Below are 71,854 nucleotides of genomic sequence, written 5' to 3' on the forward strand. Positions count from 1 at the left end.
TTAGTACAATAAACCTCATTTCAAGGCAGAAACATTACTGTGTCCAACAGTTATTAGATATATGAAACTGAAATAGCTGTTGCAAAAAAAAACAATTTTTATAAAACATTAAGCTTAAGATTAATAGGGGTGCCCAAACTTTTTCATATAACTGTAGGTTGTTAATATACAGTTGTGGCCAAAAGTATTGCCACCCCTGCAATTCTGTCAGATAATAATCAGTTTCTTTCTGAAAATGATTGCAATCGCAAATTCTTTGGTATTATTATCTTCATTTAATTTGTCTTAAATGAAAAAAACACAAAAGAGAATGAAGCAAAACATTGATCATTTCACACAAAACTCCAAAAATGGGCCAGACAAAAGTATTGGCACCCTCAGCCTGATACTTGGTTTCACAACCTTTAGCCAAAATAACTGCGACCAACCGCTTCCGGTAACCATCAATGAGTTTCTTACAATGCTCTGCTGGAATTTTAGACCATTCTTCTTTGGCAAACTGCTCCAGGTCCCTGATATTTGAAGGGTGCCTTCTCCAAAGTGCCATTTTTAGATCTCTCCACAGGTGTTCTATGGCATTCAGGTCTGCACTCATTGCTGGCCACCTTAGAAGTCTCCAGTGCTTTCTCTCAAACAATTTTCTAGTGCTTTTTGAAGTGTTTTGGGTCATTGTCCTGCTGGAAGACCCATGACCTCTGAGGGAGACCCAGCTTTCTCACTTTGGGCCCTACATTATGCTGCAAAATTTGTTGGTAGTCTTCAGACTTCATAATGCCATGCACACGGTCAAGCAGTCCAGTGCCAAAGGCAGCAAAGCAACCCCAAAACATCAGGGAACCTCCGCCATGTTTGACTGTAGGGACCGTGTTCTTTTATTTGAATGCCTCTTTTTTTCTCCTGTAAACTCTATGTTGATGCCTTTGCCCAAAAAGCTCTACTTTTGTCTCATCTGACCAGAGAACATTCTTCCAAAACGTTTTAGGCTTTTTCAGGTAAGTTTTGGCAAACTCCAGCCTGACTTTTTTATGTCTCGGGGTAAGAAGTGGGGTCTTCCTGGGTCTCCTACCATACAGTCCTTTTTCATTCAGACGCCGACGGATAGTACGGGTTGACACTGTTGTACCCTCGGACTGCAGGGCAGCTTGAACTTGTTTGGATGTTGGTCGAGGTTCCTTATCCAACATCCGCACAATCTTGCGTTGAAATCTCTTGTCAATTTTTCTTTACCGTCCACATCTAGGGAGGTTAGCCACAGTGCCATGGGCTTTAAACTTCTTGATGACACTGCGCATGGTAGACACAGGAACATTCAGGTCTTTGGAAATGGACTTGTAGCCTTGAGATTGCTTATGCTACCTCACAATTTGGTTTCTCAAGTCCTCAGACAGTTCTTTGGTCTTCTTTCTTTTCTCCATGCTCAATGTGGTACACACAAGGACACAGGACAGAGGTTGAGTCAACTTTAATCCATGTCAACTGGCTGCAAGTGTGATTTAGTTATTGCCAACACCTGTTAGGTGCCACAGGTAAGTCACAGGTGCTGTTAATTACACAAATTAGAGAAGCATCACATGATTTTTCGAACAGTGCCAATACTTTTGTCCACCCCCTTTTTTATGTTTGGTGTGGAATTATATCCAATTTGACTTTAGGACAATTCTTTTTGTGTTTTTTCATTTAAAACAAATTAAATGAAGATAATAATAACAAAGAATTTGTGTTTGCAATCATTTTCAGGAAGAAACTGAGTATTATCTGACAGAATTGCAGGGGTGTCAATACTTTTGGCCACAACTGTGTGTGTGTATATATATATATATATATATATATATATATATATATATATATATATATATATATAATGTAATGTATAAGAATTAGATATGTCTCTTTAAGAAAGTGAGGGCGGGAGTTGAATTTAGTTTCAGTTTCAGTTATAGCCTGATGAGAAAATGTTATGCTGTGTGCTGGAGGAAAAGAATAAAATACAGTTAAAGCTTACTCTCTCTTAAATTCCTTACACCGTGTGGATACTACAGCAGAAAAAAACACAACGTGTGAATAAAAACAGTTTAATAATTCTGCTTGCTGTCATTGAACAGGTGCATTTTTTTTTTAAACTTCGTTTCTTAAGTTTGTATTCAGTGCCTGCAAACATAAGAGAAAGTTGTAAAACTCATAGTTGCTAAGACTGGGGATCCTCGGTCTGTTTGAATTTGACACTCCAGCAAGAGAAGGACATCCTCCAAAATCAGATTAGTCAGACCTCACCATGAACACAAATATGTCCCCCACACTTGGTGCCATTATCTGAATGACTACAGGGGAAAGAAGCATTTCCACCTCTGCAACCCAGAAAGGAACTGAACACTTCCTGTCTATCTTTACTTTAGCCTTCGTTTATATATTGCTCCATGCACAAAAGTATGTAATAATTCTATACAATATATAAGAAAAGAGAGTCCTCGAGGGATTCATCAGTCATCTGTCTCACATCTGGTGGAGGAACAGTCAGAGCCGGACTGTATACACCAGAGCAGCGATGAGGAGGAAGCACAAAGTCATCCGCACCGAGGAGATAACAATCTGCTGTGCACTCACATCACCTGGAAAACACAAACTACAGTAAGATGCAGCACAACACCGTATTACACTTCTACTATATAATTGTCTAAGGGGTACTTCCGTCTTTCTGTCTGTCTGTCTGTCCTTCTTTCTGTCGCGGTTATTCGTTCGCTGATTGGTCTCGGCAGCTGCCTGTCATGGCTGCCGCGACCAATCAGCGACGCGCACAGTCTGGAAGAAAATGGCCGCTCCTTACTCCCCGCACTCACTGCCCGGCGCCCGCATACACCCCTCCGCTCACCGCTCACACAGGGTTAATGCCGGCGGTAACGGACCGCGTTTTGCCACGGGTAACGCACTCCGTTACCGCTGCTATTAACCCTGTGTGACCACCTTTTTACTATTCATGCTGCCTATGCGGCATGAATAGTAAAACGATCTAATGTTAAAAATAATAATAATTTAAAAAAAATCGTTAGATACAGTCCGTCGGCCCCCGGATCGACAACAGGCCTTACCCGCTCCTCCCGACACTCCATGCTGCGATCTCGCGAGATGATGACGTAGCGGTCTCGCGCGACCGCTACGTCATCATCTCGCGAGACCGCAATGCACTCTTGGGACCGGAGCGGGCGAGGAGCATCGCTTGGATCCGGGTGCTCCGGAAGGTGAGTATATCACTATTTTTTATTTTATTTCTTTTTTTAACAGGGATATGATGCCCACATTGCTATATACTGCGTGGGCTGGGCAATATACTACATGGGCTGTGCTATATACTACATGGGCTGTGCTATATACTACATGGGCTGTGCTATATACGTGGCTGGGCAATATGCTACATGGGCTGTGCTATATACGTGGCTGGGCAATATACTACATGGGCTGTGCTATATACTACATGGGCTGTGCTATATACGTAGCTGGGCAATATACTACGTGGCTGGGCAATATACTACATGGGCTGTGCTATATACTACGTGGCTGGGCAATATACTACATGGGCTGTGCTATATACTACGTGGCTGGGCAATATACTACATGGGCTGTGCTATATACTACGTGGCTGGGCAATATACTATGTGGCTGTGCTATATACAATGTGGCCTGCGCAATATACTACGTGGGCTGTGCAATCTACAACGTGGGCTGCGAAATGTACTGCGTGGGCTGCGCAATATACAACGTGGGCTGCGCAATATACAACGTGGGCTGCGCAATGTACTGCGTGGGCTGCGCAATGTACTGCGTGGGCTGCGCAATGTACTGCGTGGGCTGCGCAATGTACTGCGTGGGCTGCGCAATATACTGCGCATACATATTCTAGAATACCCGATGCGTTAGAATCGGGCCACCATCTAGTATGTAATAATCACTGAGGAAAAGATTTCACACAGGATGTTACAATATGTACGGTAATCGGCATTTTACTAGTATAAACACAACATTGTAGTAGTTAGATGGCACGTATGGGGAGCAGTATTATAGTAGTTATATTCTACACAGGGGGAAGTATTATAGTAGTTATATTCTTGTACATAGGGGCAGTATTATAGTAGTTATATTCTTGTACATAGGGGCAGTATTATAGTAGTTATATTCTTGTACATAGGAGCAGTATTATAGTAGTTATATTATACACAAGGGGCAGTATTATAGTAGTTATATTCTTGTACATAGGAGCAGTATTATAGTAGCTATATTCTTGTACATAGGGGCAGTATTATAGTAGATATATTCTTGTACATAGGAGCAGTATTATAGTAGTTATATTCTTGTACATAGGGGCAGTTTTATAGTAGTCATTCTTGTACATAGGAGCAGTATTACATTAGTTATATTCTTGTACATAGGAGGCAGTACTATAGTAGTTATATTCTTGTACATAGGGGCAGTATTATAGTAGTTATATTCTTGTACATAGGGGCAGTATTATAGTATAATAGTTATATTCTTGTATAAAGAGGGCAGTATTATTGTAGTTATATTCTTGTACATAGGGAGCAGTATTATAGTAGTTATATTCTTGTACATAGGAGCAGTATTATAGTAGTTATATTCTACACAAGGGGCAGTATTATAGTAGTTATATTCTTGTACATAGGAGCAGTATTATAGTAGCTACAGTATATTCTTGTACATAGGGGCAGTATTATAGTAGATATATCCTTGTACATAGGAGCAGTATTACATTAGTTATATTCTTGTACATAGGAGCAGTATTATAGTAGTTATATTCTTGTACATAGGGGCAGTATTATAGTAGATATATTCTTGTACATAGGAGCAGTATTACAGTAGTTATGTTCTTGTACATAGGGGACAGTATTATAGTAGTCATATTCTTGTACATAGGGACAGTATTATAGTAGTTATAGTCTTGTACATAGGGGCAGTATTCTAGTAGTTGTATTCTTGTACATAGGGGCAGTATTATAGTAGTTATATTCTTGTACATAGGGGCAGTATTATAGTAGTTATATTCTTGTACATAGGAGACGGTATTATAGTAGTTGTATTGTTGCATAAAGGGAGCAGTGTTATAATAATAATCATCTTATTTCTATAGAGCCAACATATTCTGCGGTACTTTTAATTAAGCGGGGACATGTACAGACAGTAAAAACAGTACAAAGTAACCCATAGTTCTATAGTTACAGGAGCAGTGAGGGCTCTGCTCTCAAGCTTACAATCTATAAGTATTTATGTAATAGTACATGTATAATCTAAGAGTATTACCGTACGTCTCACTTACTGTTGATTGACACATTTTCATTGATGTTTACTCTGATGTTACGTTCCCACCACGTGTTATTGGCAGACAGAAGAAGAGTGTATATGCCGGAGTCGCTCACTTGCACATTGTGCAGTAACAATGATGCATTCAGACCAGTGAACTCCGTTCGGGGTTTATACTTTGGGTAGATTATGAGAGTTCCATTGGTCCATATGGGAGATCCATGAGGGCCGATGGTGCAATTGACAGCACTGTAGTAAATGATGGCTTGGTTGCCAGTTTTCCATCTTATCTTATAATTGGAGATTTTGGGTGGTAGGCTATACGACGTCTCTAGGAACACAGATTGCCCTAAGCTGCGATTTACCGTGTCATGGACAATATAAATGTACCTTCCTGATAAAGAATCTGCAATAGTAAAATACATGGAGTTGTAGTATGAGATATTGGATCATCTCTGTGCCTCCGTACATGTGCAGCACTCATATAGCATCTCATTACTCACCAGACAGAAGGAGCAGCACAGCGGGGACGATGCAAGTGAAACCGTCCATGTTCACAGTGAACAGAGTAAAGTACGTTTCTTGGTAGAAGCGCATGGTCAGGAGTGGACAGGAAGTCGGCCCCTCAGCCTTCACTGATCGGTCACAGACAACCTACCGCTTGATGCAGGAGAGATAACAGGAGCCTACACCCTATTCTAAATATGAAGCGTGATGTGAAAATATGTAGCAGACCATCGCAGAAGTGAAAGAAAGTCGTAGAAGAGAAGCCGTGATTACGGCAGAGGGGACAGACAGGCAGGGAACCACAGCAAATAGAGAGGGAAGAGGGGACTGTGGCTGTCAAAGGGGTCTTCAACAGGAAGATGGGACAATGACAAGCAGAGGGAACAGGTAGAGGGGACCATCAGAAGCACAGGGGGCTGGGACAGGCAGATGGGACTATGGCAGGCAGACCAGACTGGGGCAGGCAGAGGGGACCACCAGAAGCAGAGGGGGCTGAGGCAGGCAGAGGGGACAGTGGGAGACAGAGACAGGCAGACCAGACTGGGGCAGGCAGAGGGATCCGTTGCAGTGAAAAGAACCATTTTCATGTTTGCAATAAATTTTATTTTTCATTGCGCAGTTACATAGCAGCAGAATTTGCTTCTGATAAATGATTATCATGTTGAGATTTCATTATACTTGACCCTCTCGCTGTCAATTATAATGTTTCCCAATGAGTGACATGTGAATCTGTAATCAGTTTGCTGGATAAAGCTCTTTTATCTTTAGGACAGACTGGCTCCACCATCGCTCCCAGCGCTGCGCTGCCCGATGTTGCTGCGTCCTCTCCTCTTCGATGTCAGTCAGGGCCGATTCTGCATCTTGTAGAAATTTCTAAAGTGCAATAATTGTAGATTCACGATTTTGAAATTAGTGTAACGTACCGCCATGTGTGATGCGATTATATTATTAGGTTCTCAAATATTCAACCCTTTTATATCCCTTTAATTTCTTCCATCCGATTATATGACCATTACTTTGTAAGCAGCATCCCGGGCCTCTACTGTGGAGATGTGACCTAAGGTGGTCTTGGCGGTGGTCACTGATGCCGTTTCCGGGCTCCTGGTGTTATTGCTAATCTTTGTATGGGCAGATTCCTTGAGGGAGATCCCCGGCCAAACCCTGAGGGACAGAAAACTCAGAGCTTAGTCTTTCCTAACCACCCTATATGCACACAATCAATATTTTTGAGGAGGACTTGGAGAGTTTCTGCTCCGAAAACTCAGCAAAACGACTCTGTGTTTAAATACCCTTATATTAAATCATATATATCAGCTATCCATATGATATGGGATAAATGTATGATCGCTGGGGTCTGACTGCTGGAGCAGTAGTGAGTACGTGCAACCACCATTTCTATACCCAGTGAATGGAGCCATGGTCGCATGGGATCACTATAGCTCCAAACACACAAGAACCTACATTCGCGTGATCAGAGTGGACCGGCGTCATCATGCATGTAACAGTGAATGGATTTCTGCCATGCGCCCCCTGTAGTTCATCCTTACCTGGAGCCGCGCTCAATCAGAGGCCGGTACTCTGTGCCTTCTAATGGACGGCCGGTTTGCTTGCGTCTGATCAGTGTGGAAAGCTTCTCTTTCGGGATCTCGGTCGCTGCCGATCAGAGTTACATTGATCACTATGGTGTAATGCAGTATATGGATAATTGACACTTTACACTTACTGGCAGGTAACACGTCATCCACAATAAGTGCTTCGTCCAATTCCAGCAGCATATGCTCAGCGATGGCAGCCAGAGAGTTGACAAAATGCTGAATACTCTCCAAAACGCATTCCTGTGAGAGGTAACAACGAGGCTAATAATAATTTCTGCAATTGGGTTTTAATAAAAATTTTGCAGTTTATTTTCTACAGTCTATTTGCATATTCAACTTTGATGCGTTCTGTGGTCATAAATTAGAGAAGAGGAGGTAGAAAAAACAAGACAAAAAGTTGGAAACTTTCAGACCCTCAGAACGAGCTCACTGATGGATTCTCAGTCAACTCATTCTGCAGCCAGCAACAAAATTGTGTTTGTTTAATGAAACCCAAATGCAAAAAATGTTTTATAAATACATTAAGCAAAAATAAAATTATATATATCCCACAGGTTGTCATCTCATTTAATGAGATGATAAAGGGACATATAAAATATGCTATAAAACTCCTGACACATGAGTCACGGCAGCTCTATGTAGGGGAATGCTAGGATGCATTTATAGGATTCAAGAGATAATCAAAAACGGGCAAGTAAAAAACTGCACGTTTTACCACAAAATGCTACAGTTTTGCTAATTTTTTATTTTTTTTTAACGTGCTTCACCTATAAAAGATGGTCATCACGATAAAATTCAGGAAGTTTTATTCAGATTTTTTTATGCATTTTGACTGCGCTGTCAAAAACGGTTCATGAAAATGCACCATTTTTTCACTACATATTTTCATGCCAAAAACTATAAAAAACGACACTCGGACCACTAAGGATGCTGCAGTCAGGAAACTCATGGCTGTGATCCTTCTGAAAGAAATGAGGGCACTCACCAGTCTTCACTAGATTCAATCCTTTATTGGTAATATATCCAGATAAAAATCATGGCCGGAGACAACAGAACCAACGCTCGTGTGAGCAGGGGAGACTAGGGACGACGGCCGTTTCGCGCTGTGCTTGCGCTTCTACGGGTCAGTTTGTGCTAGGGAAAAGCGGCGGAAATATAGTGCGTTGGTTCTGTCATCTCCGGCCATGATTTTTATCTGGATATATTACCAATAAAGGATTGAATCTAGTGAAGACTGGTGAGTGCCCTCATTTCTTTCAGAAGGATCGCATAGATGGATGTTTTTTTCAGAGGAACACCTGAAGTCTAGATTCTAGGGCTGTAGAGTCCGCTGTTGCATATAAAGGCACCTAAGTGATAGTCTGTGAAACACCGTTTATTAGACTGTGCCGCCTTGGCTTTGGTTTATTGCGTATGGAAACTCATGGCTGTATTCACACTTTAAGGCTATGTGCACACGTTGCGGATTTTTCCGCAGTGTTTTTGCAAAATCCGCAGGTAAAACGCACTGCGGATTATCTGTGGATTTACTGCGGTTTTTGTGCTGATTTCACCTGCGGTTTTACACCTGCGGATTCTTATTATGGAACAGGTGTAAACCGCTGTGGAATCCACACAAAGAATTGACATGCTGCGGAAAATACAACGCAGCGTTTCCGCGTGGTATTTTCTGCAGCATGTGCACTGCGGATTTCGTTTTCCATACGTTTACATGGTACTGTACAATGCATGGAAAACTGCTGCGAATCCGCAGCGGCCAATACGCTGCAGATCCGCAGCAAAATCCACAACGTGTGCACATAGCCTTACAATTCTCCTACCTTTAAGTGCTTGGCATTGAGATCAATCCGGTCTCGCTCTTCCCCCTGCCTTTGCCATTCTTGTTGGCAGATCTGCTGTAAAGTCTGGAAGTTATCAGGATGGCCTAGACTAGGCCTCAGCAGATTCTTCAGGTCTTCCTGGAAGACAACAGATTTTGTCATTGCATACCCCTCAATTGTCATTCTGCACTTTTCAGCCATTCAGATTTATTTAATCGGGACATTGTAGACCTTCGTTCACATGATCAGTTGTTGTTCCAGCAGTCGGACCCCCAGTGATAAGCAAATTATTTATTGGTGTGAGCACAAAATAAATCATATCCGGCAGTGCTTACTGGTGGATGCAGAGAGTGAGGATACCTTAGTCTGACTGGTGGAGACAGAGAGTGAGGATACCTTAATCTGACTGGTGGAGACAGAGAGTGAGGATACGTTAGTCTGACTAGTGGAGGCAGAGAGTGAGGATACCTTAATCTGACTAGTGGAGGCAGAGAGTGAGGATACCTTAGTCTGACTGGTGGAGGCAGAGAGTGAGGATACCTTAATCTGACTGGTGGAGGCAGAGAGTGAGGATACCTTGGTCTGACTGGTGGAGGCAGAGAGTGAGGATACCTTGGTCTGACTGGTAGAGGCAGAGAGTGAGGATACCTTAGTCTGACTGGTGGAGGCAGAGAGTGAGGATACCTTAATCTGACTGGTGGAGGCAGAGAGTGAGGATACCTTAGTCTGACTAGCGGAGGCACAGAGTGAGGATACCTTAGTCTGGTGGAGGCAGAGAGTGAGGATACCTTGGTCTGACTGGTGGAGGCAGAGAGTGAGGATACCTTAGTCTGGTGGAGGCAGAGAGTGAGGATACCTTGGTCTGACTGGTAGAGGCAGAGAGTGAGGATACCTTAGTCTGACTAGCAGAGGCACAGAGTAAGGATACCTTAGTCTGGTGGAGGCAGAGAGTGAGGATACCTTACTCTGACTGGTGGAGGCAGAGAGTGAGGGTACCTTGGTCTGACTGGTGGAGGCAGAGAGTGAGGATACCTTGGTCTGACTGGTGGAGGCAGAGAGTGAGGATACCTTGGTCTGACTGGTGGAGGCAGAGAGTGAGGATACCTTGGTCTGACTGGTGGAGGCAGAGAGTGAGGGTACCTTGGTCTGACTGGTGGAGGCAGAGAGTGAGGATACCTTGGTCTGACTGGTGGAGGCAGAGAGTGAGGATACCTTGGTCTGACTGGTGGAGGCAGAGAGTGAGGATACCTTGGTCTGACTGGTGGAAGCAGAGAGTGAGGATACCTTGGTCTGACTGGTGGAGGCAGAGAGTGAGGATACCTTAGTCTGACTGGTGGAGGCAGAGAGTGAGGATACCTGAGTCTGGTTGCCCTGGTTGAGCTCTTTCATGAAAAGCAGACGAGTGTCGTTGGTCGAGTTTTGCATGAAGCTGAAGTTTTCTTCCCTCAGGCTCATAATTACAAGTGGCGGCACATGGCTCATCCACTTCTCCAGCTGCTCCAGCTGCTCTCGGAGCTCTGAAATTACAGGACGAGTAATTACTAATGTGTTACTGCACCCTCAAGAGACAATGCAACTACTGGCACGAGGAGGCGATTACCAAGCACACAGTTATTGTGATACTCCAGGGCTTGCTTCTCATAGGACTGAAGCTTGGCGACCAAAGTGTCAGCGCAGTCTTCAAATGTTTCCTGCAGTAAGTCCCGCCGGGCTATAGGGCGGCGCTCCTTCTTATAGAATTCCTGCAGTCACAGACGGGACAGAATAATGGCGTCACCGAGGTGTCACATTAGAGCTACAATCCCACGAGGAGTTTTTGATGTTGCAGATTTTCTGAACCCATTAAGCAAAATAAGTTACGTGCATTTTTTTTTTTAAATATGCACCATACAAAACTCAGTAAATAATCATTTCACATTGCGTTCTGTGTCTCCATAGGGGAATACATCCGAAATCCCATCAAAAAGGGGTCAAGACGCATGCGCCGATGGGGTCATAGACTGTAATGGTGCTGACAGAGCGAGCCCGCACTCTGATGTGCATCATTTTCGGGAGAATACGCCTACTAGTGGCAGATACCCAGATGCAATTTTCCAATACTGAGTGTCCGCCTCCAGTAGGCGTATACATGGCGGTTCTTGGGCATTCATGGAACAAGAGAAGAAAGATGCCAAGAGCCCCAAGGCAGCCACGCTCGCCAGATGTTACCTCTGCCAAATACAGCAGGTGATCGTTGCTCTCCCAGAGAATAGAAGTCAGGATGCCCATAAAGTTTCTAAATAAAAAAGACAGAAATAATCAGTACAGAATTCAAAACTATATTATTGCCCCTAGACACAGAGATAAAAAGATTGGAGGCCTCATTAGTAGTAACTATCTGATGACCACCTTGGAGCAGTGCTGTGGAATATGTTGGCGCTACATAGGCACCTATACATCCGCTTCTTCAAGAAAAAGCAAAGACACAAATCATGGCAGAACCACGTGGTGATGTGGGGCCTTTATCTTACTCTGATTCCTCTTTCTTTTCTCCAAAAACCTGGTATTTCTTGTCAAACCTCGTCGGCTTCACCAGCTTACGAAGACTATGGGAGGTAGGAAAAAAATAAAGAAATGAACACGGTCCCTATTTATGTATGGTCTGACTATGTAGTCAGGTCTTATGAAACTATCACTATAGGATCAGACAACAAGAAACACATAGGTCTGCATAGGAGCGGTATACACAAAATGCTTGAATTTTATTAACCTTGGCTATATGCAAAATAGTTTATTTTTTCTTTTAAAGTGCATTGCAGCATTAAAAACATCATAAAAAAAACACCTTTGTGCAGCCTGTAAAGCTGAGTGATCGTCTGGTATAGATGACTTTAGGTAACAATACCTGGGAGATGAGAACTTGACCTGGATGCTTTCCCCATCAGCAGAGCTGGCCTTCTTTTTATTTCCATTGCTGGGCCGTAATGGAGGGTGCGGGGCTACGGGTGGAAGCTGATGTGACCCTGGAACAACAACATATTCATACTGAGAAAAGTCATATTATCTAGAAATCAACGTCGTACAGAAAACAGCAAGTTCTGTGACTGCGGCAGTGGTGTGGTTTTCTCCTGTAATATTACCGCCATATGGGAATAGACCTTACAGTCTTATATAGTTATAATTCCCGACCTGCCACAGTAGACTGCCACGGGTTCCCGTCGTCCTGCTCTTGTTCTGCATCTCCACATATTCTTTGTGTCCTATTGTATAAAAAGGAAACCATTAAACAAATTGTCTCATGAACAACATTTATCATCTACTTACATGAAAATTGTATGATGGCTGGGGGTCTGACCATTGGGACCTCCACTGGTCACAAAAAGGAGGTCCCAAAGTACCCGGGGTAACTGGAGTAGGAGTGAACATGTGTGACCTTTAGACTTCATTGTTACAGGCTTGGTGGTGGTGCATGTTCACAACTGCTGTATTCACCCAAGAGTCCTGTGTGGACCTATCTCTTCTGCCTTTGACACTGTGGACCACTCCCTCCTGCTACAGACCCTCTCATCTCTTGGCATCACAGACTTGGCCCAATCTTGGATTTCGTCATATCTAACAGACCGAACATTCAGTGTCTCCGTCTCCCACACCACCTCCTTACTTCACCCCTTGTCTGTCGGTGTTCCTCAAGGCTCAGTTCTAGGACCCCTACTCTTCTCCATCTACACCTTCGGCCTAGGACAGCTCATAGAATCCCACGGTATGCAGTACCATCTCTACACCGATGACACACAGATCTACCTATCCGGACCTGACCTCACCTCCTTACTTACCAAAATCCTACACCGTGTCTGCTATCTAGGCCTTCTTTTCTGCTCGCTTTCTAAAACTGAACATGGACAAAACAGAATTCATCATCTTTCCTCCATCTCACTCTACCCCTCCACCAGACCTATCCATCAATGTCAATGGCTGCTCACTTTCCCCAGTTGCACACGTCCAGTGCCTCGGGGTGATCCTCGACTCTGCCCTCTCTTTCAAGCCACATATCCAAGCCCTTGCCTCCTCCTGCCGTCTCAAACCCAAAAATATTTCCCGGATCCGCGCATTCCTTGACCACGACACCACAAAAACACTAGTGAACGCCCTTATAGCACTCTGGCACCACTCCAATCCATCCTACACTCTGCTACCCGACTAATCTAACTGTCTCCCCGCTATTCCCCAGCCTCTCCCCTATGCCAAGCCCTTCACTGGCTTCCTATCGCCCAGAGAATCCAGTTCAAAACCCTTACTATGACATACAAAGCCATCCACAACCTGTCTCCTCCATACATCTGTGACCTAGCCTTAGGTACTTACCTACACGAAATCTCCGATCCTCACAAGACCTCCTCCTCTACTCCTCTCTCATCTCTTCTCCCCACAACCACATCCAAGACTTCTCCCGTGCTTCCCCCATACTCTGGAACTCTCTACCACAACACATCAGACTCTCGCCTACCACGGAAACCTTCAAAAAGAACCTGAAGACTCACCTCTTCCGACAAGCCTGCAGTGATCCTCAACCTACTGAACCACCACACAATCAGCTCTACCCTCTCCTAGTGTATCCTCACCTATCCCCTGCAGACTGAGCCCTCGCTGGCAGGGTCCTCCCTCCTTCTGTACCTGTGAGTGCCTTGTTTTTTGCTCATGTTTAATGTATTTGTCTATATTTGCCACCTTTTCACATGTAAAGCGCCATGGAATAAATGTCGCTATAAAAATGTATAATAATAATAAAGAGTCTGGGACCGCCATTCTAAAAATCGTAGGGGTCTCAGAAGCCAGACCACAAGTGAACATCCATTTATCATGTATTCTGTGGATAGGGTGTACAAATACAACTTGTTAAAGGGTGTCTATGGTTTTGATGATGGTGGTCTGATTGATGAGACACCCACCAATTGCTACAAAGAAGAGGCAGATCTGCTGTGTGGCAATGAACGGGATGAATTTGGTGAGTTAGGAGGATCACGTCACCCGACTATTTTCAGTGTCGTCGTGCTTTTTGCACACTCACTTCATGATGTTCCTTATGACTCCCACTGCCGCATCGTCCAGAGCTAGTTTTCCAATCCTGCTTGGATTTAGTAGGCTGTCAGGGGTCCCAAATGTGACCCTGCCTTCTTGTCTTGATGTAACATCGGAGCGAGAAGCCGTGGCGATAGGACCTTGTAAGGGAGATTCTTGTAGAACGGGGTTAGGGTCCTGCAGGTTGGTAGATGGCAGGAGGAGGGAGTGCGGTTATAGAATAGGTGACTGTATGGCACCTGACTGATAATTCGGGTCACTCACCAGCAGACATGACAGATAGCGGCTCCTCTTGGTTACTCCTTCCATTACAGTCTTCATGAAGGCATAGAGATTGTCACTGCTTACCACCTGGAACCGTAAGAAAAGGCATCACCAACTAATGCAGGTGACCGATGTATTCTCCCTGCATAGTGAGTGCAGACACCGATATGGTATCTCTACATCCCCTATACGAGTATATGAGCTTAATACAGACGGATACCCCCATATAAGACACCCGCATGAGCCGAAGAAAAGCAGATATGAATACCGTCTCTCCAAAGTCCAGTTCGTCTGAAAATTGGGCATTTCAACAAGCACTGTTCAACCCTTATCCATAGGGGTGTGGATAACTTTGTGTACACTGGGACACCCAGAAAACCAGAGAATGTGGCTCTGCAGCGTCCCATCTGAATTGAGCAGGGGAGCGCACGCTCGACCTCTGTCCCATTCATTGTCTACGAGACTGTAGGATGCAGTAGTTCTTCTATTTCCGGCAGTCTACAGACAATGAATGGAAATAAGCATGTTTGACCTCCACTCACGATCACTGGAGGTTTCAAAGATTAGACTGTAAAATCCATTTCTGAGATGTTTCATTTGGGGGAAAGTAGGTCATCAGAGACCCTCAATGATGAGAAACAAACACAAACAGAGAAATCCCTAAATAACACGCAACCTCCGATCCTCACAAGATCTCCTCTTCCCACAAGCGCATACAAGATTTCTCTCGCGTATCACCCCTACTCTGGAACCCTCTACCACAACACATCAGACTCTCGCCTACCATCGAAACCTTCAAAAAGAACCTGAAGACCCACCTCTTCCGACAAGCCTACAACCTGCAGTAACCACCGATCAACCAATCCGCTGCATGACCAGCTCTATCCTCACCTACTGTATTCTCACCCATCCCTTGTAGATTGTGAGCCCTCGCGGGCAGGGTCCTCACTCCTCCTGTACCAGTTATGACTTGTATTGTTTAAGATCATTGTACTTGTTTTTATTATGTATACCCCTCCTCACATGTAAAGCGCCATGGAATAAATGGCGCTATAACAATAAAAAAAAATAATAATAATAATAACAACCTCAGACTGCTGAACTAAAGACAACTCACTTCTTTGTCGATGTTTGGATGCGCGCAGGCATCAGTCTTCATCCGAAGATGTTCGAGCTGAGAGTTGATTTGCTGAGACTGCGAATTACTGTCTGCAACCTACAAACATAAGAGAACGAGTTTGCAAAGCAGAGATCCCAATAGAAAGACAAGAAACGATCGATACGGGAAATGTTACATTCCAATCAGGAAAGAAAAAAAAAAAGATGAAAAAGAGAAATTTTTCCTCCAATTCAGATTTCTTCTTTTGCTCCTAAGCGGCAGAGTAACGCTGGATGCTGTGAGAGCGGCAGATGCGATATGCTAATTACACTCGGCTCCTGCTCTGCTGCGAGAGTAAGCCGAGCGTCCGTGCTCTGATCCTCTCACATGAAAGAATGGCAGCACAGGTGCGGAGGAGACAGAGAAATTAATTTCTCCATCTCCTTCATTGCATTGCTGGCATCCGTGGGAATTGCACTGCACTCGGGTGACATCAGAGTACAGTGTGATGTTTCACACGCACCTATAGGTTTGTATAGGCGCCTGCGATCTGATTCTCACTGCCACTCGCAGCATCTGCAAGACAAATCCGCATGAGAAATTATCACAGATGTGCTCACGGGTTTACCTCAACAGAAAGGGGCCAGAAGACAGCAGCGTTTGATTTCACTGCACTGATTAGAAGCACTTCTCCTTCATATTAAACAGTGCAGGTTTCTGTCAGCATTGCAGGGGTTAAACTGTTCAGCTTGGAGTCTCTGATGTTTTCCTGCTTGGATGATCTCAGCTGTGCAGTGTTGGCCACTCCCCTCTCCTATACATACTCACCTCTGGCAGTCTGGTTTGCCAGTGTTAGTCTTATGCTGCCTGGCGTGGAGGTGTTGGTTGTTGGTAGAGGTTTGGAGTGGTGATCTGTGACTGTTGCTTGGTGTTTTGACTGTAAGCGATTCCTCATACTCTCCTATTTGGTTTTCCTTCCTTTTCTCCCCGGTGTTCCACTCTGTTGTTTGTGAGTGCATATTTGTATGTTTGGTATTTTCATTTATCGCTATACGTTCTTCCTTGCTAGTCTGGTTTGTGTATATTCATACATTACTCCCCAATTCCCTGGGTGGGGGAGGGGAAAGATATAGGGCTGTTTCAGGAGTTAAGCAAGGTATGTGGCCCTGGTGTCTTCACCATCAGAAGAGAGGAGGGATAGCTAGGATGCCCCTAGCATTAGGGACAGGAAAGGAGCCCATGGCCCCAGGTATTCCGACAACAGAGTTGTGACGTGTGCACTGCCCCATAGAGTAACAGTGGTCCGAGTGCAATGCGATTTTTCTTATTGGATTGCACTCGTTCGATATATTCGCTCCTGTAAGCGAGCTCTTAAAAGTGTTAGATTTAAGGCTAAAAACATGCGTATTATTGTCCCATCTGCCCAGGACCGCAGGATTGTGCACAGTAACCTACACACAGTGACAGGTCAGCAACGTTATACTGATTAAAATGAGACCTTGGTTGATGAAATCCATCTTGTGGTTGTTCTTTAATCTTTATTTTCAGTTTAGAGTTAATGCTATGCTTGTGCCATGGGGCGGCCTGGAAGGGGTTCTTCATGTGGTGCTCTGATTAGGTATTCATAATGCAGACTGCTGACAGGGCAAGGATACCTCACTGACCTGACCCCAGTTTACATAATGAATATCTGTACAAAAAAAAAGAAAAAAATCTTCTGTGGGCAGGTGCCGGCCATGTCACCTGCGCTGCAGCATAGTCGCATGTTTGATGTGCCAATAATGCATGTTCTTCATGTTATTCAGCTAGAAAAAAAATCTATTCTAAAATGGCGCTCGCCGCGCCTGCACAGTAGCAGCCATCAGTGTATATAGCTGTGATCCAATAGCTGCTACTGTGCAGGCGGCGCCATCTTACTGGAGAAGAAAAAAAAATTCCTTCTCCAAAATGGCGCCGCCAGCGCCTGCGCAGTTGAAGCTCTCGGATCACAGCTATATACACCGATGGCTGCTACTGCACAGGCGCAGCAGGCGCCATTGCCTACAGAAGGTTTTTTTTTGTTAAGTATGTACAGATATTCATTTTTCAAAAGCTTGGAAAATCATTATCCTCAGCAGCATGTTGTTCTGTGCAAACAGAATGTGCTGCTGATAAGAAGATACTCTATAGATTATTCCGCGTCCACAGAACATTCATCAGCTTGAACAAAGAGGCCATTATGCCACCAATCGGCTTTGCATCGGTCGTCGTTTAACGACCAACACTTTGATATGAAAGTTTTTTCTGCAGATGCTGCTAGTGACATCCCACTTACCAGAGCTTTAATCTTCACCTGCAAGTTTGTCAGTAGTTTCTGAATATTCTCAAGGAAAATCATGTCTGTAGTTATGCCGAGGAATTTGTCTTCAGACTTTTTCACGACTTCTGTGGCCTGACAGTAAACAAATAGTACAATGGACATTGAAGGGGTTTTGAAGAACTCAGATATCCTTGGGATCGGTCATTAGTATCAGATCAATGTGTGCCTGAACCCCGCACCTCCACGATCGGTTGTTACTAGCATCGTCGCTTTCTTTTGGTTATGATACAGAACTCAGTCCACAGTGTAAGGTCATCAGAGTCCATGTATGTAGATAAATACGGTTCCCTGATGTGATACAGAAATATACTACAACTCTGAACATACCTGCTCCAGGCACTGAGATTCCAGGCCCTCCAGATCCACCATAATGGAGCCTTCAAATGCCGCTATGGTGGCCGACGCTTTATGCAGCCTCTTCCGCAGCATCTCAACTTCGTCCGGAGAAAAGTTTCCTCCTTCTGAAAATAACCTAATGGGAGACACTAATTACACCCTAAGAACCAATTCTGTCATCTTATATCTGTCACAACCTTGTCTTGCCGAATATTTACCGAAACGACTTGATGAAATCTGAGTTGGTGTCACACAACTTCCCCAGCATCTCCTCCACATGTTGCCGGTAGTTCCTCATGGCCGTCTGCACCCCGCTAACGTGACTGTCCAAGATGGAGGGAAGGGAGTTGCTCAGGGCGACTAGTCTGAAATAAGAAAAAAAAAACAAAAACATAAAAAAAATAAATTAAAAAAAATGACAAAAACTAAGACAAAGTAAAAATCAGATTTGTTTCAGTACTGGCCAACGTTACGCATCATACGCCGGTAGTTGCAGAATCACACTGGATGAGGTTTATTCTTGCAGATGTGGGCACCATCATTCAGCTTGTGCCAGTCTGACAGGCATTCAGGCTGGGAAGCAGTCCATACACCTTAGACTAATGTCAGCCATACTTTCAGATTTTGAGTAATTTATATAGCGACCTCCAAACTTCCCATGTGACAGGTTATGTCGGAGGTGAGCAGAATTGGGATTGCAGAAATTCAATGCTGACCCTTTCGTTTTTAGACTGGAGATGACAGGCAAACGCTTCCTCCCTTCTCCCCATTCAGAAGACATGCACACGCCGCTGAGATGAGCATGCATGTGTATGATGGTAATAGCAATTCATCTGACACCTATCTTATGGGTGTAGCCAGCCTAAAGGGTTCATCCCAACATTGAGAGTTATCATCTACCCACGTAATTAGAGAGAACATTCTCACGGTTGGGGTCCTACCCCCACTAATGTCGAGATAGGGGCTCTGAAATGCCCCATTGGAACAAAGCGGCGGCTGTGCAAATCCAAGCAACCCTGATTGCCAATGGGACTGCCGGATATAACTGTGCACCATAGTTGTCACCTCCAGCAGTTCCACAGAGGATGAATGGAGCGTGGTTTTGCATGCACAGCCATTGCTATGTTCTGGTGGAGTGTTTCAATTGTTGAGACTTCCCCCCTCCCCCTGCAATCTGTGAGTGATCACTTAGTCTGTGCATGTCTATGGAAACAGGGACATACTTGCAGAGATGTGGTTGAAAGAAGGATGTGGTTGTGTTGGGGTTAGTGTGTCTGCTTACATTTATCACACTGACGTATGTCATGTCCCTCTCCAGGAGGAGCGATGTCACCCCTTACACCCACAGAGCAAAATATTATGTCAATTGGATTTTCCCTATGATCCTTTGCACGATTCACTCACTTGTCAGATTTCCTGGCCTCCAGAAAGATACTGTGCATGCCGCTGATTTTACTGCGGAAGTTTTTGGTCTCCTTTTTCATCTGGTCAATGAGCACAATGCTTTCTTCCCTTAGGTTGCTCAGCGCCTGCTTTATCCCCTCGCAGTGACGGTCCACCCGCTCCGAGTGGAGGCGCAGCTCAGCTAGAACACAAGAAGCCTAGACATCAGAGGATACCTCCGTATACTATCTCTAGGGTCAATGTGTTCTGACTACAATCAATTACATTGGTCCCCAGGGGGCAGCACAAGCCCATTTCTTTTATCAGCCTGGTAACCAGTCAGTGAATTTTTGGTGTGTGCAATGAATGCAGAGAACCCGGAGATAACCGGGCAGTCATGGGCAGAGCGTGCAGCCTCCATCTCTTTCTATTAAACATGGCGGCAAAACACAAAACTATTTTGAACTTGTAAAACGTTGCACTGCCACCCAGGGGTAAATTTTTTACTAAACCTTTCTCATCTTTTACAAAATTGGAAACTATAGAAATTATAGTCACTCTCCAGTCAATACTTGTGCTGCCATCTATGACTACAGCTCATCTGCAGCATCTACAGGTGGCTTCAGGTAGTCTGAGACACACCTCCTGTTTCATCATTGGCTGAAGCTGCTGCTCTCTCCCTCCTCCCTGCAGATCTGCCTCACCTGACTGGTTGCTGAGTAGGAAAACTCAAGTTTATCAAATGCTCAGCAGGAAGTCTGTCCATGGAGATTTCCAAGACGACAAGGGCAGAAGGACTGACAAAAGGCACGCTGTATACACAAAAACTTTTGCTTAATTTGTTTAATGATATATTTACTACCGGATGCAAAGACGGACATGGCCAATTACCCTGAAGAGCCTCTTTGGACGAAACTCAGTATCATGGATGGCATGGTGTGTAGGATTTAGGAGCCGTGACCTGGGCCGTACCTGCTCTGACGTTATGGACGTCCATCTTTACGCGTTGGCTGCGAGGCTGATGCAGGTGACAGCGCAGGTCCAGCTCGGATTTCAGCTCTTCCTTCTTGGCAAGGACAATGCTATGTGAACTGGACACGGTGTCATCATACCAGCCCTCCAGATGCTCGAAGAAGCCCAGACGGAGTCTGAAAGTCAGATTCTCATTAATCCTTTCATGATTGTTGACATAAGTTTATGTCAAAAGTCATGCTTTATTAATAATAATAATAATTTTATTTATATAGCGCCAACATATTCCGCAGCGCTTTACAAATTACAGAGGGGACTTGTACAGACAATAGACATTACAGCATAACAGAAATCACAGTTCAAAACATACCAGTAGGAATGAGGGCCCTGCTCGCAAGCTTACAAACTATGAGGAAAAGGGGAGACACGAGAGGTGGATGGTAACAAGTGCTTTAGTTATTTGGACCAGCCATAGTGTAAGGCTCGGGTGTTCATGTAAAGCTGCATGAACCAGTTAACTGCCTAAGTATGTAGCAGTACAGACACAGAGGCTATTAACTGCATAAAGTGTATGAGAACATGATGAGAGGAACCTGATTATGTTTTTTTTTTTTTGAATGGGCCACACAGGGATGGTTAGGTTAATGCATTGAGGCGGTAGGCCAGTCTGAACAAATGAGTTTTTAGGGCATGCTTAAAACGGTGGGGATTAATCGTATTAACCTTGGTAATGCATTCCAAAGAATCGGCGCAGCACGTGTAAAGTCTTGGAGACGGGAGTGGGAGGTTCTGATTATTGAGGATGCTAACCTGAGGTCATTAGCGGAGCGAAGGGCACGGGTAGGGTGGTAGACTGAGACCAGAGAGGAGATGTAGGGTGGTGCTGAGCCATGGAGTGCTTTGTGGATGAGGGTAGTAGTTTTGTACTGGATTCTGGAGTGGATGGGTAACCAGTGTAATGACTGGCACAAGGTAGAGGCATCGGTGTAACGGTTGGTGAGGAATATGATCCTGGCTGCAGCATTCAGGACAGATTGGAGCGGGGAGAGTTTGGTAAGAGGGAGGCCGATTAGTAGAGAGTTACAATAGTCCAGACGAGAATGAATAAGTGAGACAGTAAGAGTTTTTGCAGAGTCGAAAGTAAGAAAAGGGCGAATTCTAGAAATGTTTTTGAGATGCAGATAAGAAGAGCGAGCCAGTGATCGGATGTGGGGGGTGAATGAAAGCTCGGAATCAAGGATGAACCCAAGGCAGCGGGCATGTTGCTTTGGAGTAATGGTGGAACCACACACGGAGATGGCAATGTCAGGCAAAGGTAGGTTAGTAGAGGGAGAGAACACGAGGAGTTCAGTTTTTGACAGGTTCAGTTTCAGATAGAGGGAGGACATGATGTTAGAGACAGCGGTAAGACAATCACTGGTGTTTTCTAAAAAGGTCGGCGTGATAACAGGAGAAGAGGTGTATAATTGGGTGTCGTCAGCATAGAGATGGTACTGGAAACCAAATCTACTGATTGTTTGTCCAATAGGGGCAGTATACAAAGAGAAGAGGAGGGGGCCTAGGACTGATTCTTGAGGAACCCCAACAGTAAGGGGAAAGTGAGAGGAGGAGGAACCAGCAAAACATACAGTGAAGGATCGGTCAGAGAGATAGGAGGAGAACTAGGAGAGAACGGTGTCCTTGAGGCCGATGGAGCGGAGCATAGTGAGGAGGAGCTGATGATCCACAGTATCGAATGCTGCGGAGAGATCCAAGAGAATTAGCATGGAGTAGTGACCATTAGATTTAGCTGTTAGTAGGTCATTAGAGACTTTAGTGAGGGCAGTTTCAGTAGAGTGTAAAGAGCGGAAGCCAGATTGAAGAGGGTCGAGAAGAGAGTTATCTGAGAGATAGCGGGTAAGACGGGAGTGGACCAGGCGTTCGAGGAGTTTGGAGATGAAGGGAAGGTTAGAGACAGGTCTATGATTAGTTTTGGTCGAGGGAGGGTTTTTTAAGTAATGGATGTATGATGGCATGCTTAAATGAGGAGGGAAAAATACCGGAAGTGAGAGAAAGGTTGAATATTTTTGTTAGGTGAGAGGTGACAGCCTTCATATATTACATACTTTAGGACTACAGAGTGCAACTTATTTGTATATGGAGTTGGCTGCTCCTAGTTCGCACCTGTACACACCAGTTTTCTGATTTAGAAGTGCCAGTCAGTTATTTGTTATTTGGAATTTCCAATCAACATAAATACCATGTCTGAGTTTTTGTGATGGTTATACAATATTATGCTTTTCACCAGTGATTAAGAATGGCGATGAGGCTCATTTGCATAATTGAAGTACCACCTGATTCGTCTAGCATTCGATTTGTTAGTGGATACCTACAATATTGTATAAAATGGCTGTAGCCAGTAAACACGACATATGCTTTGCCTGAAAAAAAAGCAGGAACTGCTCCGAAAGGCGTAGCATATAAAGTTTGTGGGGTTTTTTTTAAATACTTTTATCGGTCTGGACTGGACAATCCTGGGCAGCGCTGAAAAGACACCCCCCAAAAAATGTATCTTCCTGTCCAGAGATAGGGACACATCTCACTCTCTCAGGTGCCGTCATGGGTGAGGGAAAATAAATAAGCCCTTCTTTTTCCAATTACTTTGCACTTGGAAGTTTTTTTCCGTTTTCCAGTACACTAAGTGATAGACTGAGTGGTGTCTATGGTAAAGTGGTTAAGACTCTGCTAATAGAGAAGGTCCGGTACATAAGAAACGCTCGTTGCTCACCTTCTTCTAAGGTCAGCAATTGTCTCGTCTGGTAGTACAACGTAATCCAGATTTAAAGGGCTCTCGGCCTCCGTAACAGCCTCGGTGAAGAACACATTATCCTGCAGATATCCCATCGATGAGCCTGGCTTCACGGCTTTCTTCCTTAGCACCGTGTAGGTATTTAGTCTGGAGGTTGTGAACGTCTCACTTATGGCGGGGGTTTCTTCAGCCAATGACATATTCTAAGCAGCAGAAAGAATGACATATTCAGTATCTGATTATCCTTCTAATTTATATACACAAGGGGAACAGGTCCCTTTAAATTACCAGAAATACAGAATGTACAAAGGTTTTTTTTTAAATATATATATATATATATATTTTTTTTTTTTTTTTCTTTTTTTGTGCTTTTATCCAACCACAGACAAAAAGGACAAGCAAGGAAGCATCTTTGGATGTGACAACAGGTAATGAAATGTGGAGATTCTCAGCGTTGGACCCCACTGATGATACATTTACTGACCTCCTTCTGTGCAGCAGATGTCCTCTCACTATCCCGCTGGTGCTCAACTCTCGGAGGGTCGGCCAAGGTATTTTCATGGTTGAGCTGTGATGAGTCCTCGGCTTGTTCAGCACCTACATTTCCCCCATCACCGTCCCCTGTGGTCTCTATATTAAGGGGCTGCAGAATATGAACACCCCCATCCTCTGCACTGTGATCTTGGGAGGGGTTGTCCACGTCTGCAGGATGTGAGGACTCTATAGGTTCTCCTGTAAGATCACCATCATCTGGACTTGCTGCAGGGCTGCTAGATACTGGGTCTGCGATTATGGAGGGTGAAGCCTCACATTCTTCAGTGTTTGAGGGAAAGTCCTTAGTGAAAACATATTTTATTAAGAGCATATTAATGTGTGACCTGTATATAGAGTGAGACCAAGCAATGTGTGACCTTTATATACAATCAGGTAATGTGTGACCTGTATATATAGCCAGACCAAGCAATGTGAGACCTGTATATACAGCTAGACCAAGCAATGTGTGACTTTTATATACAGTCAGACCAAGCAATGTGTGACCTTTATATACAATCAGGTAATGTGTGACCTGTATATATAGCCAGACCAAGCAATGTGAGACCTGTATATACAGCCAGACCAAGCAATGTGTGACTTTTATATATTTTTTGTGGGTTGTCATTGCCATTACCACAAGGCATGACTAGCACATACATCTTTGGTGGTTTTTAAATGATTTTAACACTGTTGTTGCTATTTCCTGTTCAAAATTGTTTGAATTGTGAATTTTTTGGATAATAAAGTATGTTTTTTACTAGTTATGGGTGTTCCTATTCTGTGGGCATGTTCTACTCTCTTTTTCTTCTATAGTATATTTCACATGCTTATGGAGTACCCCAAGTACATTGTTTAGTGGTGCCCTCCAACCTTTCTTTATTCTGTATATACAATCAGGTAATGTGTGACCTGTATTTACAGTCAGACCCAGCAGTGTGTGACCTGTATATACAATCAGGTAAGGTGAGACCTGTATATACAGTACAGCCAGACCAAGCAATGTGTGACTTTTATATACAGTCAGACCAAGCAATGTGTGACCTGTAATATACAATCAGGTAATGTGAGACCTGTATATATAGCCAGACCAGGCAATGTGTGACAGTATACACAGTCAGACCATGCAATACAGTCATCCTCACCTTTCCATATACTTCATTTACATGAAAGAATTTGCTCAGAGCCGCACTGTACGCCAATAATTCAGATAGCACCAGGCGTGGGTAGGTTTCAATGATCTGGACCTGATCTTCATGGAATTGCTTGTATCTGTTCATTGAAGGAAAGTGACATTTAGCCGCAATCATATTCTATACACACAAGTGGCGCACAGACATAGCAATGTATAATTGAACGAATATTGGGCTGCTTTAGCTTGTGTGGGCCAATTATGCATCACATGGTCGACCTTTTATCTGGACAGCCGCCTGCAATGCTGCATTGCATATAAGAGGCAAGAAGCAGTTGTCTGCAGCAGGAATCTCCAGCAACATGCTTCTTCTTCAGAAACAGCACTGATCTAGGCTAAGTAAAGTTACATACGAGTAGCATATCTCTGCACGTAATTCATAGACCCCCAATATATAGAGTAGGCACAGCACCTACCCAGACTGGATATCGAGCAACGCAGCCTGTGCCTTTCCCATGGAGACTTGCAGCTCTTCCTTGGTGCTCTGCTGTCGCAGGGTGTCCAGAATTATGTCCAAATCAGCTTCTTTTGCCTTAAAAAAAATAGACAAATAGTTGAAGTGGATCCTTAGCTCATGTTTATTACAAGACTAATTTTCTATAAGGAAATAAAGCTGCACTAAGTAGGTATTAGGAGACAGGCAGATGGTGACACAGGTAAGGCCCAAACCTGGTTTTCTGCATCGTGCCTATGACGACAGTGGTCTACATCTTTCTGCAGGGTCTCTTCCTGTCGGTAAAGTCCAATCTGCAAGTTTTCCCATAGGTGAACAGATTTATGGGTGATTTGGAATAACCTGTTCACATGTGCAGCCATTTTCTTGGATATGGCTCCAAGAAATTCCTGAAATGTATAAGAATTTTTTTTTAAAAAAAAGCAAAAAATAATCAGTGATCAGGATTCAGCAGAGCCAATGTAAACCCAGGCGGACGTCGGATCACTTACACTGAATATCTGATGTCTTTTCTCACGTTCCTCCTGGAAGTGATTGATAAACGGCGATCGCTCCGTGGTCACTATCACCTCTGCATCCTCGTTGCCACAAATGTCCGTCTCTATTAATTGTGCCTGGGACAAAACACAAATCTATTTTAGAAATTTTTGAAATGTTGGAGCCCCTCGGTGTATAAATGGTGGTCAACGACTGTCTACACCATTGTCCACAGATGCCTACAAAGCCATATGCTTCCTATTAAGCCCATACATCGCTGTGTGCATGCTCCTGCTGGAACTGGGCACTTCTAATTAGTGGTTTATGGGATAGGTGGGGGTCTTAGGACAGAGCCGCGCACCTATCTATGGGACTACAATATCCAGACACTCCTCACCTGTTTTATAGATAGGTGTTAATAGGTGATACAGTGCCTTTGCGAAAGTATTCGGACCCCTGGAACTTTTCAACCTTTTCCCACATATTATGCTTCAAACATAAAGATACCAAATGTACATTTTTGGTGAAGAATCAACAAGTGGAAAACAATAGTGAAGTTGAACGAAATTTATTGGTTATTTTAAATTTTTGCAGAAATTCAAAAACTGAAGTGGGGCGTGCAATAATATTCGGCCCCTTTACTTTCAGTGCAGCAAACTCACTTCAAAAGTTCATCGTGGATCTCTGAATGATCCAGTGTTGTCCTAAATGCCTAATGATGATAAATATAATCCACCTGTGTGTAATCAAGTCTCTTTATAAATGCACCTGCTCTGTGATAGTCTCAGGGTTCTGTTTGAAGCACAGAGAGCATCATGAAGACCAAGGAACAGAACAGGCAGGTCCGTGATACTGTTGTGGAGAAGTTTAAAGCCGGATTTGGATACAAAATGATTTCCAAAACTTTAAGCATCCCAAGGAGCACTGTGCAAGCGATCATATTGAAATGGAAGGCGTATCATACCACTGCAAATCTAGCAAGACCCGGCCGTCTCTCTAAACTTTCATCTCAAACAAGGAGAAGACTGATCAGAGATGCAGCCAAGAGGCCCAAGATCACTCTGTATGAACTGCAGAGATCTACAGCTGAGGTGGGACAGTCTGTCCATCGAACAACAATCAGTCGTACACTGCACAAATCTAGCCTTTATGGAAGAGTGGCAAGAAGAAAGCCATTTCTCAAAGATATCCATAAAAAGTGTCGTTTAAAGTTTGCAACAAGCCACCTGGGAGACACACCAAACATGTGGAAGAAGGAGCTCTGGTCATATGAAACCAAAATCGAACTTTTTGGCAACAATGCCAAACAATATGTTTGGCATAAAGGCAACAAAGCTCATCACCCTGAACACACCATCCCCACTGTCAAACATGGTGGTGGCAGCATCTTGGTTTGGGCCTGCTTTTCTTCAGCAGGGACAGGAAAGATGGTTAAAATTGATGGGAATATGGATGGAGCCAAATACAGGACCATTATTGAAGAAAACATGTTGGAGTCTGGAAAAGACCTGAGACTGGGACGGAGATTTGTCTTCCAACAAGACAATGATCCCAAATATAAAGCAAAATCTACAATGGAATGGTTCACAAATAAACGTATCCAGGTGTTAGAATGGCCAAGTCAAAGTCTAGACCTCAATCCAATCGAGAATCTGTGGAAAGAGCTGAACACTGCTGTTCACAAACGATCTCCATCAAACCTCACTGAGCTCGAGCTGTTTGCCAAGGAAGAATGGGCAAAAATTTCAGTCTCTCGATGTACAAAACTGATAGAGACATACCCCAAGCGACTTGCAGCTGTAATCGCAGCAAAAGGTGGCACAACAAAGTATTAAGTTAAAGGGGCCGAATAATATTGCACACCCCACTTTCCAGTTTTTGATTTTCCACAAAAGTGTAAAATAACCAATAAATTTCATTCAACTTCACAATTGTGTTCCACTTGTTGTCCTTCATCAAAAATTTACATTTGGTATCTTTATGTTTGAAGAATGATATGTGGGAAAAGGTTGAAAAGTTCCAGGGGGCCGAATACTTTCGGAAAGCACTGTAGGTGTTCTCGGAATCACAAATGGCACCCACTTACTAGTACTACACTCAAGCCATGCTTACCGTAATCCTCTCGGATTCCCTCATACATCGTTGGATCACATCCTCCTGGAGGTTATAGAGTTTTTCTAAAAAATGTGAACTTGTGCAGTCTGCAATGGGAGATTAGGAGCATTAAACACAGATCACTGCGGTCACATACACATTCATTAGTAATCGCATTTATAGAAGAGAGAGAACAAAATACATTGGATTAAACGCTGGGGACAAAATATAAGTTCAGCCCCGAGTCCAGGTAGACGTGAGGCTAAAAGATAGGGGCAACCCTCTAAGCTGATTATTTATGACATGTACAAGTTTGGGTGCCCCTGGTCAAAATTACTGTTATTGTGAACAGTTAAGTAAGTTGAAGATTAAATGATCTCTAAAAGGTTAAAGTTAAAGATGACACATTTCCTTTGTATTTTAGGCAAAAAAAAGAAAGAAAAAAAAATGATATATACATATAATTATTAAATATATTATATATCTAAATATAAATTATATATATTAAAATGGACTGATGCACAAGTGTGTGCACCCTGCATGGTTATGCCCAGTAGCACACCCTTTTGCAAGTATCACAGCTTGTAAACGCTTTTTGTAGACAGACAAGAGTCTTTCGATTCTTGTTTGAAGGATTTTCATCCATTCTTCCTTGGAAAATTCTTCCAGTTCTGTGAGATTACTGGGCCGTCTTGCATACACTGCTATTTTGATGTCTAGCCACAGATATTCAATGATGTTTAGGTCAGGGGACTGTGAGGGCCATTATAAAACCTAATATCTATAAACCAATGACACAAACTTAGATAAGACAAACCTAGACGTATGACAACAAAACACCAGATAGTGGAGGAAAGGGCATGGAAACTGATGGGAGGTTAGCTACCATACTGGGCCCAGAAATAATCCCAAGGAGACCATACAGTCTAAAAAAGGTCCACTTTTGCATTTAAAATGGCCATCAAATATTCCATACATCTTACATCCGAGATTCTTCCCAACAGATCCCGATGGGAAGGTGGGTTAATCCACTTCCAAAAGGAGGCTATCAAGCATTTAGCTGCAGTCAGCAAATAAATGGAGGAGTAATTTAGCAAAATTTTTCCCCATCCCCTTGGGAGTAGTATTAAAGAGGTATATTGATGGCTCTAATGGAACTTTGACTGACTCAGTTATTCTGGAGCAAGTTTAAAAGATATGTGTCAACGATCCCCTGGCCAGTGCAGGCGGCAGCAGACATCAGGAAACCGAGGGTTACGTTTATGGAGAAGCTCTGGAGTGTGATACCAGAACATCAAAATCTTATATTGAGTTTCCTTATACAATGTACATCTGGAGGTTTTTGCTGCCTTATTCCAGGTATTCTGCCAGGTCTGGAGTGGTAATTCCTTCCCCCAAAAGGCATCTCACCTAGTCATGTAGGAGTACCTACCTGGGGGGAAATCAGTCTGAGGTGAATTAATTATCCCATATATATCTGAAATAAAAAGTGGCAGCTGCTTAGAAGAACCCGTGGCTGCCACTTTTTGGCACAAGGTTAGAGGAGGGAAATTTGCATCACCTGGCCTTTCCTAGCAATGATAGTGAACAAGCCATAACCCTTACAGGCTAATTAAGGTCTGAACCCTTGGTCAAAGTTATCTGAGCACACAAGTCTCAAAGGGAGCCCAAACGTTTTTGTTAAGTAATGTTTAAAATGTAAAACATCAACACTTTTTTGCCTAAAATACAAAGGAAAATTTGTCATCTTTAACTTTAGCTCTTTTAGAGATCATTTCATCTTCACCATGCTTAACTGTTCACAATAACACAAATTTTGACCAGGGGTGCCCAAACTTCTACATGCCACTGAATAAAATGCACTCACCTATCTGCTTGTTTATTTCCAGAAGTAATTTATGCCAGGCAGTCACTGCAGTGCTTGTGCAGGTCGGAGGGACAAAATCACTGTAAAAATAAGATTATACTTAGATCTTTTTCTATACACGTGTTTAGGTTGCAAACTCCTCTCTGGTTATCTGGTACCTGACTGAGCACAGCAGCCGGAGTCTCTCTACATGGAGAGGTTTACACCGATCCATCAGCAGATCCGCTTCTCTTTCTACTGTTCCTAGGATTTCCTCCGCTTCTCGCTTTGCAAACTCCCTGTGAAATACATACATAAAGTTACACCCCAAAATTCAGACAATTCAAATGACCTGTTTTAAGCAGCGCATCCGCAAAATTCACCTGAAGTCCCGAAGGATCGTTTCTTTTCTATAGCATTTCCAAGCCTTTACCAGATCTAGCCACCGGAGGCGCTGCAGCCCTTCTCTTTTCAGTTCGGCTTCCATCAGATTAAGGGACAGCTTGGCAATCGCTCGGTGGTTGGCCAGTACGGCCTGATTAATCATCTAAGAGTATAGATATATGGACAGTAAATCACATACAGTTGTGTGAAAAAGTGTTTGCCCCCTTCCTGATTTCCTATTCTTTTGCATGTTTGTCACACTTAAATGTTTCAGATCACCAAACAAACGTAAATAACAGACAAAGATAACACAAGTAAGCACAAAATAGGGATTTTTGTGTACTCACCATAAAATCCCTTTCTCCGAGCCATTCATTGGGGGACACAGACCGTGGGTGTATGCTGCTGCCACTAGGAGGCTGACACTAAGTGATACAAAGAAAGTTACCTCCCCTGCAGTATACACCCTCCTGCTGGCTCTCAGCTAACCAGTTCGGTGCAAAAGCAGTAGGAGATCAATAACATATGAGCGTATAGCGTGTCATATTATATATGAGAGTATAGCATGTCAGATTAAACAAGCATAAGCTAATAACAGGGTGGGAGCTGTGTCCCCCAATGAATGGCTCGGAGAAAAGGATTTTACAGTGAGTACACAAAAATCCCTATTTCTCCTTCGCCTCATTGGGGGACACAGACCGTGGGATGTCCCTGGGTGGGGAAAACATCAGATCAAGCCCTATGTAACCGCTACTTACAAGTGTGCCACCGCGGCCTGCAGAGTCCGCCTGCCCAGACTCACATCTGTGGAAGTGTGGGAATTACAGGGCTTCAAGAATGCATGCGGACGGGACAAATCCGCAAGCTTGCCGGCGTGCTTTGCCAACGCCTGGTGCCTAGAACCCTCGAAAGACAGGGAGATAGATGTCAACCTAACACGGAAGGACTCCTGGATGGTGAAACGAATCCACCAGCCTAACATGGCTGATGAAACGGCTAAACCATTCCTGTAAACCTCAGGAAGCCTTCTTCTTACCGTCAGGAAGCCCAAATAAAGCGTCCAACCTTCGGAAGGACGCCATCCTCAAGACGTACCTACTCAGAGCACTCACTTCGTCCAGAATATGGGAAACTAATTTCATTTTGTGGACTGGTGCCGAAAGAGATGAGGGAAGAACTATGCCCTCATAACAGTGGTAATACAATACCACCTTGGTAACAAGGGACGGGGATGGCCTGAGGACAACCTTGCCTTGAAGGTAATAAGGGAAAAAAGTCTGAAAGAACAGAGCAGCTAGCTCCGAAGACTCATCAGGATGAGGATATCGCAGAGAAAAAAGGGCGACCTTCCCTGATAGTAAACTCTGTCCGGATCAAAATGAGTCTACTGTAAGACTCCCAGGTCCATTAAGGTCCCAATGATCTAACGGTATGCGATAGGGAAGAACTACGTGTGAAAACTCCCTGCGAGAAGGTCCCTACTTGCAGTTTTGTTGCAATAAGGCGGAAAGATACTAGCTCATGCAAACAAAAAACTGATGTGGTCAGTGCGGATCTCTGAGGATCACTGGGACCCTTTCTGCTTCCGAAAGACTTTCGGAAGTAGTGGAAGGGGAGTTATGGAAACTGGTACCACGGAAGAACCAGAGCATGCAGTTCGATGGCTCTTGGATCTCGAGGCCGAACCACAAACTCGAGTACATTGGCATTCGGTCTGGACGCCATCCGATCTACAACTGGAGAGCTCCAGTGAAGGCAGATCTGATGGAAGACTTCCGGGTGAAGTTCCCACTCACTTGAGGCGGAACCCTGATGGCTGAATATGTTTGCCGCCCAGAGTTCTACTCCTGGGATAGAGAAGAGAAAAAGACGTGCACTCTTGCTTTATGGTGGTGCTGACTGGACGTGGAAATGTTCCACCAAAATGTAGTCCCAAGGATAAACAGTCGCACTCAAAGTTCCTTCAAAATTTTGCCAAGCAAGTGGTTTTTTATTTTCAAAACACCAAAATTAAACAATTCACCGCAGTGATATAAGGTAATGTTTTGACCCGCTGGGTCTTTATCAAACCTTACTCATAATAAAGAGACAGGTAGAGGACATGTTCCCAAGTGAAGTACTGGAGTCCTGTTAGGGGCTGCTTGTGTGCTGCATCACACCACCTCAGACGCGGTTTCTCTTTATTATGAGTAAGGTTTGATAAAGACCCAGCGGGTCAAAACGTTACCTTATACCACTGCGGTGAATTGTTTAATTTTGGTGTTTTGAAAATAAAAAACACTTAATTGGCAAAATTTTGAAGGAACTTTGAGTGCGACTGTTTATCCTTGGGACTACTCCTGGGATATGTACTGCCGAGATCACCGAATGATAGATCTCGGCCCATAGAGAATGCGAGGTGCCCCGGCCATGGTGCCTGACCGTGGGTACCTGCTAAATGATTGATGTATGGCACAGCCGTGGCATTATCGAATTGAATTTGGATGGGGTGACCCGCCAGAAGGCAGTGGACCTGCTGTAGGACGACAGTTCGGATCTCCAGAGCAATGATCGGGAGAAGAAGACTGGTATTGGTAGTTACTAATGACCATTGAACCGGGAGAAAGGCACTGGATGAAGGAGGAGCTCAGAGACTACCGTCTGAAAGTCTGTTTGACTTGCTGAAAACGAGCAGAGCGAAGGAAACTGCTTCCATTGTCGTCACCATTATTCCTCAGAACCCTCCTAGCAAATTGAATGAAATGAGGGTATGAGTGATCAAGTGCGCGAGCTCCCTGTTGAAGGGCCATGACCTTGTATTGAGGGAGAATTACCATCCTTCTGGAAGTGTGCACGATCATCCTCAAAAAGGATATCTGCTGGGCTGGAAATGAGTAGAACTTGTCTAAGTTTAGCTGCCAGCCCAGGTGAGAAGGTATCGCAAGTGATATAGACGACTCAGCATAGTCCTGGAAGAGCGGCTAGAGAGTCGACCAGACAGGGCAGGACGACCACGCCTCTAGTGTGCAAGAGGAACATGACAGCCGCCATGACCCTTGCGAACACTCTGGGTGCGGTAGCAAGGCCGAAGAACAAGGTTGTGATTTGAAAATGCTGTTCACGAATGGAAAAACTAAGGAATTTTTGAAGAGGGGAAAAATAGGAATGAGGATAAGCATCCCGAATGTCGATGGATGCCAAAAAACTCCACCTTTTTCTGTTGAAGTAATGGCTGAGCGGAGGAACTCCATCCAAAGAAGGAGGACCTTGTCAAAGGTTGCTAGAAGTTTGAGGTCCAGGATCGGTCTTACTTTTCGTTTCCCTTTTTGGAACCAACATCCCTTAGATCTAGACTGTCCTGGACAACCCTTCGACTGCTGGTTGGGTCTGTAGGAAACATACGATCCTTTGTTAGTATCCCGCTCAAAAGATTTGATTGGCCAGTTGTAGTGTCTTCGGGAGAAGGTTACTGTGTGAATCAAAATAGTTAAGGTCTCCAACCAGGAGACCATTGCTCTAGCAATCCATGCGGCGGCTAGGGAGGGTAGAGCGCTGAACCCGAAGCCGCAAGATGGAAACGAACCAGATTTTCTATCTGACAGTCCGTGGTATTTTTAATTGATGATACATCGGGCAGGTCATCGTCTCTTGCCATCACCGCTCTCTTTTGATGGTGCAGAGTTAAAAATTAGGAACCCTCGATCCACCATCCTCTTAACAGGGAAGTGGAGAGGGATCGTCCGCCTTCTTGCATCATCTGCTAAATAGTGGTGATGCACAGGGGGGTGCTCGGACGCCAAAAAGGGTGCCTCTGTACATCCACAGAGTTCAGGCCTCCGGGTGGACAGGACAGGTTGTCTGGCGTTAGGCCTGGATGCAGAAGAGGATACATGGAGGCGACACTGCGTGTGCTCGTCTGTTGATGGTGTGGGGAGATTGGTGCCCTTTAAAGGACCCGTCTCCCTTAAAAATCAGACCAGGCATGGCATCCCACATAGAGGCTTCTGTCCAGTGAATCGCTTATCCGGACTGAATGGCAAATGCTCTACGAGGGAGTTTAGTCTCCTTATGAGGGACACTGCGTAGTCTAGAGCAGAACCGGAGTCCTCATCAATGTACAGAGATGATATAAATAGGCGAGTTCATCCTTTTCTGAAGCTCTGGCAAGTCCAGATCCAAGGCAACATCCAATCCATATTCAGAGTCTTGTTCTCAGCAAATCATTGAGGATAGAGATCAGGAAATGAAAACTTCCGTTTTCTAGATGCCTGTACGTTTCTAGACACCTGTACATCTCTAGAATACTTGCGGCCCCTGCTAGCCGACGGCTCCCATGTAGGATAGGGACCATGTATATCGGTCCTGCGAGCACTCCGAGCCACAGAGGGTTCACGGAGGGATTCAATCTCTTGGTCAGAGAAACCATGGATTGTGGTCAGTGACGAAGTCCACTGAGGAAACTAGATACTCTGAGATCAGTGGCGGAGGGCTCCTGAGCTCATTTAGGGTGACCAGCTTTGGATTGGTCATGTGCCTTTAAGACCAGGGAATACTGGTCATGTGCCTTTAAGACCAGGGAAAACTGATCATGTGCCTTTTAGACCAGGGAATACTGGTCAAGTGCCTTTAGACCAGGGAATACTGGTCATGTGCCTTTAAGACCAGGGAATACTGGTCATGTGAATACTGGTCATGTGCCTTTAAGACCAGGGAATACTGTTCATGTGAATACTGGTCATGTGCCTATAAGACCAGGGAATACTGGTCATGTGCCTTTAAGACCAGGGAATACTGGCCATGTTGCAGAGTCGTTGTGCCCCTTTAATGCAAAGTCGTCGCCCCTGTGTGAGCCGGGTGGGTGGACCAAGATGGCCACCGGGAGTTGCCGAGGTGATAAAATCTCGCAGAGATCGAGAAGCGCCAATTCGGGGGCGAAGCCACAGGCACTATGTGGGCGGAGCCTCTAGACTTCCATGAATAGGCCCAAGCCGGGGCCTAAATTTCTGCAGCCGGCGGGAGCGATACCAGCAGTAGAAGTGAGGGGTGTTGTAGTGGCAGAGAAAACTAAGCGCTTCCGTGCCAGGCGAGAAGCGCCAGAAAAAGCGGGCAGAGCCACCTTGGGGTGCCATAGTGTGGGTGCGGCTTCCGGGGTGCGGCCTACACATCGGCCGAAGCCGATAGGGAGGTGGGCCACAGGGAAGCTGAGGCGGCCTGTCAGCATGTGAATATCCCGCTGCAGAGGCCCACCGCTGACTGGATCCACTCACCATCGGTGCGCGTCCCGGCATGGAGCCGTCGCGGATGACTGAGTTTCAGTGCCGAGGAAAGCGCGTGCACTCTACTGTTCTGCTGCAGGTCAGGTATTGCAGCGTGGACGGTGCAGGGATAGAGGGATAAACCTCAATCCACCATCCCTTTGTTAGGGAGGTGGAGAGGAACCGTCCGCCTCCTTGTACCATCCGCTTTACCATTGGTGGGACAGTGGGGGCTGCTCGGACGCCAAAGAGAGGGGGCCTCTGTACATCCGCGGAGTTCAGCCCCCGGGTGGACAGGGCCAGTTGTCTGGCATTAGGCCTGGCTGCAGAAGGGGGTACGTGGAGGCGACACTCCATGTGCTCGTCTGTTGATGGTGTTGGGAGATCGGTGCCCTTGAAGGGGCCTGTTGCCCCTAAGAATCAGCCCAGGCCTGGCATCCCACGTCGCAGGAGAGGATACGGAGAGGCGACACTCTCCGTGCTCGCCTGTTGATGGTTCGGGGAGATCGGAACCTTGAAAGGATCCGTCGCCCCATTTGTCCGTGGAAAAAATAAAATAAAAAATGTAAAAGGTAAAAATAAAATAAGAAAGAGATTTGGGTCTGAATAGCAGACCCGTCCGTGTGCCTCCTATGGACACTAAGCAAGAACTGGTCAGCTGAGAGCCAGCAGGAGGGTGTATACTGCAGGGGAGGAGATCACTTTCTTTTTACCACTTAGTGTCAGCCTCCTAATGGCAGCAGCATACACCCACGGTCTCTGTCCCCCAATGAGGCGAAGGAGAAATGCAGTTTTTAAATGAAGGCCTTTATTATTAAGGGAAAAAGAAATCCAAATCTACAGTGCCCTGTGTGAAAAAGTGATTGCCTCCTTTTAAAACGTAAATTAACTATGGTTTGTTACATCTTTGGGAAGTGGAGTTCAATTTCCCTAGCCACACCCAGGTCTGATTACTGCCACTTCTGTTCTCAGTCAAGAAATCACTTAAATAGGACCTGCCTGACAAAGTGAAGTAGACAAAAAGTTCCTCAAAAGCTAGACATCGTGCTGTTATCCAAAGAAATTCTGGAACAAATGAGAAACAAAGTAATAGAGATCTATCAGTCTGGAAAAGGTTATAAAGCCATTTCTAAAGCTTTGGGACTCCAGCAAACCACAGTGGGAGCCACTATCCAAAAATAGCGAAAACATGGACTAGTAGTGAACTTTCCCAGGAGTGTCCAGCACTCTGGAGCAGTACTGTTGAGGGCAGAGCAAAGTACTGCAGTGCGCAGGCTCTGGGCCTCTCTGACCTTTCCCCGCGCCTGCGCACTGCAGTATTTTGCTCTGCCCTCAACAGGGCAGACAAAGCACGCCTGTGCTGGAGCCACAGCGTGAAGACCAGAAGAGAACGTCATCCTATGAAGATGGGAGGCCCCGGGTCGCGACGCCCACCGGACCGGACCGCCCACGTGAGTATAATCTAACCTCTTTCTCTCATCTTTTACGATACATCGGGGGATTATCTACAGCATTACAGAATGCTGTAGATAAGCCCCCGATGCCGGTGGGCTTAGCTCACCCTCAATTTTGGGGGTGACAGGTTCCCTTTAAGGTCTACTTCACTTTGACAGGCAGGTCCTAAACCACAGTTCATTTATATTTTAATGGAGAGATCACTTTTTCACACAGGGCCCTGTAGGTTTGGATTTCTTTTTCCCTTAATAATTAAGACCTTCATTTAAAAACTGCATTTTGTGTTTACTTGTGTTACCTTTGTCTAATTTCTAAATTTGTTTGGTGATCTGAAACATTTAAGTGTGACAAACATGCAAAATAATAGGAAATCAGGAAGGGGGCAAGCACATCCAAAACAGTGAAAGAGTAAGGGCAAACATAATATATATAAAAAGTTTAAATGGCCACTTCACCTGTCCTCAACCAACAAAATGGAATAATAAAAATAAAGATCAGAAAGTTGTACAGACCCCAAAATGGTACCAATGAAAACTATGGTGCTCACCCTCTATTTACGGAAAAAAAAAGTTGAGAATTTTGAAAGAGTAAGAAAAAATATATAAATAACACTGGTCAACAGCATTTTTGGTGCCAAAGATATTTCATCGAATTTGGGGTATTTTTGGGGTGCTGATTCTGAATATGTCATCAGTTTTGCCAGATTGGCTCAAGTTTTTGAGATTTTTGGTATCTTATTTATAGCACTTGTTGGTAAATGCGACGCATCATCTCATTAATTTCTTTGGATTAGTACTTGAACTGAGCAGTTCTCAATATAGTTTTGTGTTAATTAGTGTTCTAAAAGTTTGTTCATAGCTTGATTTTTGCACTAACTTTATGTTGTTGTCTGTTTTCCAGTGAAAAGCATGAACTCATCAAGAAGAAGTTGTCTTAACGATCCAGACTCATTCTGTTACATTTGTGGTGAATACACACTGCCAAAACATAGAAGAAACATAACAGACTTCGTAAAAAAAGTGTATTTTGCCTATTTTGGGGTTATGCTTGGGGACCAAGACAAGTTTTGGGCACCACACATAGTGTGCAAAGCATGTATCGAATTATTACGAAAATGGAGCAAAGGACAAAGAAAAAGCTTCAAATTTGGTGTTCCAATGGTGTGGAGAGAGCCAAAAAATCATCATGATGACTGTTATTTATGGTAAACACAGGTACAGGCACATCTTCACAATGAGGGGCAGGCCTTCTTGCAGATTCCATGTTACTCCCATTTTCGTTTCTTATGCTTATTGAATCCTTGCACTTGCACTGCACAGAAATAACAGTCATCATGATGATTTTTTGGCTCTCTCCACACCATTGGAACACCAAATTTGAAGCTTTTTCTTTGTCCTTTGCTCCATTTTCGTAATAATTCGATACATGCTTTGCACACTATGTGTGGTGCCCAAAACTTGTCTTGGTCCCCAAGCATAACCCCAAAATAGGCAAAATACACTTTTTTTACGAAGTCTGTTATGTTTCTTCTATGTTTTGGCAGTGTGTATTCACCACAAATGTAACAGAATGAGTCTGGATCGTTAAGACAACTTCTTCTTGATGAGTTCATGCTTTTCACTGGAAAACAGACAACAACATAAAGTTAGTGCAAAAATCAAGCTATGAACAAACTTTTAGAACACTAAATAACACAAAACTATATTAAGAACTGATCAGTTCAAGTACTAATCCAAAGAAATTAATGACATGATGCGTTGCATTTACCAACAAGTGCTATAAATAAGATACCAAAAATTTCAAAAACTTGAGCCAATCTGGCAAAACTGATAGCATATTCAGAATCAGCACCCCAAAAATACCCCAAATTCATTAAAATATTTTGGACACCAGAAAAAAAATTTTTTTTGTTGACCTGTGTAATGAGAAACTAAAAAAGTCTAAGTATGGCTCACCATGGCTTCTTTATGGATAAATCTGTGCACATCAGGTGGCATGAGAAAGCAAATCTCTGTCAGCAGGGTCGTGAACTTCCACAAAATGTCTGCAATCTGCAGTGAAGAAAGGGGGGACATTATTATTAGCGGGGGCACAAACAGCTCAGAAAGAAGGAAGCAATGTACATCCAACACTGTGCACTGTGCATGTACCCGCCGGGCAGATGAATGCGCCCAGTGCAGCAGGTGCCGGACCTCCTCTCCCGATGTCTATGCCTCTCATCTAAACTACTATAGCCTCTGCTGTGCCATTTGGCCATAAATGGGAACTCTTCAGGACTCATGGCGACAGACGCTTCCATGTATTTTCCCAGGATTATCCAAACCTACCCGTTTGGCTCGTTTTTGCTCCACTTCAAACATTGTCTTCTCTGCATCCCTTATGTTCTCCCTTCGGTGTTTGGATTCCTCAATAACCTGGCCCCAGAGATCATTCAGAGTCTATATGGACACAGAAAAAAATCTGTGAAAATTCCCAACACTTCCAATTTTTTTTCATTTCAATACCCCTGCTTTCTGTCAGTGAATGGAACAGCAGATATCAATAACCGGAGGCTGAAAATCCCAACCTGATCATGTCTGACAGGGGTTTTAGCCGGATCCACTGTGACACGTTTTGCACTTATGTCTGGTGGGAAAGATCGGAATGGGGTTTCAGTCTCTGGATGGAAGAAAGGATGTTCCTATTCACTGACAGCAAGCCAAGGTGAAGACTAGAAGTCTGGGTTATCCCTGTCATTATATATATATATGGTAGCCTGAAGTCGTTTCATACACCTTCGTGCAGACACTTACGCTCATGGTGACGCTGGCGTTGTCCGTCCTGTTCTCAGACTTCTGGAACAATAGGTCAGTCATTATATGGGACTCGCTGATTTTTCCCTGGAGACTCTTTCCAGCTTCCATAACTAAGATCTCCATTTCCTGATAACAAAAAAAATTTAAAATGATGGAAACACGATACTGTCTCTGGTGTAAGTAGCACAGGCCTGAGCCTCCTCCTCACCCTGCTGACATCCGCCAACTCCTTCTGCAGGGAGGACACGGCGGCGGCGTGCCGCTCTTGTCTGGCGGCGGTGATCCGCTTCAGGAGTCCACTGTCCGTCTTCTCAGGAACTGAAGTACACGACAATGTATCAGACGTCTGACGCTTAAGCAAGCAGAGCAGCAGCAGCAGAAGAGGTAAAAAATGCTGCTATAACAGTTAGTTTAACCCCTTGCGATACGTGCAGCACATTACAGCGCCTTCAAGCTGGGAGCTAGAGTCATAGATGGGCAGGATGGAGACGGAGCACACTTTGCTGCAATGTCCAGGATCAGATATATCTCCTATCCCGGCTGTATAATTAGAGGAAAGGGATTGTTTTGTCACCAAATCATCGACACCTGGCCAATACAAGAAAGATGCGGAAAAAAAAAAGTGCAATAGTGGGGTTTCAACACCCGAGACCCCCACCAGTCGGCAGCTTTCCTCTGCCGTGGAGGAGCACAGCTCCAGGCACCCGGTAGGGTTCGTTCAGCTCCTATTCCCTTCAGTGGCGGAGCTGCTGGACCCCACCAACCTCATACTGATGACTATCCTTAGGACATTTCAGCAACATCCCAACCCCAGACAACCGCTTTAAATAAAAATGTTCAGAAATGTAAAAATAAATAAATTAAAATGTTCCTCTTAGGCCAGGTTTTCCTGCTACAGCTGCCAGAGCTGTTCCTTTTTTTTGGCGCAGGGGTGAACCGTCATTCTGCACCATCAATACAATCACTAAATGTGAAAGTATCCATCCCCCCGATCCAGCATTATATAAACCTGACTAACTGGTCTATAAGCCCAGAAAACAGCGCACATTACCAATGACGTCACACAGGCCGCGCACTTCTCTGGCTGCGATCAAATCTTCGCTTTCCTGCATTGTCCTAATAGCGGCCACTGCTCCGTCCCTGGAAGGAAGATTACAGATGGGAGAAGAGTCCAGAAAATGTAATAATACCGCACCATAGAACTATGAGTATACACATAAGAAAAAGAAATACCATAAATATATGAATTACAAAGCTAAGAATACCAAGCACAATATATTACCCAAAAGAAGTATTCAAAGAAACTAAGAAAATAAAAAATATATTGCTTTATTGATAATTATAAAAACACGATTCCACAAAGCAACAAAAAAGGTATGATAAAATAATATACACATACAGGAAAAAAATTGATGTCACAAGAAGAATTTATTATTAAAAAATAGTAACATAAAACTAAGTAATAAAAAAAAAAATAAGAATAAATGTGTAGCAGGGGACAAGGAATCACAGACTGTGCGTAACATATATATATATATATATATATATATATATATATATATATATATATATAACCTTTAAAATATATACCGTAAATAATATAGAAATAAATTCAAAATAATGCACCGATGTGACCCCTATGTGTTAAAAATAGTAAATGAAAAATAAGTGATAGGGCTGCACAGAGGTCGAGAAATCAGATGCTAGATGTCCGTACTGAGTAACACACAACTGAGCTGCCTAAGTAATAGTCATGCTGAAATGTGATTACGCTGACCACTCATGCAGTATACTATATGACTAGTGTGGCATGGCGACTGGTCATGTGATTGATGGGCGGTATGTATCGCAGAGGTGAGTGGCCCTGTGATGGAAGCCTGGGCGTGTTTTGCTCAGCAGATCTACTGCTGAGGGATTTGTTTTAGGCCTGTCCCACACGTCCAGATAATTCCGGTACCGGAAAAATCGGTACCAGAGTTATCCGTGACCGTGAGCTCACGTAGGCCATCTGTGTGGCACACGGGCGGCACACGTGTGCCGCCCGTGTGCCGACTGGGTACCACACGGAGCGTGCAGGAGACAGCGCTAGAGATAAGCGCTGTCCCTTGCATCTGGTGCTGAAGCGGCCATTCATATCTTCTCTCCAGCAGCGTTCGCTGGAAAGAAGATATGAATAATCCTTTTTTTGGTTTGTTTCTGGTCTTTAACATAAAGATCCATGTCCCCACCCCCTGTGCGCCCGCCCACTGTTATTAAAATACTCACCCGCCTCCCTCGCAGTGTCCTGTCCTGGCCGCACCTTCTCCTGTATGAGCGGTCACGTGGGGCCGCCAATTAGTCATGAATATGCGGCTCCACCTCCCATAGGGGTGGAGCCGCATATTCATTTCTGTAATGGGCGGCCCCACGTGACCGCTCATACAGGAGAAGGTGCGGCCAGGACAGGACACTGCGAGGGAGGCGGGTGAGTATTTTAATAACAGTGGGCGGGCGCACAGGGGGTGGGGACATGGATCTTTATGTTAAAGACCAGAAACAAACCAAAAAAAGGATTATTCATATCTTCTCTACAGCAAACGCTGCTGCACAGAAGATATGAATCGCGGCTTCAGCACCATGTGGGGGGGACAGCGCTTACTGTAGCGCTGTCTCCTGCACGGCACACGGACTGCATACGGACAACGTCCGTGTGCGGTATGTGTTTTACACGGACCCATTGACTTTAATGGGTCCGTGTAATACGTGCGCTCCCACGAACACTGACATGTCTCCGTGTTTGGCACACGGAGACACGGTCCGCAAAAAATCAATGACATCTGCACAGATGCATTGATTTCAATGTGTCTACGTGTGTCAGTGGCTCCGGTACGTGAGGAAACTGTCACCTGACGTACCGGAGCCACTGACGTGTGAAACCGGCCTTACATTGGGAAGGCTTCCAGGTGATTGGAGAGATGGGTGGGTCCAGTCACCTACAAACCCACCCAAAGGGATGTGTCTGAACACCTAAGATGGTTGTGTGTTTGAGGACCTGTGGTGATGTCACTATCACCTGACTAGCCATGTGATAGGTACCTGGGTGTGGTTACACTTATGTGAGGAAGGTGTGTTTGGCACATGGAGCGAGTGCTGGCTAGTCTGAGCCAGAGCAAGGAGGCCTGTGAGATACCTCCGGAGTGGATGGTCTGATAACCGTCAGTGATACACGTGTGTGGGACACCTCTGAGGATAAGAGGGATCCGGGAACCTGTGTGATGGACGCCAACAGGTAACGGACTGTAATCCGTGTTGTGCTAACCGGGGTCAGTGAGGGACTGTGGTTCCACTGTAAAGCTAAATATGTACAGATGGCGTTCAGGCTGTTACAAACTACCAAGTTCCTGAGGTTGCGGTTTATGCTGATGTCGAAATAAACCAAATAGACTGTTTTTGTAAGAAAATTGTGCCTGAGTGCGTTTATCCCATTGCCAAGCGAGTGTCCCCCAAGACACGCAGTAAGCGTAATCTTACACTAGTATGTAACAATTGATAAGACAGCATGAAAAAATGTAAAGAACTGATACTGAAAAACCGCAAAAAAATACAAATGCAGGAGGAAAATGGCATGTACTCAGACAGTGGATGGGGTATATGTAAAGACAAATATGTGAGGGCTCTGTGAGCTGAGTGGTAACAGAATGGTTGAGTTGTGCAGGCGGAAACCTGGAGGAATACTGCACCATAGACTCACCTGTATACAGATAATACCGCACCACAGACTCACTGGTAGGCCGGAGACACACTGCTGTGAGATACGGCCGAGTCTCGCTGGTTAAAAGCAAGCTGTGGCACCGGCACTCCGGAGCGGAGCGTGCGGCTCCATGTATTGCTATGCAGCTGCACGCTCCGCTCCGGAGTGCCGGTGCCACAGCTTGCTTTTAACCAGCGAGACTCGGCCGTATCTCGCACCAGTGTGTCTCCGGCCGTATACAGATAATAACGCACCATAGACTCACCTGTATACAGATAATACCGCACCATAAACTCACCTGTATACAGCCGGGTTCTCTGTGAAACCGTCATATGGCTTGCTGTCCACCCAGCGCCGCTGGCGAGCAGATAACAGCCCTGCAGAGTGAGTGTCCTCATCCCTGATGAGAGGAATCTTCCCACTATCAAACCGTCCTCCATGCTGCGCCCCCCGAGTTCGCGCCTCTCCAAGTGACCGAACGAGCTGCACCTGTAACAGCAGGACGAGGCTCAACAAGCAGATCCACCTACACCGCAGATGGCAACGGCTGTGAAGGCCCCGTACCTCCGCATCAAAGATCTGTCTGTAGACTTTACCGCTGGGAACAACGTGGACTTCTCCAACAAGAGCCATAGCGTCAGCTCATGTGCACCAGAGGGGGCGCTGCGTGTTCCTCTGCCATCTGGAAATACACAGATGGTGATAGCGCCGCTCCCAGGACCCCCTGGTGCTATCAGCCTGCATAATAAAGATGTCTCCAAGAGTTCATAAAGACACAATGCATGGATGGACGGCGTGCCTCCCTGCAGGACGCACATATTACTCCGCCCAGTGCGCTCCTACAGGTGACAGCATGGCTCCGCCCAGTGCACTGATATAGGTATGGCTTCGCCCAGTGATATAGTTATGGCTCCTATCAGGTACGGACTGGGGATGAAATTCAGCCCTGGCATTTGAAATCACACAGGCCCATGTTGTCCCCGTCCTTAATAACCAGATGGGATATATTACTAATATTACCCTGGATGGAGGAAAGGAAGATTTACTACAAGACCAATATTTCTAATTATACCCACGGCATGCTGAGGTAAGTGATGGAGTGACCGGCTTTGTACTCCGTCACAACTGATAACAGTATGGGTGCATTGAGAACATTGATTCAGTTAACAATGTAGCACACAAGGCGGCCCACAACCAGACCAGCCCTTCTGGCATTTGCCAGAATTGCCAAATGGCCAGTCCGGCCCTGGCTCCTATAATGTGCCCCTATAATTCTGGCTCCGCCCATTACTCGTACAGTTACGGCTCTGCCCATTGCACTCTTACAGTTATGGCTCTGCTCAGTGCACTCGTACAGTTATGGCTCCACCCATTGCACTCGTATAGCTATGTCTCCGCCCAGTACGCTCATATAGGTCAGTTATGGCTCTGCCCTTTGCATTTGTACAGTTATGACTCCGCCCAGTGTACTTGTATAATTATGGCTTTGCTGGCTTGAGCTTCTACAGTTTCGGCTCCGCAGAGTGCACGCCTACCGTTGTGGCTCTGACCACTATGCTCCTATAGGTCAGCTGTGGCTTTGAGTTTGTACAATTATGGCTCCTCCCAGAACCGTCCTACAGTTATGGCTCCACCCTACACATGCTATATAAGTCAGTTATGGTTCAGCCCAGTGCACTCCCATATGGCAATTATGGCTCCACCCTATGCACGCCTACAGTTATGGCTCCATCCTACACGTGCTCCGCTCCTATGTGTGAGTTATGGCCCCGCTCCTGTGTGTCAGTGATGGCTCCGCTCCTGTGTCAGTTATGGCTCTGCTCCTGTGTGTCAGTGATGGCTCCGCTCCTATGTGTCAGTTATGGCTCTGCTCCTGTGTGTCAGTGATGGCTCCGCTCCTGTGTGTCAGTTATGGCTCTGCTCCTGTGTGTCAGTGATGGCTCCGCTCCTGTGTGTCAGTGATGGCTCTGCTCCTGTGTGTCAGTTATGGCTCTGCTCCTATGTGTCAGTTATGGCTCTGCTCCTGTGTGTCAGTGATGGCTCCGCTCCTGTGTGTCAGTTATGGCTCTGCTCCTGTGTGTCAGTGATGGCTCCGCTCCTGTGTCAGTGATGGCTCCGCTCCTGTGTGTCAGTGATGGCTCCGCTCCTGTGTGTCAGTGATGGCTCTGCTCCTGTGTGTCAGTTATGGCTCTGCTCCTATGTGTCAGTTATGGCTCTGCTCCTATGTGTCAGTTATGGCTCTGCTCCTATGTGTCAGTTATGGCTCTGCTCCTGTGTGTCAGTGATGGCTCCGCTCCTGTGTGTCAGTTATGGCTCTGCTCCTGTGTGTCAGTGATGGCTCCGCTCCTGTGTCAGTGATGGCTCCGCTCCTGTGTGTCAGTGATGGCTCCGCTCCTGTGTGTCCGTGATGGCTCCGCTCCTGTGTGTCAGTGATGGCTCTGCTCCTGTGTGTCAGTGATGGCTCCGCTCCTGTGTCAGTGATGGCTCCGCTCCTGTGTGTCAGTGATGGCTCCGCTCCTGTGTGTCCGTGATGGCTCCGCTCCTGTGTGTCAGTGATGGCTCCGCTCCTATAGGTCAGTTATGGCTCCGCTCCTGTGTGTCAGTGATGGCTCCGCTCCTGTGTGTCAGTGATGGCTCCGCTCCTGTGAGTCAGTGATGGCTCCGCTCCTGTGTGTCAGTGATGGCCCCGCTCCTGTGTGTCAGTGATGGCTCCGCTCCTGTGTGTCAGTGATGGCTCCGCTCCTGTGTGTCAGTGATGGCTCCGCTCCTGTGTGTCAGTGATGGCCCCGCTCCTGTGTGTCAGTGATGGCTCCGCTCCTGTGTGTCAGTGATGGCTCCGCTCCTGTGTGTCAGTGATGGCTCCGCTCCTGTGTCAGTGATGGCTCCGCTCCTGTGTCAGTTATGGCTCCGCTCCTGTGTCAGTTATGGCTCCGCTCCTGTGTGTCAGTGATGGCTCCGCTCCTGTGTCAGTGATGGCTCCGCTCCTGTGTGTCAGTGATGGCTCCGCTCCTGTGTGTCAGTGATGGCTCCGCTCCTGTGTGTCAGTGATGGCCCCGCTCCTGTGTGTCAGTGATGGCCCCGCTCCTGTGTGTCAGTGATGGCTCCGCTCCTGTGTGTCAGTGATGGCTCCGCTCCTGTGTGTCAGTGATGGCTCCGCTCCTGTGTGTCAGTGATGGCTCCGCTCCTGTGTGTCAGTGATGGCTCCGCTCCTGTGTGTCAGTGATGGCTCCGCTCCTGTGTGTCAGTGATGGCTCCGCTCCTGTGTGTCAGTGATGGCTCCGCTCCTGTGTGTCAGTTATGGCTCTGCTCCTGTGTGTCAGTGATGGCTCTGCTCCTGTGTGTCAGTGATGGCTCCGCTCCTGTGTGTCAGTGATGGCTCCGCTCCTGTGTGTCAGTTATGGCTCTGCTCCTGTGTGTCAGTGATGGCTCTGCTCCTGTGTGTCAGTGATGGCTCCGCTCCTGTGTGTCAGTGATGGCTCCGCTCCTGTGTGTCAGTGATGGCTCCGCTCCTGTGTGTCAGTGATGGCTCCGCTCCTATAGGTCAGTGATGGCTCCGCTCCTGTGTGTCAGTGATGGCTCCGCTCCTGTGTGTCAGTGATGGCTCCGCTCCTGTGTGTCAGTGATGGCTCCGCTCCTGTGTGTCAGTGATGGCTCCGCTCCTGTGTGTCAGTGATGGCTCCGCTCCTCTGTGTCAGTGATGGCTCCGCTCCTGTGTGTCAGTGATGGCTCCGCTCCTGTGTGTCAGTGATGGCTCCGCTCCTCTGTGTCAGTGATGGCTCCGCTCCTGTGTGTCAGTGATGGCTCCGCTCCTGTGTGTCAGTGATGGCTCCGCTCCTCTGTGTCAGTGATGGCTCCGCTCCTGTGTGTCAGTGATGGCTCCGCTCCTGTGTGTCAGTGATGGCTCCGCTCCTCTGTGTCAGTGATGGCTCCGCTCCTGTGTGTCAGTGATGGCTCCGCTCCTGTGTGTCAGTGATGGCTCCGCTCCTCTGTGTCAGTGATGGCTCCGCTCCTGTGTGTCAGTGATGGCTCCGCTCCTGTGTGTCAGTGATGGCTCCGCTCCTGTGTGTCAGTGATGGCTCCGCTCCTGTGTGTCAGTTATGGCTCTGCTCCTGTGTGTCAGTGATGGCCCCGCTCCTGTGTGTCAGTGATGGCCCCGCTCCTGTGTGTCAGTGATGGCTCCGCTCCTCTGTGTCAGTGATGGCTCCGCCCTTCATGTTCCTATAGTTTCTGTCTCTATACCTGAGATATACTCGGAGCAGGGTGCGGGGGACACGGGGCCTGAGCAGTCACTTCTGGGGCCGCGCTCCTGCGCTTGCACGTTATCCGGAGCCGCACAGTCCTCACCTGGGCCCCGGCAGCGCCTCCTGTCACTGACCCTCACACAACACTGGAGTGTACGGTACGGATGCGTGGGGTCACCATGACAACGACATGGAAATACCGCGGGAAGTGCGAGAACTCCGCTCATTTACATATAGAGGCGGGGCTTTTATCATTCTGTGTATGTGAGTTGGATGTGTGATCGGGCGCCCTCATGTGGTCATTCAGAGACTTGCATCTGCAGTTAACAGTATGGTGATACTGCCATTGTGTTCTGTCTGGAATCATCTGATCATGTGACCAGCAGTAGTAGTGCACATGCGCTGCTATAGTGCAAAAATTACTAACACTGCCAAACAGTGCGCACCAGGCTCTGACACCTGGGAGGAGAATAACAGACTTGTGGAGATTCGCTCATCTCTGCTTGATTATGCAGCGGTCACTTATAAGTCTCGCCATAATCGTCCTCCCCTGGAGAATCACATCACTGGGTCATTTTTATTGCACATTATTTATTGCATTATTCAAGTTTGATATATTTTTTGTAAATTCTGTGGTTGTGCATACCATTATTGGTCCAGTCTTTTCTCTCTTGTGGTTCTATTATTCATTACAGACCAGGTTTTTGCACCCTGTCTTCATGACCTATACAGGGGTGAGCCCCTTATATAGATAATTATATATTTTTATTGCACACTGATTGCCATTAAATTTATAAAAATGGAGGTTTTTTTTTTTTTTGGCCACCACTGTGATTTCTTTTCCTATTTTCAGGATGTGAGCTTTTGATGTTGCTGATTTCCTGCACCATTTCTGCACCCATTAAATACAAACAGGTTCCTTGCATTTTTTCAAAAATTCGCACCATAAAAAAAAATCCTCAAGAACTCATCATGGGAACGTAGCCTAAAAACAAGATAGCGGGTACGGCGCTTATAAGAAGGGAGAATGGTGGTGCTGTTCAGGGTGTACAATGGCCCTGAGCAGTGTGTGTATCCTGAGGCCTAGATCCACACTCCCGCGGGTCCCGGCACGGACCGGCCGCTGTCTCCTGAGACCCTCATACACTGGTGAGCCGCAGCCTATAGTCCTCCTCCTCCAGGTGTCTGGCTCCTCATGATGGTGAGCTGTGAGACACCTGGAGGAGGAGGTCTCTCTGGCTGGGTCCGTGCTGGGTCTGTGGAGTCCTGAAGATACTACAAGAAATGGAGGAACTCTGCAGAGAGCTCATCTTCCAAAAGCGAGTGATTCCACGGCTGAGGTCACACAGATAATTGTGATTAGCACATTTCCAGTCATGTGCCGACCATGATTGTTTTTTACCCTTCGCCACGACAGCACCCCACATGAGAGAGAGGGATCCACCCATAGGAACAGGAAACCTACAGAATAAAAGGAGGCGGTCCCCTCTCCTCCTCAGTTTAGGTTTCCTGTTCCTATAGGAATCCCTGCTTACCTACAGAAGAGGATCCCTGGGCCATGCACCCGCCTGCATCGGTCTCTGAGGGAACGGCAGGGGCTGCGGTTCCAGAAGCAGCGGCGGGGGAGCCCATGCTTGCAGCCTCCCCCCTCGTCTGGTCAGCCACCATGGTCCGGGTCCGGTCACCGCTGGTCCGCCCGGCTCCATAAGGACGCGCGTGCTCAGCGGCCGGCTTCTTATCCACAGCCGCCGCATGGTGAGGAGGAGCGGCGCGTCTGACCCGGAAGTCGCCGGAGCACTTCCAGGTTAGGTCCGGGGAGGCAGGAGATTCGGCGCCAGATTTAAAAATGCACCGCTAGCGTCGGCCGGTGTGTGTGAGTATGGCTTCACCGGCCGACGAAGCGCACTTGCCTACAACAGAGCAGCGTTCTCCCAGCAAGGAGACAAGCGCCAGGAGCAGCACTAAGAGTGGTGGTCGGCCTCCGGACAAACGATCTACCACCAGAGAGATCACTTGTCAAAAAATCCGCCTCCAGAACCGATACCTGTCAGCTTCACTGGGTGAGTTTTTAAAAAAAGCCTCTTCCTATATGCTGATATATGTTCCTCCTGTATCCCCTTCCTCTAGACTAAGAAAAAGATGCACAAGTCCAAGCACAAGGAATGTGCCTTAGGTGCGCAGCCCCTCCCGGATTCTTATACCAAAAGGTTATGCTCAGAATGCATCATGCTTACCTTACGGCAGGAGAATATAATGACTCTGTCTGACGTTAGAGCCATAATCCGGGAAGAAATGCAGGGGTTGTCGCATACAAGTAATACCAGTATCCATCAACCAAGCAGGTCCCAATCTCCAGTAAGCTCAGAATCAGATGTTGTACATAGATCCTCAGACAAATCTGAATCTCAGCCAAGTTCATCCGAGAATGAAGGGGGGCTCTGTCTACCTAACAGCAGTGTAGACAACCTAGTAAAATCTGTCAGAAGCACGATGGGGTGCCCAGATGAGAAGGGGAGAAAGTCGGCTCAAGACATTGTTTGCGGGGTTAGGACAGAAAAAACGTAGATCCTTCCCCGTCATACCCACGATTAAAGAGCTAATTAAAAAAGAATGGGATAAGCAGAATACAAGAGGATTTCTACCATCATCCTGTTGGCCTAATGCATATTGATCTGTATGTATTGCAACAACTATTGTTTGTTTAATATGATGTGATTTTTATGTCTGCATGCATATTGTTCACATGTCAACAAAGTTAAAAAAAAAAGAGTCCTCATTTACAGACAGGATGTTCCTCCTCCTCCTTCCCTGTGAGCACATTTTCTTGTGTGTGCAACTGAAACTGAAAGTCACAGCAGATCTCTCTCTCAGAAACCAGATTGATCCTGTTCTCATGTTGTAATGCTGAATGTTCTTAATTCTCAATAAATGAACATTCTCTGTTGCTCGTTGTGGACATCATGCTGATTAACCCGCTGCTAACACATCCTCTAAGAGACGCTATCCCTTCAGTGACGAGAAACTGAATTCTTGGTCAAAAGTGCGAAAATTGGTGCTGCAGTTGCTTCAACTTCCAAACAATCAGTCTTGCCTGTTGAAGATTTGGGGGTCCTAACTGACCCGTTAAACTGTAAAGCTGAAGCCTTACTTAAAAGAACATGGGAGGCTAACACAGGGGCATTCAGGCCAGCTATCTCTAGTACCTGCACCGCAAGGTTGCTACTAGTGTGGATGGAACAGCTGGAGGAACAAATTAGAGGTAGAACTTCGAGAGAGTCAATCCTACCGAAAATCCCTGTAATAAAAGAAGCGATAGCATTCCTGGCAGACGCCTCTGTGGATTCGCTACGCCTAGCAGCCCGATCAGCCGGCCTAGTAAACATAGCCCGGCGAGCACTCTGGTTGAAAAACTGGAAAGGGGACGCACAGGCAAAAGCAAAACTTTGTGCGATCCCCTGCCAGGGTGAGTTCCTTTTTGGGAAAACATTGGACAAACTCTTAAATAAAGCGGGAGAGCGAAAGAAGGGCTTCCCTAACCAATATATTCCATCTTACAGGAGAGCCTTCAGAAGACACCCCTTTACCAGAAACAAACCGTCTGAGACTCAAAGGGAGCGCTGGGAGACAAAGGATCCAAAACAAAAAGGTGCTCTGTTTAGCGGATCCTATAATACAAAGCGTAGCAAGTACCGCTAACCATGAAGTAGGCGGCAGATTAAAATTTTTATTTTCTAAATGGAAACAAATAACATCTAGCCATTGGATTCTGGACATTATTCAATACGGGTTAAAATTAGAGTTTGATAGAATCCCTTGGGATTCTTTTATAGTAACATCACCAAAAGGACGGGAACAACAAGAAACCCTAGAAACAGAGATCCTATCTCTTCTATCTAAAACAGTCTTGATAGAAGTTCCCCAGGATCAAAAAGGGAAGGGGTTCTATTCCCCTTTGTTTTTGATCAGTAAACCAGATGGTTCATTTAGAACAATCATAAATCTCAAAAAATGAAATTCTTTTTTGCGTAACCATACTCTTAAAATGGAATCCATTAGTTCTGCCATCAAGCTTTTGTTCCCTAGGTGTGTCATGGCTGGGATAGACCTAAAAGATGCCTACTATCATCTTCCAATACATGCCGAACACCAGCAGTACCTAAGGGTAGCAGTCATCCTGGCAGGAAAGGTTCATCACTTTCAATACGTAGCAATGCCATTTGGGCTTTCTATGGCTCCTCGCATCTTTACAAAAGTGATATTGGAAGTGATGGCTCATCTACGCCAACGGGACACTTTGATAATACCCTACCTAGATGATTTTCTAGTAGTAGGAGATTCTATACCTCAATGTGAGATGCGATTATCTAATACGATCTCGTCCCTACAGGAGTTGGGTTGGATCGTCAACTTCGAAAAGTCCAGGCTGAATCCAGAGACCGTTCAAATATTTCTAGGAATCCAGCTAGACTCCGTAAGTCAGAAAAGCTTCCTACCGCATTCAAAAAAAAGTGACTATACAATCAAAGGTGTCAGATGCAATGGAAAGCCCACACATGACACTAAGGAAGGCTATGTCCTTACTGGGATCATTATCCTCATGTATTCCAGCTGTGCCGTTGGCTCAATTTCATACCCGCCAATTACAGTATGAAGTATTGTCAGTCCAAGGGAAAAAAGGACATCTGGAAAGTAAACTAACTCTTTCCAGAGATATCATAAAATCCCTATCCTGGTGGCTAGATATGGAACACCTTTCAAAGGGTGTACCTTGGATAATAGACCCTTCTAAGATAATTACCACCGACGCCAGCCCTATGGGGTGGGGTGCACATATGGAGAATGATCTGGCCCAAGATGCCTGGGATCAGGCAGAATTAGCATGTTTTTCCAATTGGAAAGAATTAAGAGCAGTAGAATATGCCTTAAATCATTTTCTTCCACAGATTCAAGGAGCCTATGTAAGAGTTTTCTCGGACAATTCCACCACAGTGGCATATATAAACCGTCAAGGTGGTACACGGTCAGGAAGTCTGACGACCATAGCAGCAGACCTCTTCCAACTAGCAGAGTCTCCTCTTGCATCCTTAACAGCCCTACACATCAGAGGTGTAGAAAACACCAAAGCAGACTACCTCAGTCAAAACATGCTACGCCAGGGGGAATGGACCTTAAACAGAACCGTATTCAAGATGATAACAAGAGCATGGGGTATACCTCAAATAGATCTGTTTGCCACAAGAGACATCACAGGCAAAAAGGTTCGCTTCCCTGAACTTCATGGATCATCCAGACATGTGGGACTCCCTTCACCACCCTTGGAAGTTCAGACTGGCATACGCCTTTCCTCCAATGTCTCTGATTCCACTAGTGATCAGGAAAATCAGGAGGGAACAAGCAAGGGTGATCCTCATTGCACCCTTTTGGCCAAAGAGACCATGGTTCTCTTGTCTCCAGAGCATGTGTCTATGCGACCCGTGGATTCTTCCATCAGACAAGGAACTGCTGTTCCAGGGCCCCTACACACAACCCATGGCAGATGCACTTCAGCAACGGGGAATGCCAGTGACATCAGCTACGTCCGGTGCCAGTGCTAAGTCCCTGGGGCCCATTACTAATGAGGCTCTTCAGCAAAAGCTTGACTCTTTAACTGATGTTGTTGCTTCAATGGCTAAAACCATGCAGGATATGAGAGAACCCAAGATGGAGTTGGCAAACCGTAGAGAGGATGTTCCATGGATGAGGTCCCGGAGATACCCGACATGGAGAGGACGACCCCGTGACCGCTACCAACCGGATGGACAGCCCATTTGCCGCCGTTGCCAGCAGCCAGGCCACTTTGCACGAAATTGTGATTTAAACGGGAATCCCCTGGGAATGAGGGCCGCTTTGCAGGAATGAATTTGCAAGGCCCAACACCCTGGCACGACAGGTACATCGGAGGACGACCCATCATCCCTATCGTGCTGGACGGAATTCCCCTCAACGCTTTGCTGGATACAGGTTCCCAGATTTCATCCATACCATATATCCTTTATAAGAGGTACTGGGCTGAGGTAGATATTGATAAAGGACCCTCTGATGTTGAACTAGATATATGGGCCAGTAATGGTAAGTTGGTACCGAAACTAGGATTCAGGGAGATGACCATAAAGATTGGTAAAGCAGAATTGAAGAAACAGGGTATAATTGTCGTTGATGTTGACCGACAGAACTGTGAACCAACTGTATTGATAGGAATGAATGTGTTAGAGAACTGCTTTTCCGAAGTTATTTCTGTCTTACAACAAATTGCTGAAACTGCCCGATCCTGCCAGCAGAGAGTTCTCCGGAGGGAAATAAAAGTATTAATGTTAAGGCAACAGATAGAAGTTGCAGGTGGAGAAATCGGCAGTGTGAGGGTGAGTGATCCAACGTCTATTGTAATCCCACCAAAAACAGAAATGCTGGTATTGTGTAGAGCGGCCATTGGTACTAAAGGACGAGAATATCAAGCCTTAATAGAACCAGCGTACACCAACAGCAGGCCCACTATACTCACGGCACGAGGGGTGGTCGAGGTACACCGGGGACGGGTGCCGGTACGACTTTGAACTGTGGAGAGGAAGAGGTCACTTTGCCAAGGTACGCTACAGTGGCAAAGTTATATACTGTTGACAACAATGCCATCACAACCGTTGAGCCCTTAGAATCGACCTGTCAGGTGGAAAATAACGGCTCAGATGGAGAATCTGAGGATTGGTGTCAACAGCTAGACGTGGGTGTAGATTCAACACCTACCCATCAAAGACAAGTGGTGTATAGATTAGTGACGGAATATGAACAGGTCTTCAGTAAACACCCATTGGACTTCGGACGGATAGAAGGGGTGGAACATACAATCCCCACCGGTGACCATCCCCCGATAAAAGAAAGATATAGACCCATACCGCCCGCTCACTATCAATGCGTGAAGGACATGCTGAGAGAGATGAAACAGGCCGGGGTAATAAGAGATAGTTGTAGCCCTTGGGCGGCCCCTCTGGTGATTGTCAAAAAAAAAGGATGGAACCATGAGAATGTGCGTAGACTACCGGCGGATTAATAACATCACCCATAAAGACGCCTATCCCTTGCCTAGGATAGAAGAGTCCTTGACTGCTTTGAAATCTGCTAATTATTTTTCCACCTTAGACTTAACAAGCGGGTATTGGCAAGTCCCTGTGGCTGAGAGATAAAGAAAAAACGGCATTCCCCACACCAATGGGTCTAAGCAAATTTAATCGCATGCCGTTCGGACTCTGCAACGCATCCGGTACTTTCCAGCGACTGATGGAATGTTGCCTCTGACACAAAAACTTCAAGACCGTTCTCCTGTACCTAGATGATGTGATCGTCTACTCAAAGACTTACGAACAGCACTTAACAGACCTGGCAGAGGTGTTCGAAGCCTTATCCAAGTATGGTATGAAAATCAAACCATCCAAATGTCACCTTCTCAAGCCAAAGGTACAATACTTAGGGCACATCGTGAGTTCAGAGGGAGTAGCACCGGATCCCGAGAAAATAACTGCCATAAGGGATTGGCCAAGACCTACCAACGCAAAAGAAGTGAGGCAATTCTTGGGATTAGTGGGTTACTATCATAGATTTATAAAAGGATTTACCAAATTGGCAGTGCCCTTGCAAGATGCTTTGATAGGGCAGACGAAGAAACCTTCAAACGGAAACCCTCCTTTTCAGTGGAACGACGAAAGAGAAGACTCCTTTGAACAACTAAAGAAGGCACTAACCGGAGAAGAAGTTCTGGCGTACCCGGATTACCATCAACCTTTCATCCTCTACACCGATGCCAGTAATGTGGGATTGGGAGCGGTGCTGTCACAAAAGCAAGAAGGTCGGGAGAAAGTCATCGCCTTTGCAAGTAGAAAACTCCGGCCTACTGAAAGAAATTCTGAAAATTATAGCTCCTTCAAATTGGAGCTACTGGCAGTAGTTTGGGCTGTGACTGAACCTTTCAAACACTATTTGACCGGTGCAGAATTTATTGTCTATACTGACAAAAATCCATTGACCCACCTAGACACGGCTAAATTAGGTGCGTTAGAACAGCGATGGATAGCCCGGTTATCTAATTACAACTTCGTGATCAAGTATCGAGCAGGTCGCAAGAATGGAAATGCCGATGCCCTATCCCGGATGCCACACTTGAGAGATGTAGAAGAAGAAACGGGGGAGCTTGAAGAAATTGAACTACCAGCCTTTCATCAGCCCAAGGTAAAACATGACACAACAAGAAGTGAATTTTAATCCGTTAGCACACCATAGATGGGCTGACACCCAAGATAGCAATCCGGCTGTGAAGCTAGTGAAGGAACTATTGACTGAGCAAAGTGCATATCCCGATGAGGATGCCCCAGAAGAGACACATCAACTCTGGAAAGAGAGAGGCAAAATGTTCCTGTATCAAGGGAAACTCTGTAGAAGATACACCAATCCGAAAACACATGAATTGGTTTGGCAGATTATCATGCCTAAACAAGATGTGAGGATGGTCCTCGAGGCTTACCACAATGGTGCTGGTCACTTTGGTTGGAAAAAGCTAGAAGTACTTCTGAGAGAAAGAGATTTTATTGGGTCGGGATGAGAAAATCAATCGAACAGTGGTGTAGAAACTGTGGCCTGTGCAACCTCAGAAGGAACGATCAAAAGAGCCAAAGAGCACCACTGCAGCCCATAATCACCAAACAACCACTTGAACTGGTAGCCATGGACCACGTGAAGTTGACACCGAGCTGGTCCGGTTACGTCTATGCCTTGACCATCGTGGATCATTATTCGCGCTTCTTGGTAGTAGTACCTGTAAAAGATCTGACTGCAAAAACAGCAGCCAAAGCGTTCCAAACGTACTTTTGTAGACCTCATGGATATCCGGAACAGGTTCTCACTGACCAGGGTACAGCCTTCGAATCAGAGATCTTCAGAGAATTCTCTAATATGTATGGTTGCAAAAAGATCCGGACGACGGCCTATCATCCGCAAACAAACGGCTTATGTGAGATGATGAACCATATTGTGATAGACCTACTAAAGACTTTACCTGAAACGGAAAGGAATCAATGGCCAGAGAAATTGCCTGACTTGGTGGATCTGTATAATCATGTCCCGGTGAGCTCTACCAACTGCACCCCAGCTTATCTTATGCGTGCAAGACCCGGCCAATTGCCAATCGATCTAGAAATGGGAATTCTGAAACCAGACGCAGAAGTTCAAGACTCCAAGTGGGATGTCGTACGGCAAAAGCAGTATCGCCAAGTGCAAGAGAGTGTGGAAAGAAGCCTCCAGCAAACCAGAGAAAGACAAGAGCGAACTTTCAACCAGAATGCTCTCGCAATTCCATTAAGACCGGGTGACCAAGTACTCAAGAGGAATCGTCGAACCAATAAACTGGATAATCAATGGGAAGCCGTACCCTACACAGTTTTACCAACAAGAATGGATAATCATAAAATGTGTCTCATTAGCAAAAACGGAGGTTTAACATCTGTACTAGTGTCAAGAGACAATCTTAAATTATGTCCGGAAACGTTGAAAGAGCCAGAAGTTGTCCAGCCAGAATCAGAAGTTATTCAACCTATACAGGTTCAACCAGTAAAGGAAAAAGAGGAGGAAATGTATCACACCTGTATAGGAGACTTTCCCAAAACCCTACTAACATACCATGGTGCAGTAGTGGTTCCCATGGTGGCCTTTTATCCAGCACTGAATCCAATATTAGAAGTCCCAAGACAGGAAGAGGCTGACCCCGTACTACAAGAGGTTCCAGGTCAGGAAGAACAGATTCCTGATCAGAGTGATCCCATTCACGGTGGACTTGCCAACCCCATAGTGGTGGAATTATCTTTAGCAGAGAGGGCAGATACTATATCTGCAGTAGACAGTAGTACACCACATAAAGAGACACCGCTATTACGTAGATCCCAGCGTAGTACCCAGGGTCAATTACCGGCCAGGTATGCGGATTACCAACTATAAGACTATAGTCATTGTTATCGTTCTGTAAAGCTTAAGCCCAGTACCTACAGAGACTTACCTGTATGAACTTCTTGCATATTTTTGAACTTTTTATCAGCCTGGAAACACTAAATCAAAGCTCCGGAAAGAGTGCTTTGTGAACTTTGCTTCCTAGTACCTTCAAGGATAGAACTGTATTAATGGACGCTATTTGAAGTGACTTTTTACAGAATTCCATTTTTTTTGTTTCTTTGAGTGGTTTTTGTAACTTTTCATTTTTAAGACTCTGTACATATCAATTGAATGTGGCGCCCCTAGGGGTATTTGCCACAAAAATAGTCATTGACACAAAATACAAATATTAAAATAGCAAGACTGCACTACCATCTCCGGCCAGAAGGGGGAGCTCCAGAGACTCCCCTTGATCTATTCTGGTCTGAGAAAAAGATTGGCAGTTGGGTTGAGGAGCTGAAAGTGAGAGGTCGTGTAACTGAACTCCTAACAGCCCTATGACGGATTATAGGCCCGTAATACCGATAGTAGGAAAAGAGGAATAGAGAAAAAGGACATTGTGAGAACCGGGTAGCAATAATTTCTACCCAGAATATGCGCATAGACGGATACCGGATCTGTGGCTATATTCATTATATATAATACAGCAACCGGAAGGAAGTGAGGTGATATCAGCTTCGCCAGGGTAAGACGCAGCAACAGACACAGAGTTCAGTGGTACTCCCAGAGGGGGTAAGCCGACAAAAAGGACTCGGGTTGTCCATCGAACCAGAGTACAGAAGAGACAGATTGGGTCGGCAGCCAGTTCACAAACAGCAGCAGGGCCATACAGAAACTGCGCATAATAAGAGGTGGAAATCCTGACACGGTCAAAGTAATTCAGGGTTCTTATACAGACTCCGGTGACAGTATTGGTGGCAAATCCCTTTTTGTTGAAGTAAATTGGTTAAATGTTTCAGCGCCTCAGTCTTTCATTTGGACAATAGCCGTCGATCCAGGATCGGGGTCATCACAGCTGAGAAGACCTGCTGCTGACCAAGTAAGTGTCTGTTCCTTCATGATATCCCTTACACTGTGCCTCGCCTGAGGCCACAGCACCGGGTCAAGCCACTAGTGACATCCCCCTCAAGAGACGGACCTCATTGATCTGGTGCTGGGTACCTCGGTCTCCCGGGCGTCACAACTGTCGTCACGAACAGGATAGGGCCAGCCCGTACACCGGGTATTGTGTGCCGTAATTGGAGTCTGAAACTTTGAAAATTTGGATGAAAAGTCTTGGAAATTGACTTTGTTAAAGAAAATCCTGTTCCCCATTGAAAACTATTGAAAGTGACTTTTCTCCATTGGTTATAATGGGGTAAAAATGGCTGCCATCCCCTGAAGTAATCATCTCATAACCGTCAGGCACAAAACTGTTAATCGAGCTACGTCATTACCCAAGCCCCAGTCTAACTGAAAAACTGAGGCGCTGAAACGTTTAACCAGTTTACTTCAACAAAGAGGGATTTGCAACCAATACTGTCACCGGAGTCTGTATAAGAACTCTGAATTACTTTGACCCTGTCTGGATTTCCACCTCTTATTATGCGCAGTTTCTGTATGGCCCTGCTGCTGTTTGTGAACTGGCTGCCGACCCAATCTGTCTCTTCTGTGCTCTGGTTCTACGGACAACCCGAGTCCTTTTTTTGTCGGCTTACCCCCTCTGGGAGTACCGCTGAACTCTGTGTCTGTTGCTGCGTCTTACCCTGGTGAAGCTGATATCACCTCACTTCCTTCCGGTTGCTGTATTATATATAATGAATATAGCCACGGATCCGGTATCCGTCTCTGCGCCTATTCTGGATAGAGGTTATTGCTACCCGGTTCTCACAATATCCTTTTTCTCTATTCCTCTTTTCCTACTATGGGTATTACGGGCCTATAATCCGTTATAGGGCTGTTAGGAATTCAGTTATACGACCTCTCACTTTCAGCTCCTCAACCCAACTGCCAGTCCTTTTCCCAGACCAGACTAGATCAAGGGGAGTCTCTGGAGCTCCCCCTTCTGACCGGAGATGGTAGTGCAGTCTTGCTATTTTAATATTTGTATTTGGTGTCAATAACTAACTATTTTTGTGGCAAATACCCCTAGGGGCGCCACATCCCCCTTAGTTAAGAACAGTACTCCGGGACTGTGGGATGATAACATTTTGAAATAACAATTGATATGTACAGAGTCTTAAAAATAAAAAATGACAAAAACCACTCAAAGAAGCAAAAAAAATGGAATTCTGTAAAAAGTCACTTCAAATAGCGTCCATTAATACAGTTCTATCCTTGAAGGTAGGAAGCTAAGTTCACAAAGCAGTCTTTCCGGAGCTTTGATTTAGTATTTCCGGGCTGATAAAAAGTTCAAGAATATGCAAGAAGTTCATACAGGTAAGTCTCTGTAGGTACTGGGCTTAAACGTTACAGAACGATAACAATGACTATAGTCTTATAGTTGGTAATCCGCATACCTGGCCGGTAATTGACCCTGGGTACTACGCTGGGATCTACGTAACAGTGGTGTCTCTTTATGTGGTGTACTTCTGTCTAATGCGGACATAGTATCTGCCCTCTCTGCTAAAGATAATTCCACCACTATGGGGTTGGCAAGTCCACCGTGAATGGGATCACTCTGATCAGGAATCTGTTCTTCCTGACCTGGAACTTCTTGTAGTACGGGGTCAGCCTCTTCCTGTCTTGGGACTTCTAATATTGGGTTCGGTGTTGGAAAAAAAGGCCACCATGGGAACCACTACTGCACCATGGTATGTTAGTAGGGTTTTGGGAAAGTCTCCTATACAGGTGTGATACATTTCCTCCTCTTTTTCCTTTACTGGTTGAACCTGTATAGGTTGAATAACCTGATTCTGGCTGGACAACTTCTGGCTCTTTCAACGTTTCTGGACATAATTTAAGATTGTCTCTTGACACTAGTACAGATGTTAAACCTCCGTTTTTGCTAATGAGACACATTTTATGATTATCCATTCTTGTTGGTAAAACTGTGTAGGGTACGGCTTCCCATTGATTATCCAGTTTATTGGTTCGACGATTCCTCTTGAGTACTTGGTCACCCGGTCTTAATGGAATTGCGAGAGCATTCTGGTTGAAAGTTCGCTCTTGTCTTTCTCTGGTTTGCTGGAGGCTTCTTTCCACACTCTCTTGCACTTGGCGATACTGCTTTTGCCGAACGACATCCCAATTGGAGTCTTGAACTTCTGCGTCTGGTTTCAGAATTCCCATTTCTAGATCGATTGGCAATTGGCCGGGTCTTGCACGCATAAGATAAGCTGGGGTGCAGTTGGTAGAGCTCACCGGGACATGATTATACAGATCCACCAAGTCAGGCAATTTCTCTGGCCATTGATTCCTTTCCGTTTCAGGTAAAGTCTTTAGTAGGTCTATCACAATATGGTTCATCTTCTCACATAAGCCGTTTGTTTGCGGATGATAAGCCGTCGTCCAGATCTTTTTGCAACCATACATATTACAGAATTCTCTGAAGATCTCTGATTCAAAGGCTGTACCCTGGTCAGTGAGAACCTGTTCCGGATATCCATGGGGTCTACAAAAGTACGTTTTGAACGCTTTGGCTGCTGTTTTTGCAGTCAGATCTTTTACAGGTACTACTACCAAGAAGCGCTAATAATGATCCACGATGGTCAAGGCATAGACGTAACCGGACCAGCTCGGTGTCAACTTCACGTGGTCCATGGCTACCAGTTTAAGTGGTTGTTTGGTGATTATGGGCTGCAGTGGTGCTCTTTGGCTCTTTTGATCGTTCCTTCTGAGGTTGCACGGGCCACAGTTTCTACACCACTGTTCGATTGATTTTCTCATCCCGACCCAATAAAATCTTTCTCTCAGAAGTACTTCTAGCTTTTTCCAACCAAAGTGACCAGCACCATTGTGGTAAGCCTCGAGGACCATCCTCACATCTTGTTTAGGCACGATAATCTGCCAAACCAATTCATGTGTTTTCGGATTGGTGTATCTTCTACAGAGTTTCCCTTGATACAGGAACATTTTGCCTCTCTCTTTCCAGAGTTGATGCGTCTCTTCTGGGGCATCCTCATTGGGATATGCACTTTGCTCAGTCAATAGTTCCTTCACTAGCTTCACAGCCGGATTGCTATCTTGGGTGTCAGCCCATCTATGGTGTGCTAACGGATTAAAATTCACTTCTTGTTGTTTCTGATAGGTATTTGACTGACGATGTTTTACCTTGGGCTGATGAAAGGCTGGTAGTTCAATTTCTTCAAGCTCCCCCGTTTCTTCTTCTACATCTCTCAAGTGTGGCATCCGGGATAGGGCATCGGCATTTCCATTTTTGCGACCTGCTCGATACTTGATCACGAAGTTGTAATTAGATAACCGGGCTATCCATCGCTGTTCTAACGCACCTAATTTAGCCGTGTCTAGGTGGGTCAATGGATTTTTGTCAGTATAGACAATAAATTCTGCACCGGTCAAATAGTGTTTGAAAGGTTCAGTCACAGCCCAAACTACTGCCAGTAGCTCCAATTTGAAGGAGCTATAATTTTCAGAATTTCTTTCAGTAGGCCGGAGTTTTCTACTTGCAAAGGCGATGACTTTCTCCCGACCTTCTTGCTTTTGTGACAGCACCGCTCCCAATCCCACATTACTGGCATCGGTGTAGAGGATGAAAGGTTGATGGTAATCCGGGTATGCCAGAACTTCTTCTCCGGTTAGTGCTTTCTTTAGTTGTTCAAAGGAGTCTTCTCTTTCGTCGTTCCACTGAAAAGGAGGGTTTCCGTTTGAAGGTTTCTTCGTCTGCCCTATCAAAGCATCTTGCAAGGGCACTGCCAATTTGGTAAATCCTTTTATAAATCTACGATAGTAACCCACTAATCCCAAGAATTGCCTCACTTCTTTTGCGTTGGTAGGTCTTGGCCAATCCCTTATGGCAGTTATTTTCTCGGGATCCGGTGCTACTCCCTCCGAACTCACGATGTGCCCTAAGTATTGTACCTTTGGCTTGAAAAGGTGACATTTGGATGGTTTGATTTTCATACCATACTTGGATAAGGCTTCGAACACCTCTGCCAGGTCTGTTAAGTGCTGTTTGTAAGTCTTTGAGTAGACGATCACATCATCTAGGTACAGGAGAACGGTCTCGAAGTTCTTGTGTCCGAGGCAACATTCCATCAGTCGCTGGAAAGTACCGGATGCGTTGCAGAGTCCGAACGGCATGCGATTAAATTCGCTTAGACCCATTGGTGTGGTGAATGCCGTTTTTTCTTTATCTCTCTCAGCCACAGGGACTTGCCAATACCCGCTTGTTAAGTCTAAGGTGGAAAAATAATTAGCAGATTTCAAAGCAGTCAAGGACTCTTCTATCCTAGGCAAGGGATAGGCATCTTTATGGGTGATGTTATTAATCCGCCGGTAGTCTACGCACATTCTCATGGTTCCATGCTTTTTTTTTGACAATCACCAGAGGGGCCGCCCAAGGGCTACAACTATCTCTTATTACCCCGGCCTGTTTCATCTCTCTCAGCATGTCCTTCACGCATTGATAGTGAGCGGGCGGTATGGGTCTATATCTTTCTTTTATCGGGGGATGGTCACCGGTGGGGATTGTATGTTCCACCCCTTCTATCCGTCCGATTCTCCATCTGAGCCGTTATTTTCCTCCTGACAGGTCGATTCTAAGGGCTCAACGGTTGTGATGGCATTGTTGACAACAGTATATAACTTTGCCACTGTAGCGTACCTTGGCAAAGTGACCTCTTCCTCTCCACAGTTCAAAAGTCGTACCGGCACCCGTCCCCGGTGTACTTCGACCACCCCTCGTGCCGTGAGTATAGTGGGCCTGCTGTCGGTGTACGCTGGTTCTATTAAGGCTTGATAGTCTCGTCCTTTAGTACCAATGGCCGCTCTACACAATACCAGCATTTCTGTTTTTGGTGGGATTACAATAGACGTTGGATCACTCACCCTCACACTGCCGATTTCTCCACCTGCAACTTCTATCTGTTGCCTTAACATTAATACTTTTATTTCCCTCCGGAGAACTCTCTGCTGGCAGGATCGGGCAGTTTCAGCAATTTGTTGTAAGACAGAAATAACTTCGGAAAAGCAGTTCTCTAACACATTCATTCCTATCAATACAGTTGGTTCACAGTTCTGTCGGTCAACATCAACGACAATTATACCCTGTTTCTTCAATTCTGCTTTACCAATCTTTATGGTCATCTCCCTGAATCCTAGTTTCGGTACCAACTTACCATTACTGGCCCATATACAGGTCCTTCTCAAAAAATTAGCATATAGTTTTAAATTTCATTATTTACCATAATGTAATGATTACAATTAAACTTTCATATGTTATAGATTCATTATCCACCAACTGAAATTTGTCAGGTCTTTTATTGTTTTAATACTGATGATTTTGGCATACAACTCCTGATAACCCAAAAAACCTGTCTCAATAAATTAGCATATCAAGAAAAGGTTCTCTAAACGACCTATTACCCTAATCTTCTGAATCAACTAATTAACTCTAAACACATGCAAAAGATACCTGAGGCTTTTAAAAACTCCCTGCCTGGTTCATTACTCAAAACCCCCATCATGGGTAAGACTAGCGACCTGACAGATGTCAAGAAGGCCATCATTGACACCCTCAAGCAAGAGGGTAAGACCCAGAAAGAAATTTCTCAACAAATAGGCTGTTCCCAGAGTGCTGTATCAAGGCACCTCAATGGTAAGTCTGTTGGAAGGCAAAAATGTGGCAGAAAACGCTGTACAACGAGAAGAGGTAACCGGACCCTGAGGAAGATTGTGGAGAAGGACCGATTCCAGACCTTGGGGAACCTGAGGAAGCAGTGGACTGAGTCTGGTGTGGAAACATCCAGAGCCACCGTGCACAGGCGTGTGCAGGAAATGGGCTACAGGTGCCGCATTCCCCAGGTAAAGCCACTTTTGAACCATAAACAGCGGCAGAAGCGCCTGACCTGGGCTACAGAGAAGCAGCACTGGACTGTTGCTAAGTGGTCCCAAGTACTTTTTTCTGATGAAAGCAAATTTTGCATGTCATTCGGAAATCAAGGTGCCAGAGTCTGGAGGAAGACTGGGGAGAAGGAAATGCCAAAATGCCTGAAGTCCAGTGTCAAGTACCCACAGTCAGTGATGGTGTGGGGTGCCATGTCAGCTGCTGGTGTTGGTCCACTCTGTTTCATCAAGGGCAGGGTCAATGCAGCTAGCTATCAGGAGATTTTGGAGCACTTCATGCTTCCATCGGCTGAAATGCTTTATGGAGATGAAGATTTCATTTTTCAGCACGACCTGGCACCTGCTCACAGTGCCAAAACCACTGGTAAATGGTTTACTGACCATGGTATTACTGTGCTCAACTGGCCTGCCAACTCTCCTGACCTGAACCCCATAGAGAATCTGTGGGATATTGTGAAGAGAAAGTTGAGAGACGCAAGACCCAACACTCTGGATGAGCTTAAGGCCGCTATTGAAGCATCCTGGGCCTCCATAACATCTCAGCAGTGTCACAGGCTGCCTCCATGCCACGCCGCATTGAAGCAGTCATTTCTGCCAAAGGATTCCCGACCAAGTATTGAGTGCATAACTGAACATTATTATTTGATGGTTTTTTTGTTTGTTATTAAAAAACACTTTTATTTGATTGGACGGGTGAAATATGCTAATTTATTGAGACAGGTTTTTTGGGTTATCAGGAGTTGTATGCCAAAATCATCAGTATTAAAACAATAAAAGACCTGACAAATTTCAGTTGGTGGATAATGAATCTATAATATATTAAAGTTTAAGGCTGGCGTCACACTCGGCGTAAGACAATACGCCACGTATTATACGTCTGTACTACGGCCGTAATACGGAGAAATGTTCCCAAAATAGTGATCCGTAGTCAGGGTGTGTCAGCGTATTTTGCGCATGGCATCCTCCGTATGTAATCCGTATGCCATCCGTACTGCGAGATTTTCGCGCAGGCTTGCAAAACCGACATCTAATGGATTTATGTGCTCAAATGTTCATTAAAACATATATACAGTATATATATATATATATATATATATATATATATATATATATATATATATATATATATATATATATGTCATTGAGACACATATATATATATTCTGTATTTAGATTTCATTCAGCGCGATATCTGTGAACAGCCGGTAATTCAATTGCCGGCTTTTCATTTCTCCTGCACAAACCCGACAGGATATGAGACATGGTTTACATACAGTAAACCATCTCATATCCCCTTTTTTTTTGCATATTCCACACTACTAATGTTAGTAGTGTGTATGTGCAAAATTTCAGCGCTGTAGCTGCTAAAATAAAGGGTTAAATGGCGGAAAAAATTGGCGTGGGCTCCCGCGCAATTTTCTCCGCCAGAGCGGTAAAGCCAGTGACTGAGGGCAGATATTAATAGCCAGGAGAGGGTCCATGGTTATTGGCCCCCCCGTGGCTAAAAACATCTGCCCCCAGCCACCCCAGAAAAGGCACATCTGGAAGATGCGCCTATTCTGGCACTTGGCCACTCTCTTCCCACTCCCTGTAGCGGTGGGATATGGGGTAATGAAGGGTTAATGCCACCTTGCTATTGGAAGGTGACATTAAGCCAGATTAATGATGGAGAGGCGTCAATTATGACACCTATCCATTATTAATCCAATTGTAGGAAAGGGTTAAAAAACACACACACACATGATTGAAAAGTATTTTAATGAAATAAACACAGCGGTTGTTGTAATAATTTATTGTTCTCTCAAATCCATTTGCAGTCCCTCGCTTGGCAACATAATAAACGCACAAGATACATACCTTCTGATGTACTGTCAGGTCCAACGATGTAATCCATCTGAAGGGGTTAACTAATATTACAAGCAGGAGCCCTGCTATAATGCAGCTGTGCTCCGTGCTTGTAATTCCCCTGCGAATGAATGAAATGTAGGTCATTGACCTACATTTCATTCATTCGCGGTGATGCGCCCCCTGGTGGATGTCCTCATATGACCTGGAGCGTGGGAAAAAGTTCCCAGGCTGCAGTTCATGAGAACATCCACCAGAGGGCGCCTCACCGCGAATGAATGAAATGTAGGTCAATGACCTACATTTCATTCATTCGCAGGGGAATTACAAGCACGGAGCACAGCTGCATTATAGCAGGGCTCCTGCTTGTAATATTAGTTAACCCCTTCAGATGGATTACATCGTTGGACCTGACAGTACATCAGAAGGTATGTATCTTGTGCGTTTATTATGTTGCCAAGCGAGGGACTGCAAATGGATTTGAGAGAACAATAAATTATTACAACAACCGCTGTGTTTATTTCATTAAAATACTTTTCAATCATGTGTGTGTGTGTTTTTTAACCCTTTCCTACAATTGGATTAATAATGGATAGGTGTCATAATTGACGCCTCTCCATCATTAATCTGGCTTAATGTCACCTTCCAATAGCAAGGTGGCATTAACCCTTCATTACCCCATATCCCACCGCTACAGGGAGTGGGAAGAGAGTGGCCAAGTGCCAGAATAGGCGCATCTTCCAGATGTGCCTTTTCTGGGGTGGCTGGGGGCAGATGTTTTTAGCCACGGGGGGGCCAATAACCATGGACCCTCTCCTGGCTATTAATATCTGCCCTCAGTCACTGGCTTTACCGCTCTGGCGGAGAAAATTGCGCGGGAGCCCACGCCAATTTTTTCCGCCATTTAACCCTTTATTTTAGCAGCTACAGCGCTGAAATTTTGCACATACACACTACTAACATTAGTAGTGTGGAATATGCAAAAAAAAGGGGGATATGAGATGGTTTACTGTATGTAAACCATGTCTCATATCCTGTCGGGTTTGTGCAGGAGAAATGAAAAGCCGGCAATTGAATTACCGACTTTTCACTAACACCGCTGCGTATTTCTCGCAAGTCACACTGCTGGTCCGTGTGGAATCCGTATTTTTCTCGCCCCCATAGACTTTCATTGGCGATTTTTTTTTGCGCAGTACGCTGACAAACGCAGCATGCTGCGATTTTGTACGGCCGTAGAAAGCCGTATAATACTGAACCGTAATATACGGCTAATAGGAGCAGCCCCATTGAGAATAATTGTGCCGTATGTTATGCGAGTTTTACGGACGTAGTTTCTGCGCTCTTACATCCGTAAAACTCGCCAGTGTGACGCCGGCCTAATTGTAATCATTACATTATGGTAAATAATGAAATTTAACACTATATGCTAATTTTTTGAGAAGGACCTGTATCTAGTTCAACATCAGAGGGTCCTTTATCAATATCTGAACCCTTAAAAAATTCCATCAGACCAGATTATATTAAATAAAATATATTTTTTTATTAAAAATAAATTGCAATCACAAAAAACATCACCAAAACGTATGGAAATTTTTATTATTACTAAAATTGTATAATCTACAACAGATATTTATTTATTAAGAATATAAAACATACAACTATAGATAATATGTATCTCCTCCAATCGAGGTTTACTTAGGGATAGATTAAAAAAAATATATATAAAAATCCCGTATGTGCAAGACAGGGCAAGTCCAAACTGATCAGTATCTAATATATAATTGCCTAGAATACTACTTCCTGCAATTTGTGCCAACTTCCGTGGCTTTGTTCGGAGCTAATGTCCGGAGCTAATGTCCGGAGCTAATGTCCGGAGCTAATGTCCGGAGCTTAATTGCCTAGAATACTACTTCCTGTAATTTGTGCCATCTTCCGTGGCTTTGTCCGGAGCTAATGTCCGGAGCTAATGTCCGGAGCTAATGTCCGGAGATAAGTGACGTCACCAGTGTCCTACACCCAGGCAGAGCACAGGGGCCCCAGGCATCATATGGGGCCCCAGGCAGAGCACAGTGGCCCCAGGCAGAGCACAGGGGCCCCAGGCAGCATATGGGGCCCCAGGCAGAGCACAGTGGTCCCAGGTAGAGCACAGGGGCCCCAGGCAGCCTATGGGGCCCCAGGCAGAGCACAGGGGCCCCAGGCAGCATATGGGGCCCCAGGCAGAGCACAGGGGCCCCAGGCAGCATATGGGGCCCCAGGCAGAGCACAGTGGCCCCAGGCAGAGCACAGGGGCCCCAGGCAGCATATGGGGCCCCAGGCAGAGCACAGTGGTCCCAGGCAGAGCACAGGGGCCCCAGGCAGCCTATGGGGCCCCAGGCAGAGCACAGTGGCCCCAGGCAGAACATGGGGCCCCAGGCAGAGCACAGGGGCCCCAGGCAGAGCACAGGGGCCCCAGGCAGCATATGGGGCCCCAGGCAGAGCACAGTGGCCCCAGGCAGAGCACAGGGGCCCCAGGCAGAACATGGGGCCCCAGGCAGAGCACAGGCAGAGCACAGGGGCCCCAGGCAGCATATGGGGCCCCAGGCAGAGCACAGGGGCCCCAGGCAGCATATGGGGCCCCAGGCAGAGCACAGTGGCCCCAGGCAGAGCACAGGGGCCCCAGGCAGCATATGGGGCCCCAGGCAGAGCACAGGGGCCCCAGGCAGCATATGGGGCCCCAGGCAGAGCACAGGGGCCCCAGGCAGCATATGGGGCCCCAGGCAGAGCACAGTGGCCCCAGGCAGAGCACAGGGGCCCCAGGCAGCATATGGGGCCCCAGGCAGAGCACAGGGGCCCCAGGCAGCATATGGGGCCCCAGGCAGAGCACAGGGGCCCCAGGCAGAGCACAGGGGCCCCAGGCAGCATATGGGGCCCCAGGCAGAGCACAGTGGTCCCAGGCAGAGCACAGGGTCCCCAGGCAGCATATGGGGCCCCAGGCAGAGCACAGGGGCCCCAGGCAGCATATGGGGCCCCAGGCAGAGCACAGGGGCCCCAGGCAGCATATGGGGCCCCAGGCAGAGCACAGGGGCCCCAGGCAGCATATGGGGCCCCAGGCAGAGCACAGGGGCCCCAGGCAGCATATGGGGCCCCAGGCAGAGCACAGGGGCCCCAGGCAGAGCACAGTGGCCCCAGGCAGAGCACAGGGGCCCCAGGCAGCATATGGGGCCCCAGGCAGAGCACAGTGGTCCCAGGCAGAGCACAGGGGCCCCAGGCAGCCTATGGGGCCCCAGGCAGAGCACAGTGGCCCCAGGCAGAACATGGGGCCCCAGGCAGAGCACAGGGGCCCCAGGCAGAGCACAGGGGCCCCAGGCAGCATATGGGGCCCCAGGCAGAGCACAGGGGCCCCAGGCAGCATATGGGGCCCCAGGCAGAGCACAGTGGCCCCAGGCAGAGCACAGGGGCCCCAGGCAGAACATGGGGCCCCAGGCAGAGCACAGGGGCCCCAGGCAGCATATGTGGCCCCAGGCAGAGCACAGTGGCCCCAGGCAGAGCACAGGGGCCCCAGGCAGCATATGGGGCCCCAGGCAGAGCAGTGGTCCCAGGCAGAGCACAGGGGCCCCAGGCAGCTTATGGGGCCCCAGGCAGAGCACAGTGGCCCCAGGCAGAACATGGGGCCCCAGGCAGAGCACAGGGGCCCCAGGCAGAGCACAGGGGCCCCAGGCAGCATATGGGGCCCCAGGCAGAGCACAGCGATATTTTGGACCACTGTGCGGTGTTTCAGACCCCCTGTGTGATGTCTGGGGCCCTGTTCTTAAGTATATTAAAGATTAAAGTAACGTATATTAAAGTATATTATAGATCAAATTTGACACGTTTATGAGCACCATTGAGTGATATACTCAAGAATGACATAATTTTTCAACATTTTATGGTTTCAAACTGTAAACACTCAGTTTTTTTTACTTCAACCAGAAAACCTTAACGGTTCATAAAAAACTTGACTGTTCAGGATATGATAAAAGTCATAGTATTCTGAATCTTTAACTTATAAAGATACCTTTACATGGGGTGATTATTGGTTCCAGAGAGGCTTTCGGCTGATAATCGTACACATGGCTGGTGACAGGACAATACAATATAAACGTTCAAAGGTAAACACTGATAACATTAAAATCTAATATATAATTGCCTAGAATACTACTTCCGGCAATTTGTGCCAACTTCCGTGGCTTTGTCCGGAGATAATGTCCGGAGATAAGTGACGTCACCAGCGTCCTACACCCGCTCAGGGTGGACAAAGATATATGCCTTCGTGGTGCGCGGCACTTTTCTGATTGGTTGCCGCTTGCCGCGAGCGACCAATCAGAAATGTGCCGTACTGTGACACACTCTGCCCGCCATTTTGGTGTGATTTTTGAATTTTTACCTCACAGCAAGTTTCTACTGCGTGGAGGCGGTCCCAGTGACGTCGCTCTTCAAGCTCCTGCCGAATTTCGTCAAAAAAATACCATTTACCAAAACTACCGTATTTCGCGGACTATAAGACGCACCGGACCATAAGACGCACCCCAAATTTGGGGTGAAAATTGCAGAAAAAAAGATTTTTTATAAGATGGGGGTCCGTCTTATTGTCCGAATTTACAGTATCTTACCTGTGGGCTGGTGGTGGCAGAGCAGGGTCACAGGAGGCATGGTGTCGGCAGAGGTGGGGTGAGGTGGTACGGCGTGCACCTGAGCAGGGTCCCTTCCTGCTTAGGTGGCCGACGCCACGGCCTGGTGTCCATGGGAGGGTGGCAGCAGTGGTTACCGGCAGAGGTGTTGGGATGAGGAGGCACAGTGAGAGGTATGGCGTGAGAGGGTCCCCGCTCACTGCGCCTCCTCATCTCCACACCTCTGCCGCCACACCTCTGCCGCCACGGTCCACGGTAAGCCTGCATTGCGAATATAAGACGCACCCCCCATTTTCCCCCCTTTTTTGGGGGGGAAAAAGTGCGTCTTATATGCCAAAAAATAGTATATATATTTAGTTGTGAAGTGGTTCAGTGACATTTTCACACCAATTTTGAACTTTTGTTTGGTGTTTTCTCCATATACTGCCTATTATTCACTGA

General features: G+C 45.9%; 2 protein-coding genes across 5 annotated transcripts; both read right to left on the reverse strand.

Annotated features, from left to right (window-relative positions):
- Positions 1 to 2,372: 2,372 nt before the first annotated feature.
- Positions 2,373 to 6,006, reverse strand: LOC143805357 (uncharacterized). Its single transcript, XM_077284600.1, has 3 exons — positions 5,808 to 6,006; positions 5,321 to 5,710; positions 2,373 to 2,606 (listed from the first exon to the last, which is right to left on the reverse strand). The coding sequence occupies exons 1-3, from the start codon at positions 5,899 to 5,901 to the stop codon at positions 2,512 to 2,514; spliced, it is 579 nt and encodes a 192-aa protein (XP_077140715.1). The 5' UTR covers positions 5,902 to 6,006; the 3' UTR covers positions 2,373 to 2,511.
- Positions 6,007 to 6,395: 389 nt separating this feature from the next.
- On the reverse strand, positions 6,396 to 48,140 carry CCDC180 (coiled-coil domain containing 180). Of its 4 annotated transcripts, none has more exons than XM_077284597.1 (37): positions 48,019 to 48,140; positions 44,239 to 44,356; positions 43,973 to 44,163; positions 40,996 to 41,084; positions 40,153 to 40,262; positions 39,942 to 40,070; positions 39,477 to 39,587; positions 39,105 to 39,200; positions 30,460 to 30,623; positions 30,256 to 30,375; positions 30,098 to 30,177; positions 28,249 to 28,337; positions 26,151 to 26,273; positions 25,875 to 26,048; positions 25,622 to 25,737; positions 25,159 to 25,285; positions 23,967 to 24,317; positions 23,462 to 23,685; positions 20,695 to 20,870; positions 19,744 to 19,924; positions 18,558 to 18,704; positions 18,331 to 18,475; positions 17,959 to 18,075; positions 15,663 to 15,761; positions 14,546 to 14,632; positions 14,271 to 14,458; positions 12,395 to 12,465; positions 12,111 to 12,228; positions 11,737 to 11,811; positions 11,435 to 11,501; positions 10,827 to 10,968; positions 10,583 to 10,743; positions 9,227 to 9,364; positions 7,535 to 7,646; positions 7,359 to 7,464; positions 6,828 to 6,972; positions 6,396 to 6,684 (listed from the first exon to the last, which is right to left on the reverse strand). In XM_077284597.1, the coding sequence occupies exons 2-37, from the start codon at positions 44,305 to 44,307 to the stop codon at positions 6,547 to 6,549; spliced, it is 4,776 nt and encodes a 1,591-aa protein (XP_077140712.1). In that variant the 5' UTR covers positions 44,308 to 44,356; positions 48,019 to 48,140; the 3' UTR covers positions 6,396 to 6,546. The 4 variants fall into 4 exon arrangements, with proteins under 4 accessions (XP_077140712.1, XP_077140711.1, XP_077140713.1 ...); XM_077284596.1 differs by having other exon boundaries at positions 47,914 to 48,051; XM_077284598.1 differs by lacking the exon at positions 48,019 to 48,140 and adding an exon at positions 45,210 to 45,230.
- Between the last annotated feature and the right edge of the window lie 23,714 nt (positions 48,141 to 71,854).

Source organism: Ranitomeya variabilis, chromosome 2 (assembly GCF_051348905.1).
Source record: "Ranitomeya variabilis isolate aRanVar5 chromosome 2, aRanVar5.hap1, whole genome shotgun sequence".
NCBI lineage: Eukaryota > Metazoa > Chordata > Amphibia > Anura > Dendrobatidae > Ranitomeya > Ranitomeya variabilis.

Coding starts and splice junctions, on each gene's coding strand:
- CCDC180 (XM_077284597.1), bottom strand. CDS start 44,307: ATGGCTCTTGTTGGAGAAGTCCACGTTGTTCCCAGCGGTAAAGTCTAC. Junction 39,201..39,476: donor AGCAAAAACGAGCCAAACGG/GTAGGTTTGGAT, acceptor TCTTCACTGCAG/ATTGCAGACATTTTGTGGAA. Junction 28,338..30,097: donor GGAAATAAACAAGCAGATAG/GTGAGTGCATTT, acceptor CTCCCATTGCAG/ACTGCACAAGTTCACATTTT.
- LOC143805357 (XM_077284600.1), bottom strand. CDS start 5,901: ATGCGCTTCTACCAAGAAACGTACTTTACTCTGTTCACTGTGAACATG. Junction 5,711..5,807: donor TGTGCTGCTCCTTCTGTCTG/GTGAGTAATGAG, acceptor TTACTATTGCAG/ATTCTTTATCAGGAAGGTAC. Junction 2,607..5,320: donor TGAAAATGTGTCAATCAACA/GTAAGTGAGACG, acceptor TGTGTTTTCCAG/GTGATGTGAGTGCACAGCAG.